The 72,089-nt window shown below is 40.0% G+C and overlaps 3 protein-coding genes across 3 annotated transcripts in view; all 3 read left to right on the top strand.

Annotated features, from left to right (window-relative positions):
• The first annotated feature begins 15,530 nt into the window (after window positions 1-15,530).
• pyya (peptide YYa) lies at window positions 15,531-22,799 on the top strand. Its single transcript, XM_049561272.1, has 4 exons — window positions 15,531-15,643; window positions 18,058-18,245; window positions 22,162-22,242; window positions 22,355-22,799. Exons 2-4 carry the CDS (start codon window positions 18,058-18,060, stop codon window positions 22,377-22,379), a joined length of 294 nt encoding a protein of 97 aa, XP_049417229.1. The 5' UTR covers window positions 15,531-15,643; the 3' UTR covers window positions 22,380-22,799.
• Window positions 22,800-27,269: 4,470 nt separating this feature from the next.
• LOC125879400 (MAGUK p55 subfamily member 2-like) lies at window positions 27,270-52,592 on the top strand. Its single transcript, XM_049561258.1, has 14 exons — window positions 27,270-27,352; window positions 35,929-35,977; window positions 36,739-36,839; window positions 38,917-39,072; window positions 39,338-39,508; window positions 39,808-39,915; window positions 41,032-41,151; window positions 41,325-41,456; window positions 41,669-41,771; window positions 46,262-46,330; window positions 47,509-47,670; window positions 47,884-48,086; window positions 52,102-52,230; window positions 52,404-52,592. Exons 2-14 carry the CDS (start codon window positions 35,947-35,949, stop codon window positions 52,578-52,580), a joined length of 1,662 nt encoding a protein of 553 aa, XP_049417215.1. The 5' UTR covers window positions 27,270-27,352; window positions 35,929-35,946; the 3' UTR covers window positions 52,581-52,592.
• A 6,342-nt stretch (window positions 52,593-58,934) lies between these two features.
• The window catches only part of LOC125879399 (all-trans-retinol 13,14-reductase-like), a 15,669-nt gene continuing 2,514 nt past the window's right edge, over window positions 58,935-72,089 (top strand). Inside the window, exons 1-9 of the mRNA XM_049561257.1 lie at window positions 58,935-59,100; window positions 64,327-64,509; window positions 64,738-64,876; window positions 65,165-65,267; window positions 65,884-66,079; window positions 66,172-66,369; window positions 66,750-66,869; window positions 68,952-69,090; window positions 69,239-69,348. Coding sequence (XP_049417214.1) covers window positions 58,935-59,100; window positions 64,327-64,509; window positions 64,738-64,876; window positions 65,165-65,267; window positions 65,884-66,079; window positions 66,172-66,369; window positions 66,750-66,869; window positions 68,952-69,090; window positions 69,239-69,348 — 1,354 coding nt within the window. The remainder of the gene's footprint in view (window positions 59,101-64,326; window positions 64,510-64,737; window positions 64,877-65,164; window positions 65,268-65,883; window positions 66,080-66,171; window positions 66,370-66,749; window positions 66,870-68,951; window positions 69,091-69,238; window positions 69,349-72,089) is intronic.

Here is a 72,089-nt window from a genome sequence, read left to right as displayed (position 1 = left end):
TTAATGGATGCCTTGGACCTTCAGCTGGATCTTAGTTTAAATCCAGGGGACCACCAGGTTTCTTGCCACCAGTGGGTAACAGAAAATTAAAAGAAAATAAATGAGAAAGTTAAGGGAATGTTGTTGCGTCAAGGCCCACTGTTTTTTTTTTTTTTTGTTTGTTTTTTTTTAGGGATTAATTGACAAAAAGAAAAATATAGTCAACACCAGTCATATCCTTGAAGATCAAAAAAGCCTTTTGCCTCATCTTAAGATTAGAAGGCATTTGGGTTCAAGAGAGGTCCACTAACAGGTTTTTCAAATAGTTAAAGTAAGATAAAGACCGAAACATCCAGTTCCTGTTCAATCTGTAATCAAAACTTCTTAAGCGTACATTTAATATTAAAACAGTACAGGACAACTTTTTTCTTTGGATTTCCTTCATTTAGTATGTATCATACTTTTCAATAAAAGCATGCATGCTAATTGTTGAGATGCTGATATTAAAAGAGGCTATGATAGCATCACGTCGTTAATCAACAGGAACAGATAATGCAGTTAGCAGACAGATGAAATTTAATTTACTGCAAGGTATTGAAAAGGAAAACAAATAATATAACTATGAAATGTGAGCTTATTTATCGTAGCTGTTATATTATACTTAGTTGTATTTAATAAGGGGCTTGAGGCAATTTTTTGTTTTTTCTTATACACATTATTGTAATTTGAACTTAGAATCTGCTCCCATCACTGCAGTGGGAACAGAGACGTGTAGAGAAGGAACTGAGCTTAAGACAAATACACACATCAGACAAACATATGCACACAAAAATATTCAGTAACTAGCCAAGTGAGAGGACACACACACACACACACACACACCACACACACACGCACACACAACAGGTTCCATTAGAGTAATGTGTTGTTCTTGGCACTGATACGGCTGGTTATCAGTGAAGTCTGGCTGTCATATTGTCCTGACAGCACGGAGATACAGATAGAAGAATCACAGACTAAATAAACAATGAAAGGCTCCTGAACATCCAGTCAGGAAATGGACTTCTAAAGCATCTGTGTGTGTGTATGTCTGTGCTTGTTTGTGTGCATGCATGTACATGCTCACTAATGTGACAACATATGTGTATTTATGGAGCCTGTTAACGTTATGTATACGTGTGTGTGTGTGTGTGTGTGTGTGTGTGTGTGTGTGTGTGTGTGTGTGTGTGTGTGTGTGTGTGTGTGTGTGTGTGTGTGTGTGTGTGAGGCAGTGCTGAGTGACATGCAGTGACAGCGACAGCACTGTGTGTTTTATCAGTGCTGGTTAAATGTTTCCTGCCACTCTTCCTCCTCGCTTTCAGCGACTCTAACCTTTACAAGGCTGCTGTTGATACAATCAGACCCAAACACACAGTTGGATACACACACTGACGCAGACGCACTGACATGCTCTTTTTCAGCTATGTTTTATATTTATTGACATATGTGTTTACGTTCAGAGCTGGGAGCTTCCTGGTACAACCACAGTTGTGCAGGAGACCCACTATGAGACAGCTTACTCACAAGCGGCCAATGGAGTTCTTCATGCAAGAGTAAAGTGATTTATTCGCCCTGGTTTGTGTGTGTGTGTGTGTGTGTGTGTGTGTGTGTGCATGTGTGTGTGTATTTTTTTGTCCTTGTTTCTAGCTGTATGTGTATTTCTGTTTGAGTGCACTGAGAGCAACGACAAACCGTCATCGAATACACGAGTCGAATTCCTTGTACATGTTCTCATACTTAGTTGACTCTGATTCTAAGGTTATTCATTTTTTACCTGATGTGCCAGATGCTTTGTTACCCAGAATTATCTGCTGAGCCATCATTGGAAAAGGGCAGGCACTTTGAAAGATGAATCAGTTGCAAGGTTAGTTCATGTTCCCCACAACACAACAACTTTGATACCCACATTTTTTGCAGATTATGATTAAATACCTGCAGAACTAAAGACATTCCTACCAGCCACTTTTGTACTTTGTGTTTAGTGCTAATTAGCAGACCAATTTGTTGTTTTGAAAGTCACCAGTAAGTCTCAAGCCTTCAAGTCAAGTCCAGAGTCAAGACTTACAAGTCCTAAGTCAAGTTCCAAGTCCTAAACTTTGAGTTTTGACTCCTAAACATAATATATAATAATGCACTCATCAAATGTAATGACATTTTAACAACATAATAATAATATATTAAATTTACAAAGAAATAAATGCTTTTCAAATGTTGTCTTATTTGTTGAAACAAGTTTGTTTGAAGGTGTTTCATCTCCGTCTGTAATTTTTGACCCACACATCTTGCATACCGCAATTTGTTTTTTTGTTGACCACTATGTGGTTCTGTATGCTGACGATATCTTTGGTATTATTTTCTCTAATTGGTGCTCAGTAACATGATGTTAGTTCTTCATGGTTCTTTCCTGCAACTTGATTGGATGCTGTCTGATTGGCTCAAACAAAGTGGATATGGGGATTTAAGAATCAACTTGCTGGGAATGAAGAGCATTGTAAGTTGATTCAGGAACAGAAAAAAACAGAAAAAAGAAGTTGTCTGGAGCTGCAAAACATATTTGAATAAATGTAGCAGCCTATTAAGTCTAAATTAGCCCATTAACATTACGAATAAGTCTTGATTACCATTCATTAATGTGATTTACTACAAGGTGGCTGCTCTGCAGTGGGCTATTTATACCTTTTAAGTACTTCAGCTTTGCAGTATTGGTGGTGAAAGCAAATCGATCTGTTCACACACTACTGAATCCTTTATTTTCCTCCAAGACTTTTCCTTTTTTGGATTTGGAATCCATAGCTAGCCTTGCTAAAGGGGCTCCAGGCTAGCCACCGCTACTGAAGTTCAGCAAAATTTAGAGAAAAAACACCAGGTCATAGACATATGAGGCACATTTTAGTTGATGAAACTTTAAAACATTTTTTAATTCGATGTATAGTTTACACATTTTTACAGTAGTAGAATGCAATAATCACTCTAGGCCTACAACAATGACAAATGGAAATCTGAATGTTAAAAATTAACTATTATTCATTACCATTTAATGTATGGCAGAGTCACAGGAAGCCAATGGAGAGGGTCTAAAGAGGCACATGCAGCTTTGGAGCTGCAGGTTGCCTGCCCCTGGGGTATGGTGTCAAGTATTTTCAAGTTAAAAGGCTCAAATTCAAGTGAGGTCATTGGTGTTCCACCCCACTTAACCCTGCAAAAAAAGGTTCTATGTTCCCCGCTTACACAAAAAAGGTTCTGTTTCCCGGGTTCTATGTTCCCCTGCTCAACCAAAAAGGGTTCTATGTTTCCCGCTTACTAAAAAGGGTACATTTCTGATTGTAATTTCTCTCCATTATGTTCCGTTGTATGTGTTTAGAGATGTTAAAACAACATATTAATGCAACTGCTATCTTTTCCTGCCCTTTTTTGATAAGCGGGGAACGTAAAACATTTTTTTTAGTAAGCGGGAAACATAGAACAATTTTTGGTTGAGCGGGGAACATAGAACCCGGGAAACATAAGGATGACCCCCACCTCTGCTAATAGCATGCTAACAAGCCAAACTAAGACAGTGAACATGGCAAAATATATAGGCTACCTGCAAAACATCAGCATGTTAGCTTTGTTAATGTTAGCATGTTAGCACACTGACTGTAGCTTCCAGCTGAAAGCACAGATGTGCTAGTACAGCCTCACTAGCTAACATGGGTGCAGATTCTTATTGTTCAAATGTATTTTTTCATATCAGTGCTGTGAGCTCAACTAACTCCACTCCATTCACCTCCATTACATTGGGATGGAGACAGATGTTTCTGACACAAATATACAAACCTGAACAAATAAAGCTAAAACTATCCACATGGCTAGAAAATATGTTTTAGAAAATGGGGCATTTTTGGTTTTTGGTGATACAAAGAACCAAATCATTCCTGTATTCATTCAGAATGGAGATGTTTTCACCTTTCTTGGTAATGTAGAATTTTTCATGTTTTTTCTCACACTAAGCTACAGAAAACAGTCGTTTCTGATGAGATAATGTTTCTTTGTCAGGAAATAATTGAATGTCCATGATGTTTGTGAAATCAGTGTGTGTGTGTGTGTGTGTGTGTATGTGCACATGTGTCAGGGCCTTGGAGCTGACCTGCAGCAGGTGCTGCCACAATAGACAGACAGACAGACAGCCCCGGGCAGTGAGAGAAGAAAGAGCTGTCACCTTTGATCTGCATCCAGACCCACTAAGCACCGCACTCTGACTCATCCTCAACTGTAAGAAAACACACCCACGCTTAAGGTCACAGTCATAGGTGGGTAGTAACACATCGCATTTACTCCGTTGCATGTACTTAGGTAGTTTTTTAATAAATTGTACTTCTAAGAGTAATTGTTTTGCAGACTACTTTTTACTTATACTAAAATATGTACTTATGCTGTGTTACTCGTTACGTTTACTGATAGATTTAGCCATAAATAGTTTTTATATTCAGCTCTGCTCACACACGACACTGTCTGAAAATGAGGATACTACTACTAGCCAATAATAGCACTGCAGATGGAACCGAATGGGTGTTTAGTTTAGTTAGTGTAGTTTATTTACTTCACTAATCCCCCTGAGGGGAAATTCAAATTCACACACATGCACAAACAGGACCTATACATGCACAAAGTGGAGAGATGTCAGAGTGAGGGAGCTGCCCTTAATGAGGCGCCCCGGGCGGTTGGGGGGTTCGGTGCCTTGCTCAAGGGCACCTCGGCAGTGCCCAGGAGGTGAACTGGCACCTCTCCAGCCACCAGTCCACGCTCCATATTTTTTTTTGGTCCGGACGGGGACTCGAACAGGCGACCCTTCATAGTCTCAGAGGTTGTGAGTTCAAGCCTCAGCTGATGCAAAAGGCAGATTGTGTTGCTAAATTCCTAAATGTCTTCCAATAGAGTGTGCCAGTAAACCCGGAACTCCGTTAGCGCTTTTAGCACTTATGGTTCTCTTGTCGAAAAGTCAGTACGTTTTTTGAATGTGATTTTGGTAAAATGCCTCAAATAAGGTCTGTGGTCAACAAAAACTTAAGCGAGTTTCAGGTTTTGTTCTACAACATAAAACACGTCAGTAAATACCCTACTTGTGAATTTTGAAGCTTTTACGTGTCGTAAAAAAGGCGGTTGCTAACAAGTTGCTCAATACAACTACAAACCCTGTCGGGGACATTAAACGTCATCAGCCCCAAATAGGCGAGACTGTTGGCAGTCCGCCATTACAACTTCTTATTTAGCTTAAACAGTCCGATTTCCCCATTATACAATGTTTTTAAAATAAAGCGGCCGAAATCAGTTGAAAGCTTAGTGGCGGAGACGTCAAGAGTCATGCGACCGTGGAGTAGTCACGTAGTTTGTTAACGCCTAACGTTAGCTTTTTACTTCTGGCAATCACATTTAAGCTTCAAATGCGGTATGAAAGGTGTTCCTATGTGAAGATTATCTCGCTGAACAAAACCTGTAAGTATCATAAACTTGTGTTAGCCACAGAGCTTATTTTCTGACATAATCCAAAACGCAATGCAAAAATCACATTCACTTTCTCTTCCGGGAACCAGCGCGATGCTAAACTTCCAGGTTTTGACGTCAGCCCTGGCACACTCTATTCTTCTGCTTGTTGCTCAGAATTGCCTAAAAATGCCCGGACCCGACCCATCGCTGCGCAGCAGCTATAATTTTCATTTTAAAATTGTACAAAACAAAAATAATATAATGCTTAAAAACTCGAAAGGCCTGTTTCATCTTTAACTTTATGCCTGTTGGAGATCAGTTCATCTTCTACTCACTTCACTATTCACAGTAAACAAAATTTTGACCATGCCTTTTTGCATGTCACTGTAAGTAGTCATGATGTCCACAAACTTCCAGCACCACATATTTTGCGATAGCAGCCAAAGAAGGCACCTCCTGGTTTAACTGTGTTTAGACAGAGTGCAAAATTAGGTTTAGAGGTGCTACTGTTGCACATAAAGTCAATGGAAAAATCGGAGTGGGCACAAAATGACTGAAATATTTTACAGGCGACTCAAAACACTGAGGCAAAGACACATCTGAAAATGTAACCTTTTAGCAATGGGCAGACTTGAGCAAAAATAGATGCTTAAAGACATTACAGGTGTGCTTGTGCATGTACATGTGCAGCCTCATGCACATGCATGATACACACAAAACTCAAAAAACATTGTGCCATAGTGCAACTAGTAATCAAAAAACACAGGGTAGTAATGGTAAATGGTAGGTGACACTCTATAACCTATACATTAAATACTTACGAGTTCCAAGATATGCATCATATTGACTATGTTGTTTTCCTTGGACACAGTGAAAACACAAATTTCAATGCAACTTAGCCACATTTAGCATTCATCACATCCAGCAGACACAGAGTAAGTAATGTCTTTTTTGTGCCTTTGATGACTGTAAATCTGATTCTCATTTTTTTTAAATCTGCTACACAGCTGCTAAATGCTGCACCAGCTAGTTGCTAACTCTGTCTGTAATTTAGGCTGCATACAGTCAGTTTTTTAAGCATTTCTGATGAAAATAGCTGCCTGCTGTGACTGAAAACAATGCAATGGGAGTCAGTGGCGCACTATTTTGATTGGTCCTAGTGCCAGATTTTGTGTCAAAACAGCCACTGTATATTTTATAGTATCATCACATGATTAAATACAGACTTGACTTTGGACAGCATCGACATATACATATTACCAATCATCACTGCAAAATTTGCAAATGACAAAACTAAAGAAATTATTAATTTCATGGATTTGTTAAATAGTTTATTCATACTTTATATTGTTTATGTAAAATGAACACATCATTTTGTTACAGTTGTATAGTTTGCTACTGACTATTTCACGAAAGAAAAAAACTGACGGAGAAGTGTTTGCCTTCTCAAGGGCATATATAGCAGATGACAGCATTTGTATTTTAACATGTGCTCTCCTTTGAACACAGATGCATTTTGCAGGTGGCAAGTTGAGTCACTTGCAAGGGCCTGTTCTCTGTTCTAGAGAGGGCGAACCCCCCCCAGCCACTCCCTCTACGGGCCTCCAGACCCCATGGGCCCTTGTGCAACTGCACTGCCTACACTGTCTTTATGCTCCTCATTATGAGTTACCCTTTTCACATACAAACAGTCATGTCATCCATGTTATTTAAAAATATTGATTAAAGCCACTCTAATTTGAGCTTAATAGCACCCACCCTGCTATAACTCTTAAGTATCTTTATACAACAGCAGCAGCAGCAGCAGCAGCAGCAGAGGCAGCAGCAGCAATCATTTGACATTAGCTTTGTCAGTCAATATCAGCTTATGGGAAAGGTCAATTCAGTTTGATCAGCAGGTTCATTGAGCTCAATATTACACTCACTATGCAACTGGCTCCTCTTGTTTTATGTCAATATCTTCCAGCACGTTTGTATGAGCCTCTGTATGTTTTCATCTCAATATAATTTTCTGGGTCATTTCAGTTTTATTCTGTTCAGTGTCATTCAATCGTTCCACTGATATGTTTCCATCTTTTGCATTTGTCTCATTTAAAGATTAAGTTGGAGTTTAGGAAAAAGGATCATTGGCAGCATTAACGTGACCTCCTGTGTACACACACACACACACACACACACACACACACAAACGTCATAGTCCCTAATTGCCCTTTTAGTAAAGCATTATCACAGGTAAAAGTATTTGTGGAAGGAACTATGGTGTGCTGGCTTCTCCAAACACACCTACATTCCCTTCCAAGTACACACACACACACACACACACACACACACACACACACACACACAGCAGGGCAGTTGGCTCCTGTGTTTGCTCAGGCAATAGGCTATGGTTGAGAGCTAATCTCTGACATGTTTGTACAGTTTTTACTGACTTTATGATTGTGTCATAGAGACAGAGCAATTACACTGCATGAATTGATGGTTGTCTGGAAAAAACAGAAAAGCCAAATTATTCATATGTTTCTCCTTTAACATACCTGCCTATCCAACTGTTTGTCTGTCCCACTCTCATGAACATTAATTGTCAAGAACACCTCAAAGGAGTTTCTTCAAATTTGGTACAAATGTCCACTTGGACCTAACAATGAACTGATTAGATTTTTGTGGTCAAACATCAAGGGTCAAGGTCACTGTGACCTTGCGTGGTGTCTCATCTTGTGACTGCAGTATCTCAAGGACACCTTGAGGTAATTTCCTTAAATTTGGCAAGACAAAGATCACTCTTAATAATGAGAAATTTCCAGAGCTGATGGTTTACTAGCTGAAGAAGACCTCAGGACACTTTGAGGGATTACACACAGTAATTAATGAAGGCTTGATCAAGGAGAATCACAGTTGAATATACAGAGTGTAAAGGCCAAAACACACTGGCGGCAAATGCCATTCATCAAAAAATACACCCCTGGTGTTTTCAATGCACAACCCCACACCGGCGGCGGCTAGATGCACAGTGGTGCTCCTGGACACGTCGGCCTGCAGAACTTCACGCCACTGTCCTATTTCCAGCCTCGTTGCCCCCCTAATTAAATGCACTTTCCCTGACTTCCTCTCTCCTTGTACATACCAGCTCCTGTAGCAACTCTTTCTCTTCTCCCATGGCAGCATGACTTCTCTTCTTACCACTGATGCATAAAGTGAACTCTCTCTTGTTGTTTCTCGTGTGTCACGAAGAATGAATGACAAGAGACTCATTGTTGAGGTCAAGAAATATTCAGAGCTAAACGACCCACAATGCCGTCATCATAAAGACAATGGCCAAAAAGATATTGCCTGGTGAGTCATAGCTCTGGAGATTGGCTTCTCAGGTGAGAGATCAAATTTAATAAGAGGCTCTCCACACATGATTTTAAGCTAATGCATAGGAGGAAGTACAGATCTTTCAGTTGAAGTAGTAAAAAAACTTTGTGATGTGTGGTCATCTGTTGACGAGCTGCAGTGCGACGCGTCCACTTTGTGCTATGGTCGGTAATTGACACATGTCACATGACACACCGCGCTACAGCGGAGCCAGTGTGTTTTCAGCTTAACAGTGTATGCCATCCAGAGATTCTGAGGGTGTTGTTGTTTAAACCTTGTTCTTAACCCTAACAGTTTTCCCTAGAGAATTACTACACGTTCCCAAATAAGGTTATTCTGTACCAGTCTGTGTGTATAAAGATTCTATTGGTCTAAACAGCCAAGTATGATCACCTAAGTCTGCTGGGTCTGGGGCACAGTGCAACTTTTTTTCCTCTGTGGTGCAATAATAACTGAGCCATCCAGCGCCCCCCTTCTCTGGGCAGCTATGCTCCCTCTGACACAATTTCAAACAAATGTCCAAGAATGAAATGAAGCGATGGCGTTTTATACCCAAAAGGTCAAAGGTCAACTTCACTGTGACATCATAATGTTCTGTAAAACACTTTTATGGCCATTACTCCAAGCCATAAGAAACAGAAGGGGAGACATTTGGTCAGATGCTGAAATGGTGACACTAATCTTGGATGCCCACCCTAAAGCTCTGCTGATTGTATAGATCTTCTGTGTTGCTGGGGAGAATGTGTGTGAAGATTCCACATTTTAGAATTTGTAGCTTCTTTGCAGCAACATTCATATATGAATCATTGTCAGCTGTCACGGCTACAAATGAGTCTGTACAGATATGAATGTAAACTGCAACTTGACTGTTTGCACAGGCACTGATTCTATTCATTCAAAGAAGAGGAAAAATGAAGTGATAAAAAGCATTAGAACCTAATTCTACATTTCTCAGATTAAGGTATAGTAAACACTGGCTGATGTCAAGCCTTTGTGTGTGTTTTGCTGAGATGTTTTGTGACATTAGAATTTTAGATTTCCATGTTACATCACTCTGACCTGGCTCACTAACTTGTGAATAAAATGACACTTCTATAAAAGAGCATGCTTCCCACCAATCACTGTTTGCACGATTCTGTTTAGTAGATCTAGAATAAGAACCATATTAGATAGAGCATTCGTTCTTTTCGCAGCAGAAAGCTTCCCTGTCTTCCCTTCCCTGTCTTCCCTTCCTATGTGGATATATTTATATTGATTGAAAATGAAAATCATAACCTCTAGAGGATTCACTCTTTTTGCAGCAGAGAACTAAGGCTTCTGTTTTTCCTGTCATCATGCCACGGCTTTATGTCATCCCACCTTATGCGTGGTGCAAACAGAGTATTTTGCTGGTATTACATTGTCATTTCCCTTTATTGGCTGTGGGAGAACATTGTTTGCATAATCCTGTATATATCTGTCTCATATAAAAACCATAAACTAGAACATTAACTCTTTTTTGCAGCAGAAAGCTGAGGTTTCTGTCTTCTGTGTCATCACACTGTACACTTGTGATGATGTCATTGTGTGGCATATGTGTGGCGCAAAACCCTGCAAAAACATGCAGTGGCACCTGAGCAACGAATGATGAATCCATCACAAAGCCTCATAGGAATGAACATATCTCAAAAACTAAACAATATACACAGTTCAAATAACCTATAAAGTGTTAACAAATATTCTGTTAATGTTCTTTATTTAAAAATCTTTTGGATCAGTATGTTTTGTGTTTTTATTTTGTAAAATGTGATGGAAAAAAAAGTCAGATTTTTGTAGAATTTTTTTTAATGACAAATTTCCAATATTTTTATCAATTATTATGGTATATTGACTTACATAAGCTTTTAGCTTTGGTTTTACAGATCTTAAGGAAATAAACCATTTGAGGTACTCCAAGAAATGACATCACAATAAGGATAAATACCAATGTAGGCACTGACAGTAGGCATCGGAGCTTGCAGACAAACACTAGAACATTTAGCATTTCTCTCCCTCCAGGCAGCTGCTACTTTCACATACAGACAGCATGAAAATTAAATTGCAGATCATTTAAGTCTGCTAATAGGTTATCCATCACACTGAGTAAATCATCTCCTTTCTTTCTTCATTATTTTTTGGTAATTTTCTTTCATGGCTGATCATAATCCTGCAGAATAATTACATTTATGTGATTGGATTTCACACTTTACACAGGAGACAGGTACCCGGTGTTTTTCTCTACTAGTATTGGAATGGTTTTGGGTTACATATGTCACGTTTTACACATCTGCCTTCTGTGTGTGCTTTGACATAATAACTGAGTGGTGGGTTGGGATTATTAAAATCCTATATATTAGTTATATTGCACAGATATGCGATACCTCACAGCTATTAAAAATTGTATCCTGATATGCTAATTGCCCTGACAGCAGGTGTCTATTCATTTTCTGTCTGTGACCATTATCCACACACAGTTAAATGGAAGTGAAAGAATACGTGTGGACAGTAAAGTCAGCTTCAGCTGTTCTAAAAGAGGTGCTTTGAGCTAAATGCTAACATCAGCATGCTTAGAGGGACAGTGTTCATAATTAGGTTTTGAAGGTATATGGCCATACATCAGAAATACTGGACTAATTAAAATTTGACGTGGTGGTGCATGAAAAAAAATCAGATCACTTAAGTTACACAGAACCACAAATATCATCTTCATGGTGGCCAGAGTCCTGCCCTAGCAGCTGACTTTAAATACCCAGGCCCCCAGGAACGCTGCTCAGCCTTGCTTCCAGTTTTTCTCAGCAGCCACTCGTGGTATTGTAGTGAAAATATCCTCTGTGGCCCAAAAATCAATTATCAATTATCAATCAATTATGGTGACTATTTGATCCATGGAGGGTTTGTATTTGTAAATCTTTCCTTTAGTCGTGATATCACCACAATGTTGGGTCCATGAGCCAAGTGGGTACTTGCAGGCAGCATGAGAACACTGCTGTGCATATTCAGTGGGCCACATACTGCAGAAGTAACCTTCTTTGGCCAATGTGCCAGGCAAGCAACTCCAATGAAATGAATAAGCACCATCTTGGAATCCAGTATTTAGATATTATTATAGATCTTTTGGAATACTGCACCTGCTCCACTTCTTGCACATATTACCAGTTAGCTCTGCAACCCATCCCAATCCCTTAACACAAGATCTGTGGCCCAATTCAAATCACAAACTCTATTATAACCAGGGATGAGCGCGTACACCATTATCTGTATCTGCTCAATCAACTAAATTATCTGTATCCATATCAGCACTTGCAATGGGTGGGGTTTAAACCAGACATTAATGTAACCTAACCAGGAGCTGTAAGCCTGAAATTGATATGGGTTGATCAGAAGTTGCTGTACTTATTATTTATTAGAAAAGTATTTACAGAAAAGCCTCATAGTATGGCTTCAGACAAATAAGTAAGAGACTGAGCACAGCTACCCAGATTAAGTTTTTCCTACATCACAAGGACATATATTGACACATTTTACTTGGATGATTCTTGTACTCAGGAAAAAGGACATTATCTGTACCTGATATTTGTTTCATTCAGTATTTGGCTCAACCCTAATAATAAACATGTGCAGTTCAAGTAATTCAGTCAGGCAGTGTATTTAAAGTGATGATTTTGGGACATTTTATACATGTGAAACTAAGACAATACATTTTAAAACAAAGGTAATTCAGAAAATACTGTCTGTCTGTAGTTTTATTTTTTGGGGGGATTTTTAGCCTTTAATGTATAGGACAGGCAGGTGTGAGGGGGAGAGGGAGAGTGACATGCAGCAAAGGGCCACAGGCCAGAGTCGAACCCATTCCGCTACAGCAACAGCCTTGTACATGGGGCGCCTGCTCTACCACTAAGCCACCAGCCCCCCTTTAGTTTTATTTTTAACTAAACTAAGTTTAATCAACTGTCTGAAACCCTACCAACAGTCACTTATACATCGAAAGATTCACTTTACCATTGTAAATCTAATAATCTTTGGGTGCTTTTACACCTAACCTGTTTAGTTCAGTTAAAACGAACTTAGATCCCTTTGCACACTTCATTTGGGCTAGTGTGAAAGCTGTCAATCAAACCTTGGTGTGAACCAAACAACCAAAACGAGACCACCTGAAAAGGTAGGTTTCCACCCACTTCCAAATGGACTGTGGTGCGGGTTGTTTGTGGTGTGATAGAAAACAAAACCAACCACTGGATTTCATGATAGCAGATATGTGATTTTAGCACGATTTCAACAGCTAAACTAATAAATCCATCTGCAGATCGTGAAATCTCTTAGCGATTTCATAATTGATCCTGAGTTTGACCCAAGCAAGTTCAGAAAAGCTACTAGAAAATATCACGGGTTCAGACAGGTGGGTCAAAAAGTGACAAAGCAGCAGTCTGAGTAAGTTATTAGTAATTTGAACATTGCATGCAATCGTCCACTTTCCACTTTCGCTTCCTTCCCTTTATCTCACGAAAATACACACTCACCTTGGAGAGCATTACAGCACTCCAAAGCATGGAGAGGGCCCTTCAGTTGGGGGGGGGATGCCTTGTAACTCACATCAGATAAATTAAATTTTAGGCATCATTCCTTCCTGACCCCATGCTTTAGGACATCAGGCCCATTCCCTAGTGTTGTTTAGGGTGAGCCAGATGTGTTTATCCCGAAAGTGACAAAAGACAAATGATGTGTAAAGCCACAGTCCACGTCTGTTCATGCGTCAAAGCTTGAGAGAGCTGAGACTTTGCATCACCACAACTACTTTCCAATGAAATGCCTTTGTGTCTGTCTGTCTGTCTGTCTGTCTGTCTGTCATTCAGCCTCACTGTTGCTGTATGGAGACCGGAGCTCCACCCAGTGGCAGGATCCAGACCAGTTTGTTGCAACCTGTTTAATCATCTCTGCCAAATTGTGTGAAGCAGTGTGAGCATGGCAGAGGAAATAAATTGATCAGCTATGGTCATGTGTCACATTGTCAGATCAAATGTTTGAATTCAAGCACATATATGCAACAGCTAAAGTCTCCATATCCAATCCAATGAAATGAATCTTCTCACAAAAGACTGATAGTCCAGCTGTTTAAGAAAACCCATAGCAATGATTAGTGATGTATTCCTCCCTGTTCACCGCATCCCTGCTGCAGTGGTGCCCCAAATCACACCTCTCTACGGGACAGAGGCAGACTGCAGTTCTGCAATATTTACCATTACATCAGTCACTTATATTCAAGTTTACAAGCTGTCAACAACCCATGTCTTGAGCTCCAATTTACATCCCAGGATAGCCTATCCAATCACCAGAACTAATGTTGGCATTGTAGATTTCTGCAAACCATGGATACCTTACATTTGCACGTAATCATGTGGACATTTTTATTTCAACAATGCTGTGGTTCACATGGTTAAGGGACAAAAAACACTTGGTCAGAGAAGATCATGTTTTGGCTTAAAATGCGTAGTTTGGGGGGACAATCCAGGCAGGAAAAGCAGCATTGTCTTGGTAAAAACAGTGCATTTTGGGCCACTATTCCAGTATAAGCAGTGATATCGAAGAAGAAAAACAACTGCTTTTATGAGCCACTATTCCAGCAGGAAAAGCAGCAATGTCTTGGTAAATCAACTGCTTTTCAGGCCACTGTACTGGCAGGAAAAGCAGCAATATCGTAGTAAACAAACAACTGCTTGTGCACCACTATTCCAGCAGGAAAACAGATCACCAAAAAAATTAAAAGTTAAAGTTAAACACAGCAATGACTTGTTAAAACACAACTGGTTATGTTGTTTGTCTTTTTTGAGTCATACCAGTGTTTTATATTTTATTTTATTGTATATTACATAATTTATGCGTCCACTCATGAGCCAAAGTAACGAAATCTCGTTTAATGTGTGCACCGATGGCGTGTCTGTTGAATGACAATAAAGCAAGTCTAAGTCTATGTCTAAGCTGTTGGTCTCAACAGTGGTCTGCAGCCTGGCAGCCATTTCATTTTGGTGACACACCATCCACCACCCCCTCAACCATCTGATGACAAAGTCAGCTCATTTACTACGTCACTTGATGATACTTATGACGTGCAAATGTGATGTAATCTTGGTTTGCAGAAATATACATCAACATTCTCCTCTGGCGACTAGTCAGTTCATTAAATAATTCTTTTTTAGACATATTCTGGTTGAATGATAGATTTGGACATGTTAAGTGATATTTTATTGATTTTCCATGTTGTTTTTTCTTCCTTCTTTTATGGAGGTCATAGGTCAAGATGCTGCTAGTGATGGGAATTTGCAGTTTTGCTGTAGAGGACAGTTTGGAGAGCGGGGGATGAAGGCCAGGACCCAGTTTGTGTATTCTGGCAGAAGCAGACGAAAATCCACATGAACATTCTTTTGTTTTTTTCTCTCCACTGATGCAGCTTTTGAGTGTCATGGCCCAAAATGTCATCTGTGAACTATCTAAAACACATCATTGACTGCGTGATGCGTAATATCTCCAACATCATCACCATCTGACGCATTCGCCCCCCTCTCCCCACCCTTTTTGCTTCACACACGCACACGAAAACACGCACGTACAATGGTGTAAGCGTTCCCACCTCCCGTGCTGCTCAACTATATAAATCACCACAGTCGGGGTGCAGAGTTCAGACGAAGAGGAGAGAAGAAAACAGTCATCGACGGCACAAACAAACCTCTACTGCTGTTGCGAGAAACCACCTGTGGTCCCGAGCTCTTCCTGTAACCTCCAAAGTCTTTTCAAAGTAAGTAACTTCTTTCTCACTCTTCTTAATGGACGCTTATTTAACATGCTGGGTGAGGATGAGTCAGGTGCATTTGATCCCAGTGCGAATAAAGATGTTTGTGAGCTATAGTCTGTCGGATTCTGTGCAAGGTCCCAAATAGAGGTACATTTGAATTGCAATGAATGATCTAACTTTGTTATTACTCTGGCTATAAAACTTTGTGCCGTTTTTGAAGAAGAAAAAATAGATTAAAAAAAGACAAATTTAAACTTTCATGAGAAATACTTTCTAAATAGAAGCCCGAAATGTTGAAATGTTTTGTTCAGCCAGTGTTATTTTCTTTTCAACTTTTGCAGATAAATTAAATTGCACCCCGTCCTACTATTTTAGTACCGACTTCAAAACGCACCCTAATGATTTAAGATGATGCGCCTTTTTTAAAAAACTTTTTTTTTTTTATCCCAGCTGCCATTCTAATGTTTAATCACTGCTGGATAAACACCATATAGGGCTACCGTGGTTAAATTATGTTTTGATTTTGAAAAATCAATCGACGTTAATTTCGCAGTGTTGTTTCAATATTGTTTCATAAACTTCAATTGTTGTTTCAGAATTGTTTCAGTGTAGATTTAACCTTTTTCCAAGCATGAAAATTAAACGTTGTTTCAGTGTTTCAATTTCAACCACATGTTAACGTTTAGGTCGTCCTGTGCCAGCTGGGATTGGCATAGCAAAACGTAGCACTTCTTTTTAAACTACTAACTCCACTTTTATTCTCAGTCGCCTACGCGTGTATGTTATCCTAATTTAACTGTAAAAGTTCGGGGTTAAGTAGCCAGCTCCTACCTCTGGCATCGCTTTCGTGCGTTCAGTTTCCGCTGAGGGCAAATCCCCTCCATAAGGTGCGCTCAGCACCGCGGACAGCGCCGCGGGGATTTTAACCAAATCCAAACCAAATCCGCCGACACATCTAATCAACTCAATAGTTGCTTCTGTTTGTTTAATATTCACATACCATTAATGCAGACATAGACAGTAGTGGACTTGCTGTCTTTTTTTCCAGTTAAATAAGCGCTGTTTTATGCTTCAGATATCACAGGCAGCAGTAGAAAGAGGCGCATGGGTGATTCATAACTCTGCAATAGGCTATAGAAGAATGGCAGTTATTGTAAGAGTGCATTAGAGCGAACAGAGGAGTAGGAAATCTATGAAGTACATCTGCTGCTCATTATAACACCTGCAGAGGTATGTGTTATTGGCTGATGGTGTCAACAATAAAATCAGGAGCTTAATCTACTCATAGACTTTATTCATTGTCTCATGGCATTACTCAGCCTTGTTATTCAAGGGCAGATTGCTAAAGTAGAAGCCCAAGTAGATGTGAAAACGATTTAATAATTATCATACTTATCTGAGGCTGTTTACTGATGAACAGAGACAAGTTTGAAAGCTTTTATTCTCTTGCTGTTTTTCTGGAGCCTATTTTTCATTTGATGTTGTTTGCGACCACCTTGGTGATTATGAGACTCTTTTCAATTGGCTTTTCAATTGAGTTGTTATGTGTTTATATTGATTTAGAGAAAGGTCAGTTAGGGTTTTATTGCCTCCTGCCTTAATATTTTAACAGCCAACAGATATGTAATTCCTGAACATTATTATTATTATTAAAGCAGTAGTAGTAGTTGTAGTAGTCCTCTTAAAGCTCACATAAAAGGAAAAGATATTGCTTCCTTATAATACACAAGGATGGCGATTGAGCTGCTGCAACAGCATACAGAGTATTATCAACACATCTTACATGTGCAGCCTATGACTATATAGTATGTCCATTTCATGACAAGCATCAACTCCCTGATGGTGTGTGAAATTAGTTTCCTCCACTGGAGTCAATCCATTTCCTTCGTCGTCCTCAGGAGCTAAGCGACACTCAACCAGGGGAGTGTGATCATAAGTCAGTCTACAGCCTAAGGAGCTTTTTTATTTCCTTTACATGATACTCATTGACTTGTTTAGCTGCTTCACACACCTCTATTTACTCGTCAGCCGACTTAGCCTGAGCAGATGTTTCCTAGGAAAACAAATGACACCATTTTCCCACCCAGCGCCCCTCAGGAGACGTTTGTTCTTATTAGAAAAGAAAGAGAAAATGTCTTTGTCAGTCCATCACTCCTGAAGGGGATTAATTCAATCAAATATCTGTGATACGAGGAGATTTCTTTTAGTTATTGATTTTTCAAACAAAGCATCTCCACATCATCAGTGACACAGTGGAAAATGAGACTTTGGCACAATTACTACAATCAGCCACTGATAGAAAAAAAACATCAACTATGTCATTTATCTCCAGAAGAAATCCAAAAAGTTCATGCTATTTTTTGTATTGTAATTCATTTAAAACTTTGGATCCATAACATCTTGTCACCCTATTTCAGATGGCCGTGATGCTGAAGCCATGGACAGTGCTGGTGGCCGTAGTGCTGTGTGTGCTGGTGTGTCTGGGAACGCTGGCAGATGCCTACCCCCCCAAACCTGAGAACCCCGGTGAAGATGCCCCACCCGAAGAGCTGGCCAAGTACTACACTGCCCTGAGACATTACATCAATCTGATCACCAGGCAGAGGTATGTACATACACATACATGCTGTACATATACATGGCACAAGTGTATATACACAATTACTTCTGTATTTTCAACAGCTCGATGATATCACCAGGACAGGAGAAATTAATCCAAATAAGGAAAGTGCCTTTGAAAGGGTGTAGCTCTCAGGTTAGCTTTAGATTAGAAACTGTATAATTTTCATATTATTCATTTTATTATTTCAAATATTACAGTTATGTTATTTTATCATTATTATTATATACTATACAACTAAGTCACCAGAACAAATGTTGGAATTGTACATCTCTGCACCACTTGCCACAATATTGTTTTGATAAAGCAAGGCCCTCCAAAGACTTACTGAATTTTTTAAACTTTGTTTTGATCCTCCAAATCATGTAAAATACCAAAATTACAGCCCAGTCACCAGAAGAAAACATTGGCATTGGACGTTTCTGCAAACCCAAATACTTTACATTTCTGCATTTCATATGTATGGTATCATCGTTTCTAAAGTGACATAATAGGCCTACATGAGCTGACTTTGTCATCGGGAGGTGGAGGGGATGGTGGATGGCATGTCACTTAGACGAGATGACTGCCAAGCTGCAGACCACTGAAGAACAGCTTTTTAGGTTCCAAACATGGGTGTTTTGCATTGACCTGACGGGGTGGATAGTGGCATGAAAAGCCATTGTTTTGTTTTTTGTTTGTTTTATCAGAGAGATTGGAATTGTGCCTCAAACTTGGGTGCTTTAAGCCAAAACATAATCTTTTTCCAACCATAACCAGGACTTTGTACCTACTACATAAAAATGTACAAAAGTAACCTATCCATAGTTTGCAAAAATGTACAATACCAACATTTTTTTTTGGCAATTGGGTGGATATTTAAGAAAGTGGACCCCATTTTAGATCTCCATATCTAAATGGAATAATAATTTCCACTGCAGCCACCACTGCACACATTGCAAGTAAAGTTAGAAATTGCCAAATTCATGGCAAGTATAACAAAATGCTGAATACTCCACACAATTCATTTACTTTTGAATAAAAATTCATGAATATGAAAGAGTAAACTGGGCACTTTAATCACCAAGTGCTATCTGTTTGCCTCCCTGACAAATCTGACAAGGGAAGGCCAAAATAAGATAAATCTGCGGTCTCTTTCCTGCATTGACTAAAAAGTCAGACTACCGTCCCTTTAGCCAAAAGAAAGATGCCAATATACTCCTTCTTTTCTGTTTACCCCTCCCTCTTTAATATTTTTTATACAGCCCCTAAAGATAGATCTCGAGGCTATGGAGGGTCCTCATGAAGACAGACGTAACAGACAGACTGTGTAATGAACCATATGTGGAGCCCCAAAATTTAAAGGAACCCTTCCCCAAACTGATTTTCAGATGTTAAGCTAATAAAAGTGAAACAGCAGCTGAGCTGAGTGTGCCTTTTGTTTGCTCACTTATTTCATTTTGTCTGATTCAAGTCATTATAGCGGCTGAGTTCTATGAGTTTCCCGCTCATACTTAAGCCCCAAGCTCTGTCGATGTGTGATGCACTCCCCCACCTTGCCTCCATCCCCCCAACCCTTCGCTCGCACACGGCAGCTCAGTAGATTAGATTACTGGCCACTCTCCAAAACCTCCAGGCCTCCAAATCAACGGGACCAGAGCAATAAAATCGGTGCAGATGGACCCAAGAAAGAATCCCAAATCCAGTTAGCGAGGCCTGAGCCAAGGCCTGCTGCTCTCAGGTATAAAAGTTGCTGGTACGGAATTGTCAGATGGAATATTTTTTGATCTGACGCAGTCTGGCTCATGAGCTATCTGTTTGTATTCATGAAAGCCAAATAGGTCATTGATATTTAGATATGTGGTTTAAAGAAGACTCATAATGCCATAGAAAGTCAATTGGTTGAGAGTAGAAGGTGTTTACATTTTACTGGAGAGTTGGAGATGAAGACAAATCCAATGTGATAAAGGTAACTAATGGTTATTTGAAGACTTGACTGCATCAAAAAAAAAATGCTGCAGAATGTGATGGCGCTATGGATAAAATTGATGGATCTGGGCAGTCAGATGCCTGTGGTGCATTACTATATTCCTCAGTTCATAGTATCATATAACTGGACAATTATACCCCTGTCTTTACTCAACACATAAAAACCAGAGCCATAGCTTCCATTGAGTTCAGATCCTCTGAAGTTTTGCTGGAAATTTGGGGGTTTAGAAACCTTAATGTCTTTATATATATGCATTCATTGTTCTTCAAATTGGCTGGTTGTCCTCTTCCTTAAAACAACAAACAAAAAATTTTAATTTTAGAGTGAAGTACCTAGATTTTTAGGAACAAAACATTTACTTGGAACAAGCCTTCTCAAGTTTAGGGAAGACTCATGGGTACCCATAGAACCCATTTTCATTCAGATATCTTAAGGTGACAGCTCAAGGAACCCCTTTGAAAATGGCCATGCCAGTTGTTCCCTCGTCAAAATTTAGCCCAACTTTGGAGCGTTATATAGCCCTCTTCCCTCCAAGCTATGCCAACATGGTTGGTGCTAATGGATGCTTGTCATATTTCACAATATACCACTACCGCAAAGCTAGCTTAAAAAAAGAGTGCGCCATTTCTTCTTTCCTAAAAAAAGTTTTAAGAAGTTTCCTACAAAGACCTGTGTGGAATTAGGCACTAATTGTAAACAAAATAGCAACGATGTTATGACACCATTATTTATTTTTATTTTTTTGGTTATAGTTTAGTCGGTTGAGTTTATAAGCAGCTGACAATTTTTAAAGTCTCAGTCAGACAGGAGAAGAAATGAACAGTAACAGCAGATGCAGGGGAAGATAGTCAAATGGAAAGACAGACAGACAGACAGACAGATAGATAGATAGATAGATAGATAGATAGATAGATAGATAGGTAGGAAATAAGACCAGGACCAACCAGGGAGACTCAGGCAGATATATGGGTGCAGACGGGCCATTATCAGAGGGGAAAACATTTTACATCCTGATGTGTGGCACTGTGTGACAGCTGAGACAGAGTTGTATGATTGCTTTCCCACAGGGCAAAGACACTCATCCACCTCCCTGTGTGTAACGAAGCATAAGATTGGGTGCTGGGGGCATAGTGGGAGGTGGAACAGGTGGTTGATGGGAAAACAGAGAAACTGCAGGTCGCGCTGCAGGGGTTGTGTTGAAATGCAATGTTTCCACATACATACACACACATAAACACACATATTAGGAAGTAAACTTTCTGTTAAACGGCTCTGTGGTTTTACATTTGCGGCTCTCTTGGACCCCTGGTTTCCTTATCATGACAATGATAAGACTCATCCAGACTTGGAAATAGCACCCACTTACGCAAACCAGCATTAAAACACACACACTCTGACTTGCACAGTTTGAACATGACTGTGAAATGACAGTATAAGGAAGAAAGGGAGGGAAACTGAACCAACAGATTAAAAGGCAGACAGAGTAAGAGGACACAAAAAAAGACAAGAAGACAAAATAGTCTTGAATGTCTCATAATATAAAACATAATATATGTGCTTCATTTCATCCTGTAGGCTACAACAATTGCCCAAACCAAGGGTTTTGAACAGGCGAGTGGTGTCCTCTTTGAGACAGGAAGCAATGTGTAAATGTCAGAGGATCACCGAAGTCATGAGGATTCATTCTCTGGGAACATGAATGCACAAACTTCTGTGCTAATCTATCAAATAGATGTTGAGAATTTTCACTGACTGAGAAGTCTAACTGACTAGTGGCTCTAGATGAAAGGTCAGCTGATCACCAGAGTTAGTAGGATTCATCTTCTGTTCATGATGGGTGTCTGTACCAACTTGAACAACAATCGATCCAATAGTTGTCAAGAACTTTTCCACTAACATGGCTAAAAACAGCTCTCCTTATCTCTCTCCCAGGTATGGAAAGCGTTCAACTCAGGAGGATGTGGTTGCAGAGCTGCTGTTTGGTGGTGACAGCGACAGAGACCAGAGATCAAGGTGAAGACCCTTACACACATAAGCTGAAGGAGTCATGTGACCTGTAGTGAACCCATATGAACATTGATAACTTTTACAAGCGTTACACATTCTTCCTTGTGTTCTTCCACAGATACGATGATTCCTACATGTGGTGACTGCGCCACCCCTCTCCCTCCTCATCAGGCATTCCCTCTGGGTGCATCCCACAATGCACCTGGAGGGGCCGATATGTGCCTCTCACCTCTGACCCCTGAACCTGACCCCAATGGAAGACCATCACTGTCCAGAAAACAAGCTCTCTCTGTCTCTCTTGCCACTCTCTCACATCGCTCTCATTACAACAAGATTGTACATAATTTATTAATGAAATAAAATATATGTATGAGATCAGAGCTACTAATCAGAAGGTGGAACTGTGTCTGTGTGTGTGTGTGAGCATTAACGTCCCTCTACTGTCTGTTTAACACTGTTTAGGAAGGAGGAAATTCTTGTTTTAATGTTGCTACTGTACAAAGTAACATCAGAATAAATGAATAAAAACTGTTCTGTGTGATTAAAGTTTGTTGATTAATCAGAATAGTTTTCTTTCTATTTGTGTAATGATGCTGTGAGTGTGCAGTGCATACTCATTTTATATCTTAGTCTCTGGATAATGGATCAAAAAGACCAAACCCAACAATGTCCAACAATCCATCTCCCCCGAGCCAATCTGTGTCACTCAGCTTCAAGCCCATGAGCAAAAATATTTTAAAACCAGCTCACGAATCAAACTTGTCTCATACTTTGTTTGTATTTGTATGAATCCCATTTAACTATGGGGTAATTTGTGTATAGCCCACATATTTGAGAAGACAGTGATGACGTGACCAATGCACTGACAGAGGTCAAGAAGCAAATAGTCCCCTGTAAAACACAAAACACAGGACTTTCCCCTGGAGACCAGTGTTTAGAATCGTTTCAACTTTGAGTCATTTTAAAGCACGTCAAACCTAACCACAGTAACTTTTCTTGTCCAAGCCTAACCCACGTAACTTTTTGTTAACCATGTAACTCTATGTTACATAACATGCATGGAGCGCTTTTGTGAGTATATCATATGAACCATTGTATGTGGATACGTTGCACAAAAATATAGTGTAATTTCCGTTCTAAAAAGAGAATGATATTTTGAAACAGCTGTTTACTATAGATTTAGGACATTTTATTCAAACAGAAGGGAATGTGTGTACTCTTTTCAGCGGCAGGTCAATCCACATTTGGTCCCCTATTTAGGTTTGTTTGTTTTTTCAGTATTTTATTTTGGTATCTCAAAAATTACACAAACCACACAGGCAAAAATCAACTATACAAAAACACCCATTGTACATTACAGACATCTCAAAAATAAATTACCGGAAAATAAAAGAAATGAGCCTGTGACAATTAAACTAAAATGAAATCCAGGAAACAACAGTATTCAACAGATAGGTTAGCATTAACCATAATAGAATAGAGACCATGCAGGCAGTCATTCAGTTGTATGAGATAGAAGTTTGTCCATTATAGAAAAAATGTATCTTATCCCTTGGTAAGTAAGTTATCTTTTCCAGAGGTTTGCAACTGTTCACTTCTGACAGCCTCAATCTAGCCAGCAATGGGAGTTCTGACATTTGTCGCGATGCACAACACATCCTCAATACCAACTCAAATACCAACGCTCAATGGCCCTACGTCAAAATATAGCATGCTAGGTGCCCCTCGTGTCAGTTTTGGATTCTCCAGGAGGGCAAGTTTTGCTCATCACATACATTGTGTCTTTTCAAAATAAACTTCCGTTTGCACAAGAAATGTGCAGTTTCTGCTTGTTAACATAATTTGATTGACCTGTGGTGACACTCCAGTGTTTGTTTGAACCATCCACCACCCCTCCCGCCTGCCTAAAGTCCTGTGTCCACATGGCATTTTTCTTCAGCAGAAAAGTGGGGAGCACTTAATCCCGGCGCTTCATAAAAAAAGCGCTCTGAGCACTTACTCCTTAAAGACGTGCTGTGTGTGGGTTTTGTTTCTATAACAACAATAGCTTGACACTTACATTAGCTAGGTAGCTATGGTGATGCTACATTACCAGAGGGTTGATTACACAGTCAGAAACAAGCTTACGAAGGAAACAGTGATAAAAGCACACCACTTACCAGCACAATCCAGTGTCTGCCAAAAAATGAGCTTTTCTGTGGTGTGACAGCAGACAGCAGCCTAGCTAAAGACGTGTTAGTGATGTCACCAGCCCTAAGATTTCTGTAAGCTTAATGGAAAGACTGTATGTGAGATTAGAATTAGAACTCCTTGTTCTAAACCTTGTAGGTTACTACGCTGCTAGGTGGAATGGAGGAAAATGTTCTCAACTAAACCACATCTAAAATAAAGGGATACATTTAGAGTTAAACTCATAAAGCTAGGAAGGACTGAGATAAGTCTGATAAAGAAAACTGAATTAATCTATATCTTGCATTTAGTGTGTGTACCACCATTGCTACATAGGTCTCTCCACAGTACTGGATCAGTTTCTACATCTAAGTCCCTCTCCCATGTAAATTTTTTCAGTTCAGAAATTAACAGAAAAGGTAACAGGGTTTCATAAACCTTAGAGATGGTTCTAACCATTGATTGACCATGAAAAAGAAGTTAATGAAAAAGAAGTTCAGTGGACGAGATCTTGGGTAGTTTCCACTGTCTTTGGAGGTTAACCCTTGTAAAAATGTATTAATTTTAGGTGTTTTAATACATCTCTATGTATCGGAGTAAATGTGAAACTTGACAGATATTTAAAAACTCAAGTAAAGCACAGATAGTTGCAAGAAATACTACTGTAAGTAATACTGGAAAACATTTAATGGTTCTGTCCCATTATTTCACTAATACAGATATTACACCCACATTATTACCAAGTACCCTTGTAATACGTACACATTTTGGTGTACAACATAGTTTTTTTTAACTATGATATAAAGACATACCCAACACTGGTCATCCAATCGAATTACCACAGCTGACACAGTTGACTTGACCCAGCTGTAATACTCAAATCTCTCCACTGTATGCTGCTGTTGCACTGTTTTCAGATAGGCCAATGGTAGAGTCACTGTATATTTACTGCTATGGTATCCTCCCACCTACAGAGCTTCATGGCCCTTTTTCCTGGCTTTTTATTCCCTGATTATAATTTTCAGTTGATAAAAATAGAGAAGCATACATGAGAGGAAAACAACAGACACAAAAAGTCACAGAACATTTGGACTATCAAAGCAGGCCTGTCACAAGGACTTTTGGGGCTTACACAGAGTCTAATTAAACCTGCTGGAAGACACAGAGAGGAAATGTTAATGCCTTGGATCTCGGTTTGTCAGCTTATTGTTTTAAAACTCAGCTTTCAGGGTTGTGATTAGCCCATCACCACCATTCCCTCCAGTCCAACCTGTGATACCAAAGCTGCCACAGATTCAGCTCTAATTGCTTTAAAGGTACAATGTTGTCTTTTATACTGTGATAGTAACAAAGTGCTCAATCAGAGAAATGCACACAGTCCCTATTTAGAAACTGTTTCTTTGAATGAGTCATCAGTACTTCTTTGAAGTTGTGATGTCACAGTTCTACTATATAGACATTTCAAACTTCAGGCAAGGTCCCTTTGTATTTTCTCTCTGAATGTTTTGCAGTGTATGTGAGTGACATCAGCTGACAGGAAGTAAACATGGGCCCAAGCTGTTGCCTAACAATATGACAGTCATGGGGAGCTTAAAGAGAAAGGTGTTACAACGGACCATTTTAGAGGATGAATGAGAGTCCTGCACTGAGTTGGGTAGCTGTGGCTTAATGTGTGCAGTGGGTAATAACAAAAAATATGTGTATATATATATATATGTATATATATATATATATATATAAATTCATGGGTATGGGCATGGGTAAAAGTGAACTACACATGGGTGGGCAGCAGGTGAGAGGTGAGAACAGAAAAAGGCCTATATTTTTTATTAGCCTATTTAATTTTTTTCTGGATAAAACAAACGCAAAAGATGTGCAGTATTTGTGTAATATTTTCACATCTAAATCACTGTTATCAAGCTACAATTCCTGTTATTTTGAAAGTCAGTGGCACAAGTTGAATCTTTGACCCCTTGAACTCCAGCGCTGAAACTCTGCAGTCCAAGGATGAGGTGGCAGCCTTCAGTTGAAGACACCCAATGAGGATCCTTTTGAGGTTTTGTGGTGGTGGAAGCAGCATGCTAAAATGTTTCCTGACCTGGAAGATGGCGTGTAATGTTTTTGCCACCCCAGCATCGAGTGCAGCCAATGACTTTCCCTCCTGCTGGATTTGTAATTTGAGAATGGAGAACCCAGACTATTGCAATATGTGTGACTGTAGCCTACTTGTGTTAAATCACAGGTGCGGGTTGGGTCATGGGACTTTTATTGGGCAGGTGCAGCTTTGACTTGAGCATGATGGCGGGTAATGGGTTGGTTCTGGTACTAAGCCTTACAGATATGGGCGGGTGCAGGTTTTCAAAATTGGACCCATGCATGACTCTGGGATGAATACAGGTATATTCAGGTAATGCTTACAGTAAAGCATTCAAACATGTTCTGGCAGAAACTCAGAATAAAAGTGTGAACCTAAAAATATGCACAATATGGGATCTTTAAGATTTTTTAATGTATTTTTTTAAAGGCAGAAAAAATACAACAAACAAAAACAATGCACTGGCCCTTTAATACTCCTATATTAGTACCGCATCGATAGGTGTCAAAATCCCATGGATGTAGAGAATTAAACCGGAAGTATGTCGAATCTACCTGCAAATTAAGTTTGAATGTTACCATGTAAAACTCTCGCCTACTTCATAGAGCATAGCATACCAAATAATTCTTAAAGGTCCATTCTACTTAAACAATAATAATTCAACATTGTTTTTGGAACTGAAACTTAACATATACTTTCTGCAAGCGTTTTATTCTGAAATTTACTCGGAAGTCATGCATTTTCCTGCTGCGTTTGACACCATCTGCCTTGACGGGTAAAAGAAGCCAGACGACAACAAGAAGCACACGCGACATCACAGACAGCGGGAAGCTTGTCTCATTGTGATAAAAGGTAGGTGGACGGCGTGATATTCAACATGGAGGCTTTATTCACATCTATTACAGCTGCTGTTTAGCATATTGTGCTGCTTTTACTCTTTCTCTTCCCACTGAGGCGCGTGAAGAGAGAAGCTATTATTACACTGGACTGTTTTGAGAAAGATGTGTGCGTGTTTGCGCGTTTGTAATGGCACGCGCATAGGAGCCTATTAGGATAACGTTAGCTTAAATGTGTTGAATTAGCATTTTGTTTTTCGGGCAGCCTTTGTGTGTGTGTGTGTGTGTGTGTGTGTGTGTGTGTGTGTGTGTATTATGCTTTGTTTTATGTGGCCCTTGAGACTAATTAGAAGACCCCTTTGCGTGCGCGTGCGTACCGTATTGTGTGTGTGGACCGGTATATGTGAATGAGCAGGGGGCTAGTCTAATGCTAATGATACAGAGGGTTACATTTAAAAAATGTCTAACAAAGAGAGGAGCCTATCAAACACAGTCACAAACAGCGCCGATGGGTTTCAGGTGACGTCAAAAAAACCGTGACCACGCACTTCACACCCCTACCCACTCAGACACAAACACACACCCAATCTATTACACCCTTAACGTTACTCAGTCTAGATTATACCCATATCGGCATAAAGATAAAAAAGCTAAACTCACTGAAAATTGGGGAGGTCCAAATAAAGGCAACTTAAATCATGTAGCTGAAACAAATAGTTTAAATATATTTAGGACAACACAGTTAAAACCAATATATGTTTATGAGACACTGCAAGAGCATCATTCATTTATAATAGTGTGTGTGTGTGTGTGTGTGTGTGTGTGTGTGTGTGCACCTGGCAGGATTTGTTTCTTTACATATTGGAGCAGTTAAGCAGATGGATGATGGTGGGGGACCGAGGGAGGAGGGGGAAATGAATAAGGGAATAATGGACAGGAGGATGGAGTGAGAAGGAGAGGAGAGGAAGGAGGGAACATTAGGGGGTGCATAAGCAAGGGAAAGCTTAAAGAGAAAGAGAGGCGAGGGAGAGGATGGGGCAGCAGGGGAGTTGTTGATGTTGGGAATGACAAAAGGAGACAAGTGGAAAACACAGTGAGGAGATAGGAGGAGGAGGGAGTAAGGTATGAGTGAAGGAGGAGCAAGAGGAGGAGGAGGGGGTAGCAGATGGAGTTCACAGCAGTGTAAGATCAGTGTATGTTTGACTGTTTTTGCTGTTGTTTAAGAAACAGTGGCTGAGCAAGCTAATTTCTCTCGTCTATTGCTCTCCTACTAATATGTATATTAATTATTAGTCAGTGCAACACTTCCTGAGATCCACAGAAAAAAAACAACAACTTTATTTCATCGTGTAAATCAAACTGGAGTTAAAACAAGCCGATGTAAGTCAGTTAGATTTTATTAATAAAGCCCAGTATCACAAACCACAATTTGCCTCAGAGGGCTTTAAACTATACAGCATCCTTCTGTACTTTAACTCTCACAGCAAGGAGAATCTCCCAAAAAAACCTTTTAACAGAACAAAAAAAATGCTACATACTGTATATACATGTATATACGCATACATAAATCCATATCGATAATTAAATTAATAAACAATATGCAGACCTACTAGTCCGTTATATATTCAGTTTTACTGTATCAGTCGTAACATTTGCAATAAAGAACCGCATAGCTCCCCTTTATAAAACAGATTCCTTTCAAGTTTTACATCTGGGTTGTGAGAGAGCTTATCAGTTGTCACAGTGCTTATTCATAGTAAGGTATTCTAGAGAAAAAACTGTGTGGCTCAAAACGCATTTTACGTAGCAGATTATGAATGACCAATACAGGAACAGAGATGGCTACTCGATTCTTCATTCATCTAACCGCTTCATCCTCTTGAGGGTCGCGGGGGGGCTGGAGCCTATCCCAGCTGACATCGGGCGAGAGGCAGGGTACACCCTGGACAGGTCGCCAGACTATCGCAGGGCTGACACATAGAGACAAACAACCATTCACGCTCACATTCACACCTACGGACAATTTAGAGTTATCAATTAACCTAGTCCCCAATCTGTATGTCTTTGGACTGTGGGAGGAAGCCGGAGTGCCCGGAGAGAACCCACGCTGACACGGGGAGAACATGCAAACTCCGCACAGAAGGGCTCCCACGCCCGGGATCGAACCGGCAACCCTCTTGCTGTGAGGCGAGAGTGCTAACCACCACACCACCATGCTGCCCGGCTACTCTGTACTATTTAAAGCTACTGTAGATTGTAGAGTCAGAATCTAAACAAAGGACTTTCCAAACATGAGTGACATCTTTTAATAACAGATATTGTTCCAACCATTAGACAGGACTAAGATATTTTCTCATAAAGAGTAATCTAGCTCACAGGATGTATACTGCTACTATAAGCCTGCCATTGGCAACCTATTTCAGACAAAATTCTCCTCCCCTTCCACTTCCTGCCTGTTGCCATTTTCAAAGCCCCTGCAGCTACAAGAAGGTAGTCTGCTAGACATTTCTCCACATTTCATTTTAGCACTGTGCGTGAAACAACAACTTCAGAGCTAGCAACCTCCACGCTCCTTTTAATGTTTGACGAGACGTTTTCTGTTGCAGGGATTTAGCTATTTAATGCCATGTTGATCATTACCACTCTCTGCACATATCCTGCGTTTGGCACCTGAGTCATGAACTGATAGTGTGCTGGTTTTCAATTTTACTCCTCTGAAACCATCGTCATTGCAAATACGCCTTAATGGGCAAACGTTGCCTCCATAGGTTTTCACTTCTTTTTCCCACAGGCCTGCTGTCCACCTCTACCTCATGGGTACCTCATGGTGTCTCATAGGTTACACCACATTTTCTTCACTTTTTTTTGGTCAAACCACTTTTTAAATGCTTTAAACAGGTGCAGAACCAAAAAACTGACTGAAGCAATTAGACGTGAGGCATCAGCAGGAAGATATGGGGATCTTGACACTCGGTGTGCCTACGTGCAGCTAGTTTGAGCAGACAAGCTGGAGAGGCTAAAGCTAACTAAGCTATGTTATGCCTAGTTTTGATCTATGATAGCTTAAATGATCATTTTACCTGGTGATTTCATAAAATGAGACAGACCGACAAAATTGAGTTTATCAGTATAACTTTTATTTTAGTTCATGAGGCACTAAAAACATTTGTTGTCATGCTGATATCTAATATTTTTAGTGTTTCAGCATTTGGTTGTATATTGCAGTGCTGATAGTTTTCCACTCCGGTGGTTGTGGTTTTCAGAGTATGACGCATTGTGCTTTATCTCTATTACTGATGAAAGTTTCAGAGTCTGTATGTGAACGTGATTTAAGGTGGTATTTATTTTTAAACCTGCAACAAGTTTGAATGAAAGATAAAGTCCTTAATACATTATATGTATTAACCAATTTTAGCATATCACAGATGTAAAAGTGTCAGCCAGTAAATAATAAGAAATTGCAGTTCAGAAATCCTAAAGATTTGTGTGAGGTCATAAAAACAAACTAGTTTCCCTAATCTGTAAATTAAAAGAACAGCTAATCTAATTTAATAATTTGTACCTAGAGTTTGCCTAGTCATATAGCGTTTCCTACCTCACATATTGTCATCAACTTGCATATGATAAGAGAAAAAGATACACAGTAGTGGGTGATAATATCCCATTTTTCAGATATTTTGTTTTACATCCAGTTATCCCTCCATCCTCTTTTTCTTTTACATCATCTTCTCCACCACTCTCCTGCCTTTGCCTGAGGTGTTGTGTAATGCCTACTCAAGCATAAACAGCAATGGGAGTGTGTGAAGGCAAAACTGAAGGAGGACAGGTTTCCATGGCAGCCATGAGCTGTAGCAGCAGCTTTATAGATAGATAGATAGATAGATAGATAGATAGATAGATAGATAGATAGATAGTGTTAAGGCTGGAAGAGATTTCTTCCATAGTTAAATTATGTGTGTCTCTTTGTTTTCCTCTCTTTCCCCAAATTGCCATTGTATTGTGTCTGTTGTCATAGCAATATATAGATTAGTTACGCCCACATTCCCCTCCCCTTTTTCTCTCTGTCTCATTCACGCTTCGCTTTTCTTTCTCTCTCTCTCTCTCTCTCTCTCTCTCTGGCGCTCCCCGCTGGCGCTCGACCCTCCCTTGCTGACGTCACTGCCTGCAGTATGCGTGTATGTGTGTGTTTGTTGTGCCATGTCGTGGTGGTGTAGAGCAATAAATCAAACATGCATACTTGCACACTGCTGCTGGCTGTAGTTTCATATTTACGGTACGAAAATGAGAGTGGCGTTGATCTCCTTACCTGACAACCAGCAAAGAGCATATTTCTAAAGAGGTTGAACTAGTTCTTTAAATTCTATGAACAAACCTCTTGCTTTGTTTTAAAGGACTGCACGAGACTTGACTTAATCGATATTGAGCATAAATGGGGAAGCAGTCACCCGTTTCCACTGGAAAGCATTTATTCTCTTTTCTCTTCATAGTAAGGTGTAGTTAGGAGTTGAGAGGTTTCCTTTCGACAATCGAAACAAAGTATACATACATGTAAATTTTATCAAATTCTCATGAGTTCAGAAATCAATTACAACTTTACTTGACATAAGTACACCAGTACATCCCTAGTTTGACAGATCATAATGTCAGAATTAGCTGGACAGATTAGATACACTTTACAATGACAAAGTAAAAATGAATTGAAATATCATGAAATAGAATAAACTTACTCAAAGGACAAAGGGAACCTCTTCAATCGAAGTGCAAACAGTCAATCAACTCAGGACACTCAGTAAGCAAACCTGTGCCTGCTTTTAGGGAATGAGCTCCTATGTGGCCTAATCCAGCTTTTATGTGACCTCAACTTCCAGCCGCGTGCTTAAAAGGGTATACTTCCCCAATTTTCAATGGCTCTTCATCAAAACAATGTGGGTAGTATGTGTAAATGAACTGTAGTAAACCTCCCTCTATCTAACCAGTACCTAGATATCCCTCCTCACCCCCCAGTTAAACCGGAGTTTGGCGAGTTTGGCTGGCTCTCAGGCTGTTGCTTGAACTAAAGGCTGTACTTTCATAATTTCTTATTGCCCGTCACCACGGACACAAAGAGTATAGAGAAGCAGATCAAGATACAGACCCACCTCTCTTTCTGACTCAAACTCAGACCAAAATCCAAACGGTAAAACTAGGCAGAGCTGATAGAGTATATAAAATTTATATTACTACACTGCCTATATCTCACCTATCTCACAGTATTTTAAGGAACATTTTAATGCTGTGCTGAGTTTGTGAACAGGTGTAGGGTGCCTTACTGTTTCCTGCAAAGTGAAAACAGAGGCTGACTTAGATCAAACAGTGACTGTGTTCACAAGGTCTTTAGTATCCCGGTTTTGAGCATATCCAGGATATGATGTTTACATGGAACACAGAGAAACCCGGTTATTCATATCCCTGTATACATGATAAATACCAGTAACCCGTTTTCTGATCACTGCATCCTATCTGCGCAGGCGTGTGTTACATCTTTTACGTCTTTTGTTTACAACAGATTGAGCGGGAAATGTGATATATTTATTATATTTAGAAGTAAGACAAAAATGACACCTCTGTGGCTTCTAGCGGGCTTAGCATTAGTAAACACTCACGTTGCATTACAGCTATGGCTCATCCACTTCATCTTCAGCAATGGGAGGAGAGAGCGACAACAAATATTGAATACGTCACCAACTTTGATAGGTATTTGGTAGAGCTTAGATCGGGCCCAAAAAATCCAGCCCGTTATGCACGTTGTGCACGTTATGTCCGGGACCGGCCCGGCCCGTCCAATTAACTGTAATTATGGACCCGAGCCCGATTTAAACCCGACATTTTTCAATAAGTTGGCTGTTATAATTAAGAGTATTAAACCACAAGTCTTGTTATTTGAATGACAGAAACATAGGATCTTAATGAATGGCGCAACACGGAAGCATGATTATGTAATAAAACAGGTGTTTATTTTAGGATCCAGGTGGTGAAGGGCTGTGAATAAATATTGTAAAAAAAAATTGGACATTTCTATGCAAATGATTCTCACTGATAAACAAGGTCTAATTCACTAACACCAGCGCTAATAGCCACACGCAGTTTGAGTGAAGTAAATAATGTGTTTAAAGCTGGTGCAAACTGGGCGCTCCTCTGTGGAAGCCTCTCGCCCAGACTTTCCAGTGATCGTCTGTTAAATCAGTCTGTAAGTAATATTTTGACATTATTAGGCCGGGCGCGCAGAGAATCTCGAGCTCTAGTATTCGGCTGTCACTGCCACCATGCAGTACAAGGCAACAGTGGATGAAAATACGTAGCTGTGACTGGTGGGATAGGATCATTCTCATGGAGTTTACAGATTCAGAGTAGAGAGAAAACTTCAGAATGAGTAGGGCATCCTTCAGCCAGCTGTGTGACGTAGTTGAACCATTCATGAAACCGGGATAAGGCGTATATATGCTCCAGTATCCCGGCTTCTATCGGAGTACTCCAGGGGGCAAAACCGGGTTTCTTGAAACCGGGAAAAGGGCATAACCCGGTTTCTGAATTCGGGATATGGTGTTTACATGCACAAACACAAAAACGGGATACTTAAAAAACCCAATCAAAACCGGGATACTAAAGACCTTGTAAACACAGTCAGTAAAACTAGGCAGCGCTGATCACATATTAACCAAGACTCTGTTACTGAGTTGTCTATTTTCTCACCCCAACTGTTTTTAGAAATTAGTTTTTGCTCACAGTTCAACTGAAATATGAGATTGTTTGTTATCAGCCACCAGTGGTGTAGTGGAGGGTATACACAGGTATACGGGGTATCCCCACTTCTTTTTCTATCCAGTTACAGTATACCCACCTATCAGCTAAAAAGCCATTGTAATACATAGGAGAGTATGCCCACTTCCTCATCGTTAACCTAGCTATCTACCTTGTTGTACACCCACCTCATCAATTACCACTACACCACTGCCAGCCACCCACCATTGTGTCAAACAGACGAGTTTGCATTATGTCACCCACCAGTGGGAGTGTTAATTTGACTGGTGCAGCGATGTGCATTCTGGTCGTTAGAGGTTTTGTCCTTCTATTTTCTCTGTTTTCTCTGATTCTGTAGCAACGCTTTCAAATATGTTTGTGTCTTTCTACTGCATGGACATCCTAGTTTTATCAAAAGGCTATCTTTCCAGCGGTGAAATACTCCTTTAAGGCCTGCCTTACACCAAACAACGTTTGAAGCAATTTCACTGTTGCAAAAAAATGTGCGCTCCCTTGATCTTGATTGTTTGGTCCAAGGTGATCATAAAACTTCTGAGCTGAGCTGTCTCAAATCAGACATGCAAACAGTGAAGCTCAATGACGTAAACATTATCAACAATTAAAAGTCACTCCCTCCAGCAACAAAGAGGAAGCACTAAATCATTCAGCACTGGTAGACAGTAGACATGGAGGGAACCCCAGAGGGGGCACAAGAAGGTGACCAAATCTCGGTTCCCTTGTACTGTGAAAAAGAAGGGGAAACTGGTGGCATTGTGGAATGAACAAGAGTCTGTGTTTAAACTGATCCACCAACCAGCACTAATTTTAGTGAGAAATCTTTTAGTCTTTTTAAGTGGTTCGCCTCTCATTCCCACAGCCCCCTCCCACTAAAATAGCACAGCTTGCTATATCGATGCCGAGGTGACAAAAACAGTGTCTGAAGCCCTTTATCTTGTGTCTCTAGAGTTATGCAAGGAATATGCAAGGAATTGTTAATATTTTCCACCTGGAGCAGGATGGAAAATAATTTTAAAAGGAATCTAGTTGTCATCTTGCAGATAGTGACCCTGCAAGATCCCCATGCGAAGATCCTGTGAAATCTTATAGAGTGTGACTAAAAGTTCACATTGTCTTTAGATGTGAGAGGGTGTCACACTTTAGTCTTAAAAAAAAAAAGTAAAAGTATTTTTAATGTCTTTTAGTTCATGGGAGGTTTTTTTTTTTTTACTGGAGTTTTTACTGTTGAGTGTCACTATAGCTGCACTAAAGCAATATAAGGGTGAAGTGTTGCTTAAGGCCAACTTTACAATTCATCGAAAGGTTCCTCTCTCTCAGCAGGAAAGCAAAAAAGTGTTTCCCAAAATGATTAACTATTCCTTTAATTTCAACTTAAGACATAAAGTAAAACTCAGGAAACTCCAAGGCACTCTCTTTGGAAAAATTAAAAAGCCTTTATTGTTATGGCTTGGTCATCTTAAACTTTAAACCTTAAACCTGACCAAGCCATAACAATAAAGGCTTTTTAATTTTTCCAAAGAGAGTGCCTTGGAGTTTCCTGAGTTTTGCTATATATGATTGTCCCATCCAAAGAGCACCTCAAGCAAACAATTTGAGTCCTGGAAGCGCTCCTTGACAGACATTTTGTGAATAAGACATAAAGTGTTGGGTTATGTTCACAGCTATGCTGGCTAAAATGTTTTGACTTAATGTGGTCACTGTGGTGTGAAAAACTATCACCTGCTAAAACTAAAAATGTCACTCAGAACTTCACTGTAAAAGATGGACTATTTCATCCACTCTCTCCCTCTCTCTCAGATTGACTGAAGCTCTACCATGCCTGTGGCCTCCACCAGGACAGAGCCTGGTGAGACCATACACCTTCCTCCTCACTGACTCATATCACCATTTGACTGTTTTCTTGATTCACACCCCGGACTTCACACCAAGTTACAAAAGGGAATGGGAAAAACATGTATAAGAATAATATAGTTTATGTTTCACCTAAATGACACTGAAATAGAATAAGATTTCTGTTGAAAACTACCCATGTAATAGCAGCTGCAGATGTAGCTCTTTGAAGATGACTGAGGGGAATGTTAATACTTAAAACTGAATATAATTTGACCACAGTAAAAGCAGGATAATCTCTCTTTTTGCTGTTTCAAAAGTATCCAGGGACAGAATACACTCCAGCTTGTACAAGGACATAAATAAACTATTATTTAGTATTATTAGATTTAATTAATTAGTTTTAACCCATGGCCTAAAATATTGCAAATATTTATTTATTTATTTATTTTTTACCAAAAGAAAGTAAATTTAGTTTCAACCCCTTGTGATGATAATTCAGCCTATTTTGACCAGAGGTCAAACACCTCCATCAGAGAGTATAAATAAAGCCAACCAGATTAATACTGCTATATACTACACTAAGCATTTATTTAAAGCAGTCCTACAGGTCAGCCAGAAAAACTCTAAAGCTCAGAGTCCCATTTGTGACAGTCTCATTTTCCTTGTCTCTCTGCCTTATTGACCCTTGGTCCCTCTTCTGTGTGTGTGTGTGTGTGTGTGTGTGTGTGTGTGTGTGTGTGTGTGCGCGCGCATGCGTGTGCGTGTGTATTATAGTGCCCCAGGTGTTGGACGCAATGAGCGACAGCACCAACAGCTCCACCACGGCCAATGACCTGGACCTCATCTACCTCAAAGGCATCATGGAGAGCCCTCTGGTGTGATACACACACACACACACACACACACACACACACACACACACATTTAAACATACGTTTAAATCACAAGTTTTATCCCTGCATTATTATTATAAGTAGCAGTATTATTAGTGATATTGTTATTAATAATTATATTAATGAAATTGTCATCTTAACACCTACAAAAGTATAAAATTAATTGTAACTGTCATAGACAACTACTGTTTTTAGATAATCACCATTATTAGCTTATAAGGATAGTGCATCCAGAAATGAAAATTCAGCCATTATCTACTCACCCATATGCCGAGGGAGGCTCAGGTGAAGTTTTAGAGTCCTCACATCCCTTGCAGAGATCCCAGGGGAAAGGGGGTAGCAGCACAACTCCACCTAATGGAGGCTGGGCGCCCCGCATTAAAACGTCCAAAAAACACCTAACTGAAACCACAGAATATCTCCATACTGCTTGTCCATAGTGATCCAAGTGTCCTGAAGCCCCGACATAAAAAGTTGTTTGGAAAAACCTCATTTGAACTCTGTTTTTAGCCTCATTGTAGCCTATAGCTCTGACTGCTTCTGTGTAGCTCGTGTGTGCACTTGGGCGCAAGACCAGCGAAAGCACGTGAACACACATGAAGGCGGTGCCCGTGTCTCGCAGTCTTGTGCAAGCGCACACACGTGAGCGTGGTCCACAGAGAGGCAGTTAGAGCTACAGGCTACATTAAGGCTAAAAACAGTTTAAATGAAGTTTTTCCAAACAACTTTTCCCTTTAAGCCAGTGGAACCTGCTTTTGTTGCACATAACATAACAAGTTGTCATCAGCTGAAAATAACGTTCACTTTACCGGTCTCTCCTGTGCTCTGCCATAGCTTGGCTCTGTGTGTGAAAAAGTATGGAAAAATATTTCCAGACTATTGCCCCTATTCTGTTTTCTAAAATATAAAATTCAGAATCTCTAAAAATAAATTGATCATACAAGCAGAGGTTTTTTCTCAATGTTTGGAGCAGGCAGTCTGAATGTTTACCACTGTGTGAGAGAGTGTTGGCCAGAGCAAGCTTGATGTCATTGAAAACAAGACAACAAGTATGCGACTGAACACACACTCCTACACAGAACTGCTCTATGCCTGTACATCACAGCCTGCAGAATGGTTCTGCCCTAAGCGCCTTACAACTGTAAGATAATCCAGACATCTGCAACCAAATTGGTTTGAAGAAACATGCTGCAATATCTTTGGTAAATGGATGGACCTGTACCTGTATAGCGCCTTTTTAGTCTTCAGACCACTTTACTTTACATGTCACATTCACCCATTCACACACACATTCTCACACTGGTGGCCGAGGCTACCATTCAGGGTGCTTCCTGCTACTCAGTAACCATTCACACACAATCACACACCAGTGGAACAGCCATCGGGAGCAATTTGGGGTTCAGTATCTTGCCCAAGGATACTTCGATATGTGGATTGGAGGAGCCAGGGATCGGACCGCCGATCCTCTGATTAGTGTACAACCCACTCGTCCTCTGATCTACAGCCGCTCCCATACATTGTTTACATACATTGGCATCACAATAATAAACATGTAGCTATTTCTACTCAGATGTAAAATACATAAAAATCATTTGAGAGGTCTGGAAATCTGTGTCTCTAAAGTTTAGAATTAAAGTTTTGAATTTTGAAATGGAAAATGTGTGGGAACCCTGGTGGGTTTCCTGTTGGCCTGGTGGCCAGCTAGGCCTGCACAGTAGACCTTTTTCACAGCAGCCATTTTGACATGCTATAGTAGGGAAAGCACAGGTGTATTTTAAAACATCAATGACAGCTGCATTCCGCATAGAGGAGGCCCTGGTATTGTGCTTGTGGGCTTACTGCAATAGCTCACTGTGAAACTAATGGACCTGAGCCATTGTTAATGGTTTGAGTTTCACCTGTGCTTTTCCTACTGTGACAAGTCAGAATGTATACTGTGACAAAGGTCTATATATAGGGGAAACACTGATGTGTTTATGTGCGCGTACTTGTGAGGACCTGTCTATCATGTTTTTGTGTCTAAGTGTATCCAATTTTATGTGTATGTGTTGTGTGTTAGGAGCAAGAGGAGAGCCTGAAGGAGCCACGTCCGTCACCAGTGAGGGAGAACAATGTGGAGCTCCTGCAGGAGATCCTCAGAGACCTGGACCCCTTCACACATCACTCTGACACTGCAGCTGAGCTCACCCGCATTCTCACACAGCCACACTTCCAGGTGTAGAACACACACATAAACATGTAAAACAGTGAAAAATGTAGTCCAGTGTCAAAATGATTCTGACGTGGATTGTATTAGGAAACTACAACTTAATCTTGGTTGTTCTGCTGAATCTGATAACAAGATGGATTTTGTAAATCCTGTGCATGCAGGAAAGATCTGAGTCTTTTTTCTTCACACAGTTAGTTAAAAAAGCAAGTAGTGTTACATAATGTGATGTTTTAATGTCTAACACTAAATTTTGTCCTTTTTTGTTTGTCAGTCTCTACTGGAGACTCATGATTCAGTGGCATCCCAGGCATGTGATAGCCCACCCCCCAGCCCATGTGATTTTGTGGATCATGAGCAGGAGGACAGCCACACGAACAACCTGCACCTGCCACCTGATGCAATTCGCATGGTGGGCATACGCAAAGTGGCGGGGGAGCACCTGGTACGTAACATTAAAGCTGAGTTCATTCCATGTTGGTTTGCACTTTTCTGCTCCAAGCACTCCCCATGTTTGTTATAAAAGCATTTAATCAGTAATTCAAAGATGCAGTGAAAATATTGATTTTGTTAAAAAATAAATGAATAAATAAACGTGAGCCCCAATTGGTCATTCCTGAATGTTGTGCTTTTAGTAAAACACACACAACAGTTGGTCATGTGTAGTTTGGGTTTACTTACTACTGTAGATGCTGATCTCATATTTATTGATGATAGAAACAATAGCGTTTATTACTGTTTCAGGGTGTGACGTTCAAGGTGGAGGGTGGTGAGCTGATAATAGCCCGCATCCTCCATGGAGGGATGATCGATCAGCAAGGACTGCTGCATGTTGGAGATATCATCAAAGAGGTAAGGTAGACCATTAAATAGGCATGACCTTTGCTGACCCCTTCCATTGTCTGGATTAATGGTGAGAATGCCTCGAAATTCCAGTTTTTATTCCTTAACTTTGAAAAAGTTTTGGCCCCTCAAGAAACACTACCTGTTCCCAAATAAGTGCCTCTTAGAGAAATAGTTAGAATAAGCTTAATTACTTTATTCATATATTAGATGCTCCTACATCTGTATGCTAAATATGAAGCTACTGCCAGCAGCCAGTTAGCTTAGCTTAACTTGGCACAAAAGCCCTGGAAAAGGGGAACAAATGGCTTGGAAAAACAGGGAGAAATTGCCTGGCTCTATCAAAAGGTAAAAATTTGTAAATGTTTGTCCTTTTCTGATCTTAGCTGTGGAGTAATTCAAGGTTCTGCTCTGGGTCCTCCTTTTTAATGTTTTTGTCTCACCAAACTCTTCCATTACAGGTGCTTTTAATGTATTTATTAAAGGTATACTATGCAGGATTGTCGGTTACTGTTTGTAAACACATTTGCCAGCGAAAGTAAAAGTAAAAGCCAACCCCAAATTTACTCTCGTTTGGCGTTTTGCCTCACTATATTTGTGTTTTATGGCACTGTGTCTGTCGGAGGCCCTCTGCTTACAGTCCAACAGTCACTACCTTTTAATAAAGCCCCAACCTCACCTTAGCGCTGTGGGGATCCACATCAAAAAATGTCCCAAACACATAAAATAAGGGGAAAATAAAAGAATGCTGACCAAGGACAGAGTCTCTGCAGAAAATTACACTGCCACACACTAAGAGTGGGTGGTGATTGAGATTGATTACTTTTGTAAGAGTCTATACATTGTTTCATAGTAAAACTTCTGCATATTATATCTTTAATAAATATGACCAAATGAAGCTTCATGAACCATTATATTCATTTTCTGAGCCCACGATATGGCAGTCTCTGTTCAACAAAGGGTTGAAAGCACAGGATTTGCCTTTACATGAGCCTTTCTCTCTTAGCCAAATGCGCCATGTAGTGGGGTCAACAAATACAAATTAGTGGTTCATAAAGCTTTATTTGGACATCCCTAGTTATTTGTGTCAGTTCACAAACTGTTTTTTATCCAATGTGTTCGCAGGTGAATGGACGAGAGGTGGGCCAGGATGCCAGGGTGCTACAGGAGGAGCTGCAAGCAGCCAGTGGAAGTGTAGTTTTGAAGATATTGCCCAGCTACCATGAAGCCATACCACCAAGACAGGTGACAGATATAAACAGCACCACACACAGAGGAGACACAGACGTTTGTACTACCAGTCACAAGTGTTGCTGGTGACTGTGGATCATGATACTGACCAGAAATGATATAAAATAAATAGCATGTGTTATCAAATGTACCACTAATGACATATATTTCTGTATCTGTTTCTCTAGGTGTTCTTTAAGTGTCACTATAGCTACGACCCAGCCAACGACAACCTGATTCCCTGTAAGGAGGCAGGCTTAAGGTTTGAGACAGGAGACATCCTGCAGATAGTCAACCAGGATGACATTAACTGGTGGCAGGTGGAGTACAAAAGTTTCACTTTTTTGTGCACTGCTGATTCCACAGCAGGCAAAAGCTGTTCAAATTCAGATCTTCAGATTACAATGTCATAAAACCACAGGACCATTAATATTAATTTTTGTCATGAATGCATATCGTGTGTGTGTGTGTGTGTGTGTGTGTGTGTCTGTGTGTCTGTGTGTCTGTGTGTGCGGTTGTGTGTGTTATACAGGCTCGTCATGTGGAAGGTGGTAGTGCAGGGCTGATCCCCAGTCAGTTGCTGGAGGAGAAGAGAAAAGCATTCGTCAAGAGAGATGTGGAACTGGCACCAGCAGGTAACTGGAAAGAAAGATTTAATAGAACAAAAAAAGATTATGATCAATAAAAAAATTATCATGAATGATGAAAAATAAAGTAAGAAAAATAAACAGCATGATGTTAGGAATCAGATGGCAGAATAAAGAAACTTTTTAATAGTTCATTTCATGCATGAGTGATAGGCTATATGAAAAGCTCCTTACAGCTTTAAGTAGAAAGCAGGGTAAATACAGTTTACTTGAGAGTTGAAGGTGTAGCCTGTGTATTTAGCAAGTGTCTTCTATCACTGTAATACCACAGCTACTCTACATTGTGTGTCATTGTTCCCACCTTCAGTCTTTTACTGTTTCACACTGCTATCTGTAGGGTTGTCACGATACTAAAATTTCAAACTCGATATCGATACCCAGGAAAATATTCAATACTCAATACCATTTTCGATACAGCAGCAAAAAATTAAGAGGCATGTCATCTTTTAAATAAAGATCAGAACAGTAACATCAATGATAACAACAAAAAATCCCCCCAAAATAAATAACAACCAGAAACAAGATCTGTCCATACAAATGTATTTATCTACAGCCCTGTTTATTTTCTGTGCTTCTGGTGAATTGGCACCATATTTTCGTTGCTGATCAAATAGAGTTGGTAGTTTAGGCTCAGGATGCTCCTGTTTCTACCTCACTATGTGATCAGAGTACCAGGGGTTATGGGAGAAACCAAACGTTTTTTCAGCTTCAATCTGTGACTTGACAGTTAACATAACTTTTCAGACACACATAATTGTGTTGTCCTGTTAAACTAACATTGTCTATTAATGTTACAGACGGGCATGACTGATAAAGTTTTCTGCTTAGCTCCCACATTAACGTTAGAAGTTATATTTTAGTTTGATTGTGGCGACACCAGCTGCTCAGCTGCTAGTGAGGGAAGGGGCTGTACCCGCCATCTGCAGCGTGCTGTGTTCACTTCACTAAATATTTCCAAAGAGCGCTTTTTCCTTTAACATTTTTGACCAAAACTGGCTGCTCTGATCCTCCTGCAGCCGTGCTGGCCATATTACAGCAACAGAAATGTGTGCATGCATGCACAGCGACGACAACAAGCTGGGTTGTAGTGAGGGCTCTGTGCCTGCCAGACGCTGCCTGCACAGCGTGTGTCCGTCGGACCCGTCGCACGCACCCGACAGGCGCTGAGGTGGCGTGCACTGTTAGTATCGATACTTTTGTAAATTAGTATTGTATCCGGATACAGCGTTTGAGTATCAATACTTTTCAGAGTATCAATACTTTTGACAGCCCTAGCTATCTGGTGGTGAAATGCCATATCTGCACACAAATGTCTTGTAATTGTCAAGTACCAGTGAAAGGGGAAACCAAAAAGTCTTAATTATAAAAAATAACTGACCTTTTTTAAAGTCATTCAGTCTTTTATTACACTATCTTTGAATGATAACAAATTCATATATTTAACATAACCGTCTTACACATGAAAAATATCTTTAAAAATAATCCAGAGAATAAGGACAACCAACCCTTTTTATGCCGCCGTGCTGGCGATAGCCGTGGCTGGAGGCAATGGCCCCCATTTATCAATCGATCTTACAGAGAAGCACAGTTCTAAGCATAGAAATCACCTAATGATAGGGTAAGCATGGGATTCATTAAACTTTATCTTGCCCTTCATTGCCCTTCCCAACATTTAAATATCCTCATCATGAGAGTTTATGAAATGGAGAGACATAATACGGCCAAGAAGAGAAACTTCTCAAAGCTATAAATGGAATCACTGACGTTGCAACTGAGTCATTTTTGACCTGTAGCCCACATATTAATAATAAATAAACATATTAATAATACAGCCTATACATTTCATAATATTGATATTGTTAGAATATGCATGTAAAAGCTTAACTGACCCAGACCGAGGAGCATGTGGCTGCACGTATTGGGGCTGCTTCTACTTCAAGCATAACAGGTGGCAGAGGAGACAATTTCATCACCTAGGTTACTAGTACTTAAAAAATTACATTGTTGCAGGGTTTATTTATTTATTTTTAATGATGTTTTGATTGCAAATGATATAAAATGCTTAGGTTTGTTAGTGCTTTTAAAAAAAGAGAGGTTTCTGATACAGCTGTGCACAAGCGGTGTTTATTCTTTGGTCAGCCTGGAGCCAGTCCCACAGAGCTAGGCAACAGCCAGGGCGCACGTCCATATGGCAACTACACATTTTAAGTGATTATTATGTGGCTGCAAATACTTAGATGTCATTTAGAATACAGTCTAATTGCAATTTTCCAATTCAGCCAGATTTACTGCTGCACCGCAAGTCCACACTGACTCAATTTTGCATACACAAGCTGAGACGTGAGATTTGATTGTAGCCTCCGCTCATGTCCACATTGATAAATGCCAAGCTTTGTGTGGAAATGTACAGACACCCAGTCTTATGCTGTACATTCATGAGGGCCATGATGCTTTTGGGTTGTCCGTATATTTGTTTGTCCCATTCTTGTAAACGTGATACCTCAGGAACAACTTGAGGGAATTTCTTCAAATTTGGCACGAACGTTCACTTGAACTAATGAATAACTCATGAGAATTTTGTTGGTCAAAGGTCACTGTGACCTTACAAAACATGTTTTGGGCCATAACTCAAGAATTTATATGTTAATTATGACAACATTTTAGTACAAATGCGAAATAGAATAAAATTATGAAGTAGTGACATTTTATGTCCAAAAGGTCAAAGGTCAGTCTGACATCATAATGTTCTGCAAAAACACTTCTTCTGTCCATTACTCAATGCTATAACTCAGGAACAAAAGGGGAGACATTTGGTCAGATACTGAATTGGTGTCCACCTTGAAATTGTGCTGGTTGTATAGATCTTCTGTGCTGTTGGGGGGGAAATGTGTGCAGGGTTCCCATGGTAATGGAAAACCTGGAAAAATCCTGAAATTTCACAATCCCATTTTCCAGGCCTGGAAAAGTCATGGAATTACTAAAAAACACTGAAAGTTTCAGAAAAGTCATTTTTTGTGAATAATGAAATTGTTGAAGTAGTCTCTGGTGAATAACCTCAGTTCAACCTGTAGTGTTAGAGTTGATGTTTGATATTTGCTTACTATCATGTATGTCTCAACATTTTTTCCGTGTGTTCCATCTCTCCCTCCATGTATGCCAGCTAGCTGAAATTACAATTATGGGCTAGTTGGGCAAGAAAAAACAATATGGGTCCTTGAAAAGTCTCTGACCTTAGTTCATGAAAATGTGTGGGAACCTTGTGTGTTTGAAGCATCCATGTTTTAAAATGTATAGCTTCTTTGCAGAAACATCCAAATTTGAAGCATTGTCTACTGCCATTGCTACAAATAAGCCTGAACAGACATGGATTTAAACTGTAACTGCAACTTCACTGATGTGCAGAGCCATACAACAGCAAGGCGGTTATTTTAGTTAATATACATTTAATATTTAATTCCCTCTTTAATATCTATTTTATATTGCTGTTAAAGCATCGAGAATTTTCTCCTCCAAACCACAGCTTTTACTTGCCAAAACACTGCATTTTACAAGAATACATTTGAATACATAATGGGAACAGTATAATGTACCTTCATTCTCTACTCATTTTTACCAAATAGAGTTTGAACGTGTCATTATGTAACTCAATGCAACCTCCGTTAGCTGTTAGTTCCAGCCACTGGCTGCTAACAGCTAACATTATCTAGCTCTTCTCTTGCTGATTTCAACATGGAGCTCTTATTCACAATGTAGCATTATGAGGGAACAAATAGGGTGTCCCCCCCGATGCCTTGATAGTGAGTTTACTACGTTCTTTTGTTCCAAAGGTGTCCTGGAAGAAATCTCTGTTCATCCCAAACACATTTTCTGTTGTGACCAGGAGGATGGGATGCTATTAGTCTGGAGCCCTGCTTTTTAGCCTGAACTAAATTGATGGTACAGAACAGAAAAATCAACAGCCACTGCCATCAGTGAATGCCATCTTACTCACTGATAGGTTGATGGCAGTCAGCAAGGACACTATTTGATTAAGCCAATAAATCAGTGCATCCCGATCAGAAAAAATTTAAGAAACTCAGTGCTTATCGAAATGTCTTAATGTTAAAATTCCCCAAACTCTCAGTGTCTTGCTCTGATGTCTAAAGAAGCTGTAGACTTATAAGAATATCAAGATGATAATGGGCTGTAGAGGATGACATCAAAGGCAGAAGATGTGAGAGTCATGTTTTTCCAATTCTTCATGCTATTTTTTACCACTAACCTTTAAGCGAAATAATTGATGGGAAGATTGATACTCAGTTGGTTGGGTTCCAGTGAATTCCACACAACTCATGTTTTCAAATTTTCCTGACCGAGAAATGTTTGGCACAGAACTCAGATGAATGAGCCAGTGATTAGAAGGCATGAATGATGACAATCTGCTAATGCAAGTCTGACCTCAGTGGCTTAACTAACACTATGCTCCATTCATGTGACAGGGAATCTTTGTACTGGTGTTGGAGGGAAGAAGAAGAAGAAAATGATGTATGTGACCACAAAAAATGCAGGTAACAAAGCCAGTGCGGTGAAACTTGGTATTATTTGTCAGGCCCTGTAGTTACATGATATCCTTACAAATAGTTACGAGTGCATTTAAAAAGAATACAAGATTGTAAGTTTTGCAAACTTTATTGATTTTCATCATGTAAAGTTTTTGTTTAATTTTTAAATGGACTGAATCCTTTGCTTACGATAGCCTTCCACCCATTAAGTAATCGGTTAAAAATGTGAAATGAAGTACAAGAGGCCTTTCCTTGTAGTCCTGTGCTCCACTGACCCAGAGAGCTTCAGTACTACATTTCATAGCACTAACATTATCCATTTAGAGGTGGTGAAATTTTGATGTGTTGCCTTATATTTTATTTTCTGCTGGTTTTGCGTTAATCTGCAGAAACATAGCGCTCACTGCCCACCTGCCAGTCTCCACTGGTTAGTTAACGTTAGCCCTGCCCGCTTTGCACTGGGCAATGCCAAGGTCTGGTGGGAGTTAGCCAGCAGGGCCACTGACTTAGCATTACTGTGAGCAATACTGTCCCCTCAGATGAGTTAATGACTTCATTTTCAGACACAGAATCCCTTTAGTACTGTTTTCTATGTTAGTATCACTAGCCATGCTGATAATGTTAATGGCACTAACAGAGCTAACAGTAGTTATCTATACTAAAGGGGTTTTGTGGGGTTTTGGTGGCATTACAAACAGAAGTTGCCAAATCAGTGACGTAACTTGTTAACAGCAGCTCCCACCACACCCAGGTGGTGGACAGTGCAGTAAACTGAAGAGTACAAAAATGATCCTGTAGACTGATGTGCATGACCGATTAACAGTAATCTCGGCACCTAACCAATTAACAGTTAACCACTGACATCCCTACTTGTAAGAGAACTACCAACCCCTGGTTAATTCATCAACAAACCTATACTCATGTCAAGTTTTTAAATGTAATGTCCTATTGTATCTCACTGTATTCAGGCTATCTTCTTTATACCTCATTGTAGCTGTTTTTAATTTGTTTGTGTTTACTCTATTTATCCCTCTCAAAAAAAAAAAACCCACAAATGATTTTTTTCCCCCTGTGAAACAGTGACACTTCTCTTTTTCCAACTCTTCTACTTATCTTTGTTGTTGGTCTTTGCGTCTCCTCTATTTTCCATCCTTAAATCCTTCCTCTCTATCTTCCTCTCTCAGAGTTTGACAGACATGAGATATTGCTCTATGAAGAGGTAGCCAAGGTTCCGCCTTTCAAGAGGAAAACTCTGATTTTAATTGGTGCACAAGGTGTGGGGCGGCGGAGACTGAAGAACAAACTTCTACTGAGGGATCCTTTACTCTTTGGCACCACCATTCCATGTATGTGATTTGATATATTAAAATCATCTATTGTTAGGCACAATAAAGGTTTAATCCCCAGATCTCTGTGTAAACAGGAACATGTTGATACAGATATTACGTGTTCCTGACAGAAAATTATTCTGACAAACCAAAAGCTTCCTAAGGGGAATCAAAAAAAGGGGGTGAAATGTATGTGTGTATAGATACGACTTTGTTGGTGTGTCTGTCTAGACACCTCCAGAAAGCCCAAAAAAGAAGATCGCGAGAATCGAATGTACGCCTTCACCAGCCGCAGCAAGATGGAGACTGATATCAAGAACGGGCGCTACCTTGAACATGGAGAGTACGATGGCAACCTGTATGGAATCAAGATCGACTCCATACATGAGGTGGTGGAGGCAGGACGCGTCTGCATACTGGATGCTAACCCTCAGGTATGTAGACATGCCACCACAAACACATTAGAAAGCAACTTAACACTGTGTTTTAGCATTAAAACTCCCCATACATAATTTAAAATGCATACAAAGCCAGACTCATACATCCCCGCCCCTGTAGCTGCCACACACCTACTGACACTCCCACTGCCTTCACAGCTCTATCAGATCAGTGGTCCCACCCCTTGCAAGTATTGTGAAACAGTTCAGTCCATCTGACAGAGGGGGTCAGGTGCATGAAGCGCAGAACTCACAAGTGCTGCTAATGTAAACGTGAGATGGCCTGCAGCCTCAACACCACCTATCACCCACTTACAATGCAGTCCTGAGATCCCTCCCCCTCACATGGGTCAGTGATTCACATGTGACTTCAACGACTCTGTAATGGTTCACAGCCACACAGGATTCAAAGCCTGAAACTCCCTCCGGTCAGTTAGGACTGAAGAAGCCTCTTGGATGAGAGGTGAAACATCTTCAAGAAACTCAAGCAGTTTCAGTTGCCTACGATATAGTACTTAGAATTCATTATTTACTCTGTTTTAACTCCTTCTTGGGTCTCTACCAACTCTTGAGGGACATATCAGTCTCTTAAGCTGCTAAATGCTCCACGATGTTCACCAGATAGTCTCTAACTGTACCTGTTGGCAGCTTGGTGCTAGGCAGGTAGTGTGTAGTGGTGTCTTAAAGTTTTTTTCCACTGAAAACAGTTGCCTGCTGTGGACCAAAACGAGGCTATGAAAATGGTGAGAGTGAACCAAAACAGTAAAGCGGTGGGCCATAACACTAAAACACTGGGCTCAGAATAGTCCGCCACCAGACAATCAGAGATCTCCGCCTTCTGATAGTCTGGGGACACTCCTTTCTAAAGTGTATTTAACACACCAGAGAAAACGGCCAGCAACAAAGCAACGCCTCTTGCATTTTTGAAAAGGACACGCCCTCCCGGAAATGTGCGCTCCCCCTTTTCTAGTCCGCAAGGAAACAAACACACAGAGAGCTTGAAAATGGATGCCGAGAGATTTAACTCCATTTTATCAAATGTGTGCTCAGTCCATAAGATTGTGGAAATGAAGGACTTACAGCGACTTGAGCCATTTTGTACCGCTACACGTGTTTCTAGTCACACTATGTTTACGAGCACAAGAGTTCACCAAGCCAAGGACCGCCCTGCGGATTTAGTATTGGTTCTGGAACGTAGGGAGTTTTTTTAAACTCTGAAATTGTATCCGCCCATCTAAACACAAAATCAGGGAGAAAGTCATCAGTCCTTAGTTAAGCAAAGCGTCTGAAGACTGACTTGTGAGTCTAATAGTCATGTGATCCCTTAATAATATATAAATACTGATCAACGCAGTTTGAAGGAACCTTATTTGAATACGTTTTTTCTTTTTTTAAAAAAAAATTCTCATGGTACTTCCCCTCATGTGGTTCCATAAAGTAAATTCACATACACTGACTGCCCCAAGAAAGGGTTTGTTGTAGATACAGGGTCAAAAGATGCACTGTAAATGGACTGAACATTAGAAACACCTGTCATTGTATTATAGTGACAGACAGATACATATAACTGTCCAGTGCAACCAGTTGCTCCTGGTAACTTATCAGCTACATTCAGTCAGTTAACCCTATGGGCCCTAGGCCTTTTTGGGGTATTTTTACTGCCTTTACTTTTAAGCTCATATCACAGTCATTATAAAGGCTACATACACATGCTATATCTTGTTTTTTTCAGGACAATCTGGGCTAACCAGATTTGCCATCATTCCATGTCCTTCTATGTGCCTGTATTTTATATTAATTTTTATATCAATGAAAAAACAAATCCATGTTACCAAATTCTTACATTTTTACATGTATCTCACCATAGCAAGTTGGAAGAACACATATTCTGCCATATATGAAGAGGGGAGACTCTCCGGAATCTGGCAATATAAGAACCATGATGGTGGGACATTCTGTCACCTCACAGCTGTCCATAACATGTGGTTTGTGCCAGGCGGGCATGATTGCCAGTATTTTTTCATTATTGCAAGAAATTCCATTGACTCATTCACAAGTCAAAAATGTGTTTTATCTGAAAGAAACATGCAATATTTACATCTAAGATCATAGAAAAATAGTCAACCAAGTGCAATGATGTCCTCCAAGATAATATTTGTTTTTCAGTTTCAGTTATACATTGGGGAGACATTTTGGGCATTGGTGTGGGGGCACGTGTCCCCCTCAATGTATATGGTGACTACGGCCCTGTCAGCATGCATAATTAGGCTACAGTTGTCTGGGTGTGCAAAGGTGAAGTGCGCTTGTCTTGTCATACAAAGTTTGATGGAGTGTCAACTGGACAATATGGAGATATTTGCATCTTGAAAGCCGGACTACAAATGTGGATCAACAGGGAGAAACACACACAAGCCTAAGACGTGGTAAGATACAGTATTCCTCACTATATGAAGTGACTGATAACAAGATCTGTATAATGGGTTGTAAAGAAATTCGTCAGATTTTTATTTTGTAGACACTTGATCTGGATTTATAGCGTGATGGGATGACAGCACAGCTGTGAAAACATTGGATTACTGACAAGTGGTTGGCCTTGTCGGAAAGCTACAGTTCTGCTGTTTCATGTGATATGCGTGGCTTCTCGCTATGACGCACGGTCGCGGAGAAAATCCACATAGAAGAACGGGTGTGAATTTGGACGCACTATGTGTCGTTCAGACCCATAGGGTTAAGTGTCATTTGACTGCTCAAGACCATCTGACATCATTTGATGTAGGAAAGTACAAAGCACTGCCTGGGAATTCCTTCTTTAAATGGTTCACACAGGGAGAATTTATAGCTTGGGGGACTGGGGGTAATTTTTTTCTCTTTCTTTCTGTTCTATATGCTCTATGTTTTCCCTGTCCCTGCTGTATGAGAAAAGCCATCTGAGCAGCAACTTAAAGCTGACATTTTGTAACACTGGCTGGTAAAAGTTGCAGCGCTGTACATCTTACAAATCGAGCCACTCATTTCACCGGTGTGAAGTTCAAGTCACAGATATATTGTGAGCCACTTAGCCTGAAACATGTCTTTGGACCACTGGTGTGCCTCAGCAATATTACTGTTACCTGTTTGAGGAGCCTGAGGTTAACAATGTTAACACTGACATCCCTGGCACTGCCACTTACGCTCGTCCATTAGGGTTCGGCCAGGAGTCCATCATGCTTGCATGCCCTCAAATCTGCATCATTGAAAATTGTTTGTATATGCTAGCAAGAGAAGCTGCAACAGCAGAGGGGACTCGTAGCCTTCTAGACAGGGAGAGAAAGCAGGCCAGGTGTGTTGTCCAGGGCAGTAGTTGGTCTGTCTGACGAAATGTTCGTGCCAGCCCTCCCGCATTCCACAGTTGTGCAAACATTAGCTGAAAACTTCCATGGGAGAAGAGAGGACTGGAACACAGAGTCAGAGCGAGCAAAGACAAATAGGCACACACATACATAGTCAACCCACAATCATAGACTGTAAAAATAATGGACATAGCTGCTGTGATGTCACCTATTGGTTTGTGGACTCCTGTTTTGAAAACTTGAGTTCAGCATTTCATCAGTTACCATCTCCGTTTTTTGGGCCAGCAATGACCATATAAAAATACACCCCTGCACAGTTGTCATGTTGGGGGAATTTTGCTTTAGGGAAAGAAATGTTGAAGAAATCACAAATTAAGTTCTTCATTTAAGCCAAAGGGCTCAACACTGTTAAGGGTAAGAATCCAGTATGCCTTTCTGCAGAGTAGTGAGTAGAGTTTTTGTCTGTTCCCCCATGAAGGAAATTGATTAGACATTGCTCTAAACGTGTGTGGGAGTTTCCTGAATTGAAAGTGCTAAATTTAACAGAATTGATGGGAATACCCACAGAATTCCGGCCCTGCAGTTAGTCATGCAGTGTCACCAGCCAGGAATCTCCAGCTGTTGGAACTCTCAAAGACCCTTCTCCAAATCTAATCTGTTTTTGTGTTCATGTTGTGCTCCAGTCTCTCAAGGTACTGAGGACCTCAGAGTTCTTGCCCTATGTGGTGTTCCTTCAGTCTCCAGAGTTCGAGGTGCTCAAGGCCATGAACCACTCAGCTGTAGAGGCAGGGGTGGTTCCTAAGACACTGACGGTAAGAAACACTTTTGGTGTGTTCATATACATGTGGAAAAAACTAACATCTGCAGCTAAAGAAGCAGCATAAAACTCAATATAAACTAGGAATATTTCAAAGAAGAAGTCCTGTGAGTACAATAACAATCAAATAAGAACATGCTTAACCAAGTCACGTTTTTTCCCTTTCAGGATGAAGAGCTGCAAAGGACATGCGATGAGAGTACCAAAATCCAGGCGGCCTACGATCATTACTTTGACCTCAGCATAATTAACGACAACCTGGACGAGACCTACCGCACTGTCAAGGCCGCCCTGGAAACGGTTTCTAAAAACCCCCAGTGGGTTCCTGTTACCTGGGTTTTCTAGAAAGAATCGGGGGGGGGGCTCAAAGGCACGAAAACTACGCCACTGTGTAAATAATGGAAGTTCTTCTTTCAGTTTCCTAAAATTGAATATTGATTGTGACCATAGCAGTAGCTTAGCATCAGAAACCTTTGTTCTTGCTAAAGCAGCTGTTTTGCAGAGAAGCTACAGGATGTTGTCTTAACAGTGTGTGAAGAGGACACCCATTATTTAAACAGGATCATATTTTACTGTGCAGGGAGGACAGGAAGGAGGGAATAGAAATTGTGTAAAAATTAAAGTTGTGAATGTCAGAAATTCACAAATTTTACCTGGACACATTAAGGACTATTTGTGTGCGTGTGGGTGCGAGTGTGTATGTGTGTCCCTGCATGGATTTTAGAGCAAAGACTTTTGTATGTTTTTTAAATGATTTGTGCCATTACTGATGATCATCAGCAGACTGTCATTGTTTACATTTCATCATGGGATAGACTGATACACTCAATCTCCGAGGGCTAGTCAAATTTATTAGCAAAACCTGATCTATCCATTAACTTACCAAACATTTGACCTAAAATGTTGAAAATAATGATAAACACCCATCATGACTTAAAAGAGACCACACAGATATAAAACTGCCTGGCCATCCAAAAAGGTCAATTTACAAAAGCATGAAATGGAGAAAGATCAGCGATTTCTACAATTGTCATTTATCGGTTTTATTGATGATTGATGTTTTCAGCCTGAAGCAGAACTAACTACAACACATAAATAATCATGAAACCATCACATGCAATGCCTCTGGTTAAAGCACAATAATGCAGAAGCAACAGATTCCTTCATGTCAAAGAAGATGATACACTTTATTAATCCTAAGGGGAAATTCAATATTTTTTCACTCTGTTGTCATGAACATGCATTTGAGGCCTGTGTGTATATGACAACAGAGTGAAAACATTGAATTTCCCCTCAGGGATTAATAAAGCATAATCTTCTTCTTCTTCTTCTTCTTCTTCTTCTTCTTCTTCTTCTTCTCCTCCTCCTTAAATTTAATTTTAATAGAGAATACTGTACTTGTCAAAGTAAGTGTGATTGAGTGCCACCAACAACAAGCAAACCTCACAGTCCATCTGTTCTCTTTCTGTGTTCTCAGCATAGGCTGCCTTTCTTATCTTATTCTTATCTTTTACTTTATTTTATGTAGTTACACACACACTCATTGGCACTCTAAGAAAACAAGCCGTTGTACAGGTAATGAAAAGACAGATAACCCTACAATATGCAATATATAGAACTCAGTTGCCATCTTGTAGTGAGAGAAAGAAAAAGCCACATCTAGAATTATCTTGGGGTCCAATGGAGAATTGGTTGTATGTAAGTTATGTGATCACGTCTAAAACCAGCCCACAGTGTAAGACCTAAAAGCATTAGCCATATTAGTGTGAAAGCCCACAGGGAATCATAAGCCTGCAATAGGGCTGCGACATAGACCCTTCATTATGATGCCTTTGCTTTTTCTCACAGAAACAAACATCAGCAGCATCATGCAACCCCAGTGTGTGATTTTAGATAGTATACCAGCATTCCAGAAGCAAAAGAGGCGTGGCATGTAACACAACAGTGTCTGTCTCTAGTGTGGCATATAACATATGCGTTGGGCAGGTCTTTCTAAAGCTCCTTTCTTACTGTTTTCCCAATTGGCAGGCGTTTTTGGTTGCTATTCTTCTTCCTTGAGTTAGCTGCAAGATGCTGCTAGCTGCCTTTTAAATCTCTCGGTGGTGGGTCGCACACTTAACATGTAGTCAAAATGGGACCCCCATCCTGTCCTGCCAGCTGTCCCTCTTACAATGATGTTGATTTGGCGCTGTTACTACCTCTGCTGATTGCTTAAAGGCAAGACAACTCTGTCCCCCCATTATGCAAACGAACCTTTTATATGGAATGGTGAGGCAAAATAATGTCCTGACATTTGCAGCTTGAACAGATACTGTAAAAGGGGCTTTAGAGAGCTGTGACTGATCAACACTAGCCCAGATGGCTAATGAGTTAGCAGTTAGCTCACCAGCAGTTCACCAGTTAGCCCTGGAGGTATAGTCAATATGTCACCAAGCTTCTGGAGCCAAATATTTTGCAGATTCATTTTGCTGTACCCATTTCTGGTGTGACCAGGCCATAATACGCAGATGCTGCACCTCATCAACCACATAATAGGTTAAAACTTCTTGAAGATATGTAAAAGTGTATATCATGAAATAGAAAGTTTGCTCCTTAGGTAATAGACTTCCCAGTTTATGTTACTGGTGCTGGAACGGTTAGTCAGTTGCATTCGGTAGGTTAGTGAGCAGCAATCAAACAATGTGTTGAATCAAAACTATCAGATGTGGAACAATTGATGCTGATGTAATGTAGCAACTTAGAAGCTTAGAATACCGAAACACACAATCCCCCAGTGACCACCCCCGTATGTTTGATAGAGGACACATTAAATAGTTTGAACCTCACTGACTTATAGACACACTTACAGAAAACGTACAGAAGCCCTCCAACATTGTATTTCATAAGTATGGTTCATTCTGTTAAACACTCATACTATCATTCCTAATTAGCACTTTTTATTTTCAATTCACTGTTTGAAATGAAACTTATTGGTTGTATTTATGAACTAAGTTGTAAACAGTTTGTAGATAGCATGTAGATATAATACATATAATAGATACTGATTTAGTAGGTATGAGATTCTTGCCTAGTATTTACAGTATGTGACACGTTAGTGATAACTTAAAGAATGTCATCAGTAAAAACATGTATACAGTTGCCTACGAGTGAACAACACAACAAAAAAGCAGCAGAAACCCCACAAACCTGAAGCACTCCAAAATAAAAGTGTGAAAATATGAGGAAAATTTAAATTTCAACAAATTCGTGGCAATTTTTATTTTCTTAAGCTTTTTAAATGTGTTGTGCACTCTTGGACCCCTGTACATGCAACACTGTACATGGTGCCAACTGCAGAGAGCAGCTTGTTTGTACTAAGATCTTATATTGTGGCAGCTACTGTACTGAATACTTTTGATGCACAATGAATTGTTTAGCAATGAATGAGAAAAATAGATGTTGAATACAAATACTGACAATTGAGCGATCTTCAAATGAGCAATTTTCAGACGTATCAAGGAGGCATTTTTAGTGGCTCATTGTTTGTAAAATGACATTTATATTAATGCTCTAGTTTTTCAAAAGTGGCTTAAAAACAGCAGATATTTGCCTGGCAGCTATATTTGGATCCCTTGAGTGTTTGCTATTAAGATACATGACATTTGTCACTCTCTCGAGGACATTCCAAAACCTCACTGTGTCCTTTTCTATGAAATCTCACGAATGCAATAAAATCATTTTTGTCACTGTATCTTTACTTAATGATGTACACTTAAGTACAACTGTAACTCTAAAGTAATGTGGGTTTACCAATTTTTATGCAGTTTCTAAAAAACATGGCTCAATGACAATTCTTTGTTTGAATCAATGACATATAAAGTGGCTCTAAGTATAAGTTTACTGTACATTTGTAAACTCTATACAGTATGTACTAAAAAAATACTTTTAAAGGGTTTCATTTTTAAAATCCTACATAACAAGAGCAAACAGTTTGAGATAAAAGTAAAAGTACCTTAAAGGGATACTCCAGTGATGTAGTATTTTACTTCCATAAAGTCAGGGAAATCACAAGAGACATAAACAAAACAGAACGGTTAAAACTGAAGCAGCAGAGGCGGAGATATCCTGTTTTTATTATGGGTCAAGCTCCCAAACTCCTGAATCCTACATTTCCATTAAGGCAACTCTGCAACATCTCTCCATTTAATTGTCTTGCCTGGTAAATGTTTGTGACTTTCAAACTCTACTCCCAGAATTTGTAACTAAATTGGCCATTATACCTTTTTTTAATCCTGAAGACATCACTATGACATCCTCTGCATTATTGGTTTCAGAAAAATCCCCTTACAGAAGAAAAATACAGGGCAAGTAATGCTGCCCATGGTCTTCATGTGTAAAATCAGTGGAGTGCGCCTTTAAACTCAATAATCTTTTTCAAATAAAATCCTTGAACAAAATCTCTACGCTCACACATGGCTCTAAAAATGGATAGTGAGTCGAGCTTGAACCTTGTAATTTTGTTGTAGGACTGATGAATGTTCATGCTTCTGTCTATACTGAATAAATTATTGATTCTAAGTGATTATTGAGTCTGTGCCGTTTTTCTGTAGACAGAGAATTATTTTTCTCATTGTGCTTACAATTTTCATAAGACACTCGATTAGGAATGTCCAAATACCAGAAATTTAGTAGTCGATACCAATACCAATATATTTACAATATATTTTAAAAAAGCAAAATCAAAAGTCTGTCAAAATAGAGTTTATCATAAGAAATTCCAGAGGGAGGATCCCTGAGAACCCCTGCAGACATCCAGGCTAATCCCTGAAATGTCCTCAGACCCTACAAAGCCCCCTTTAGTTGGGGATAAAAACATAAAAAAGTATGCGCACGTCCAAAATGGCAGCTCTCTGGCTCGGATGGATGTTACTTCATCCACTTGCCAGCCCTGCAGCCACCCTTTCCCTCAGGTCCCCATGCTGCAGTCGAATAGTCTTTTGCTGAGAAAGATTCCTAAGTGGGTGAAATGACCCCAAAGTATCTAAGAAGCAGCCACGAAAACAGCTTTTCAAATTCTCTAAATACTGGGAGGGTCTTCATGTTTACATCATTCTGTAATCGCTTATCCTCTTGAGGGTCGGAGGCTGGAGCCTATCCCAGCTGACATGGGCGAGGGGCAGGGTTTTTAATTATTAATCTAGGTTATAGGTGTTTTTGGTTTGTTTGTTTTCAAAAATTGAAAAAGGCCTGAAAATACACATTAACATGAATCCAACATGTTATTAGTGAAGATAAATCAGCATATTTACTTAAAAAAAAAACATACTGTAAAGCCTACGTATTTAGAGCTGGGGCTATTTATAGAACATTCGAGGCTGAAGCTTTGGATGCACCTAACAACGCCACTGGTACACAACATTCATGATAAGCTAACAAACCCATAAACTTTTATTTACTTACACTAAATCACTGTGCGTCACTTATCCAACAGCGAGGTGAACAAGTCAGCTAACATTTCAATAGTATTGAAACATAATGGCTGTATTATTATTCCAAGTGAACAGGACTTCTCGTGAGCCCCAATGGATTGTTTAATAACTTTTCAAGCAAGAGACTCTGACTCACCGTCAACTTCAGAAACCACTGGTGGAGGTGCAGAGGGTGAGGCTAATGCACCTACATGCCACACCTGCTGCTGAATCAACAGCTACAGACAAATGCAACGACAAAAAGTCATTCAGTTAGCTCAGTTCTATACAAACCGCTGCTCTAACTGCTAAGGAAAGGAAATGCTTCCTTTCCTTTAATTTAGCACAGGGTACATTGGACCATCCTTTACAAAAGGAAGGGAGATAATGGCATCCCACAATTCCTTGTGGCAGCAACATTTAAAGCAATGGACTATTTGCACCTTAACTTTGAACTTTTATCTGTCATTTCTTTTTCTAATTATTGCTCTAACTTGTATGGTATTCATTAGCCTGTTGGTTATTGCACAATAAATAATTATTTATTTCTCTGAAATGGTCTTGTAGCTTCTGGTAGGCTCAGTTGAAGCAGTCATAAACATTTACAAGCATGTACATAAATCTCTCATAATTCATCTTAGCCCATTTACCCAGAAAGCCAAGTTGCCCTTACATATTCCATCACCGCATCTCAGCTCTGAGAGCATCTTTGTTCACAATCATGCAGTAGAACTACGTCATTTGAGCTATACAGTGAGATTTTTGTAAAAAAAAAAAAAAAAAAAAAAAAAAAAAAATTAGTTAAGGAGAAACAAATTGGTGGTGGGTGTCAAAAGAGGTGAAGAAACAACCAGCTCTCTCTTCCCTGCCAGTCTCATGTCCTTGGCGTGGAGAATGTGTTATCCACTCTGCTCTTTGTGGAGTTAGAGTTTCCCAAATGTCATGTGTTAAATGTCATTTTTTTTATCCCATGAAATTTAATAAGCATCTATCCTCCTCTTCCTTCTCTCCACCCCTCACTTTAACCATCTCCTCCTCTACAGTCAGTGCTCTTTTTTAGAGAAAGTCTTGTACAGGATAGCCTTGTATCAAACTTTTTTCTTCATCGTTCACTCCTACCTCATCCTTCCTCTTTTTCGATTACTCTCTCAGTCTACCTCAGTGCTTTCTTCTGTGTTTGCTGCTTTTCTTGTTCCTCTCTTCTCCATCCTGTTGTCAGTGCCGTATAGTGGGCGCACAGCTTTCCTTTGCAATGTGGTGGTGGCTGCTTGGTATTTTGAGCTGCGTGCTGCTGCTGGTGGTCGTCATCTTCTTCCTGGTCATCGGGCAACGCTACAAGGTGTTCAGCGAGAAGTGCCTGAGGCCACCAGGACCTTTGGTCACCGACAGCAGGCAGAGGGATGACAGGCTGAAGAAAGGTAGGTTGTTTCTGATGCAAAATCTTGAATATTGATAATTGGAAGACACTACTATCCTTCAACATCCCACTAAATATTCAATAGAAGGTTGACAACCGCATTTTAATTACACATAACATACAGTCTTTTAGAGGTTGTTGGAATGGTTGGTGAGAAAGAAATCTTTTGGAAGTTTGTGAAACAGGGAACAGAGAGGTCAAATGTAGCTTGTCGGGAAGGGGGCTGATTCACATTCCAAAGGCTAAATTTTGGCTAGCGAACAACTTGCATGGCCATTTTCAAAGGAGTCCTTTGAATTCTCACCTCAAGATATCTAAATGACAATGGGTTCTATGTGTACCCACAAGTCTCCCCTAAACTTGAGAAGCCCTGTTCTAGGTAAATCTTTTGTTCCTTACAATCAAATAAATGCAGTATGTTTGTCTTTCAAGAAAAAGGACAACCATCCTATTTGAAGAACAATTGCCTTACATGCACAGATACATAACACATTAAAACAGGATTGCTGTGGAACTCAAAATGTCAGCTGTATGGTATTAGTCTTTGTACATCAGATAATTAGTAATATTAACTGTAAAATAAGAAACCAAAGTACATCAGTGTGTGATTCCTTAACTCACCATATTGACATTGTTTTCAATCAGCCTATACTTTAACAGAATTCCTGTATTTAGTTATGGCTTTGGGTTTTGTTGGGCCACCTCAAGATTTTCAGTGGCCCCATCTGGCCACCCCAATGAAAAATTTCTGGAGGCACTACTGTTTGTAAGTTACATATACTAGTTTTTATGGTTTTGCTTTGTCATCTTATTGAGGCCTGTGTCAGTGGTGAATGAATGTCTGGGGTCACATGGTAAAAAAAAACCTCAGTGTGTAAATCTCTGTGGTTTTGTAATCCATGCCATTAGATTCACAATTCATGCATGTAGTTTTCTAATGCCCCTGGTTTTCCTTTTTCCCCTCTGAATGAGTGTTAACGACCATCATTTATGCAGTATATATAGCAGTTCCCCAGGGATTTAAGCTTTTATTCTTTTTTTTTATTTTGACAATATAACTTGTGAGCACGCATTAGTTAAAGCCCCCCTTTATTCAAAAATGTGATTTTCATATGCTTTTGTCCTCAAAAATGTTTGACCTTGAGTATAATGACTTGTATCTGTGCAAGGTTTGTCACTGGACTGGAGTTGGATTTTAAAGGAACACTTCACCCCCTTAATGACCATTTGTATATCAGTTACTCACCCCATGTTATATTAAATTTGTGAAGAAAACATTGTTTTTCTTGCATGCCTTTGTTGAACGAAGAACTGCCAGGTAACATCTTATTACTGTAAAGCCAGGAAAGACCAGCCAACTGTCAGATCGTTTTCCATTTATCCTTTCAGAATAAATTTATAAACTACATCACATCTTGAGTCAGCTTGCACTCTATGGGTTTAATACAAGCCACAGACCGCAAGCTCCTGCCTTCCTAAGAAACCAGTTGAGACCCTGTCTTTTAAGATAGATGAAATCCAAGTAATGAAATGCCAATATGTTTCATTACAGATTGTGTTCTGATAATGTTATGGTATAGCCAAATGATGGTATGTGAACTTTACATAATAAAGTTAATACTGATATAATCTTTATCTACAGTCTGTAGAATCTTTTTTTCTCTCCTCATTTTTAGGTTAACAGCCTTTTCTATGTCCAGTTTTTCATTTTAATTTATCACAAAATTCTGTAAGCCCACAACATTGATTATGCTCTCTTCACATCCACAGTAATAAAGCCAGTAGCATGCTTGTGGCTAATTTTGCAGCACGCTGTCACCTGTGTGACTTACTGTATCCTCTCCACATTACACACACACACACACACACACACACACACACACACACACTCCATCACACTCCATCTCCCTTTGTGGTGCCACATCACAGCAAAGAGCATGGATACCAAGAGGCGAAGCTCAATAGAACGCCCCATAGCAACAAATTCCCCCATGGTTTCGTCCTACCGCCGCCATTTTGGACCGTCAGCAGACCCGCTTGCATATAAAAACACACAGACAAACTCAAGTATATCGCTATTAATTATGCTTACAATGCTACTCACCTCGTGATAGCTATGTCACAGCTGATTTTTCTACGTTTTTGTAAAGCAAAATATAGACTTTTAACAAAAATAAAACGAGGAAAAACGGCCGAGATGGCATTTCTACATATTACACCCACTTATGAGAAGATTAACTTAATTACTCCTTCGAAATCACCCCATAAGCCAATCTACCAAAAAAATAAATAAATAATAAAAAAAATCAAATCAATATTTTAACTAGAAACACATTAATGGCGACGTCACATAGTCAGGAATAAAGATTTATTTACAGTTTGTACAGTAAGGGGACAGTAATAATAATAATAATATATAAGCTATTTTAATATGATATCTTTTAATGCTAAAGCTGTAATCAGTTCTGATAGAAATGTCCAAGAGGCCATATATAGGCCTATATATACATATATCTTCCCACAAAAACTGGCATATTAAATTGATATTAAAACACTTTAAAATGTACACCTCTGTCTCTGCCTACACTGTTTTCTTGTACCTTTTTTCTCCTCTCTCCTTGACATCTTGCATGTTGTCTGGGCGCAACAGTCCAAGCTCAACAGTCCAAAATGGCGTTAGCGCCCCTAGTGGCTGTTGGCAGAAATTCAACGGAGCTTCGCCTCTTGGTATCCATGCTCTTTGATCACAGTGTTAAACCCACGAGAACTCCCCCTACTGGCCTCACCTGGCATCAACCCCCCCAGGTGCTGGTCTTTCCATTCAGACCATTGTGACAGTCAGGTTTTCCCATTCACAAGGCAGTTTCCAAGCTGTAAACAAAACAGCCTCTCTTATGCCCCTGCTTCGTCCATACCTGCCACCCTGTGTAATCTGGCTCTCCCAATTGTGAGGTCTCTCTCGAGTAACTCTGTAATTCTAAATGGTTTTATCTCTCTCTGAACTGGTGGTTCAAGTCTAGTCTGAGTTGTTGTGAACCATGACAAAAAATTAATCTCTGGTGATTTAAATTTTCATGTTGACCTCAAATGTCAAAGCCACTGAATTTTCCTGGTTTTATAGACTCTTTTAACTTTGTGAAGCTTGTTTCCAGCCCAACCCATAACTTTGGCCACACATTAGATTTGGTTTTTAAACTTGGTCTGACTATTTAGCCTATATATGGGGATCTCAGATCACATGTGCATCAGGTTTTCCACCATGTTTCATACTGTTCCCAAACCTCAATTACCTGCTTTCTACTCCCAATGCTAGACACTCAGCTTTACCTCACATTAGATTCTGCTGATAACCGTAATGGCAGTTAGGCCCCTCCTCCACTGCCTCCAGGATGTGAAATCTTGGATGGCATAAAATAGTCCTCTATTAAATAATAGTGAAAACAGAAGTGGTGATGTTCTGTTCCTGGGACTCTATCCGGGGTATAGCTAACCACTTAAGGCCCCTGGCACCTAACATTAATGCCCATGCCAGAAACCTTGATGTCATCTTTGATCCAGCTTTAAAATTTGACAGACAAATTAACACTGTTGTGAAACGTTGCTTTGTCCAGCTAAGAATTATTGCCGAACTTAAACCAGTCCTCTCACTTGATGACCTGCAGACTGTCACAAATGCCTTAATTTACTCTCATCTGGATTACTGTAGTGCTCTGCATGTGGGAACAAGCCAGTCATCCTCGCTTGCAGTTGGTGATAATTGCTGCTGCTAGGCTACTAACTGCTACCCAGAAAAGAGACTGCTTCATACCTGCACCGGTGGCCCTGACTTGGTTACTGGTCAAGTATAAGACTGAGTTTAACATCCTATTATTTATTTTTAAAGCTTGGCATGGCCTGGCACCCCTCTGCCCCCTTTCCAATGCCAGATTTCTCAGATCCTCAGACCAGCTGCTCATGGCTTCCCACGACCAGGCTAAGGGGTAAATGTGATAATGCATTCACTGCAGCCGCCTCAAAGCTTTGGAACAGTTTATTATTTTCAATTAAATGTTCCCCCTCTGTAGAAACATTTACAGCTAAGCTTAAGGCCCATGTTTTCTTAGGCAGTGGTTTCCAAATGATTGATCGCAGTACAAAGTTGGGTCACGGATCTATTTTGAATGGACCACAAGTGACTAGCAAACGTGTGAAGATTGTATAAAACACAGTTTATTTTGAACTACACTGAATTTTAGTGGTTTCACTGTTCTAACGCCTTTGAATATCCTTAAGATTTTAGGTTTTTATGTTTCACTCTTCTGTGCTTAATTTTCTTTTATCATTTATTTGTGCATGCTGATGATATGGTGTTGTTTGTTATCTCTTTTGCTTTTGGCTGTTACCATGTGGCGTTATTTCATTTATCTTATTTTATGATACAACGCTTTGGTCTGGTTGTTTTAAATGTGCTTTATAAAAAAAATTGAATTGAGTTTGATAAAGTAAACTAGAAAATTTCACAAGAAATTTTGGGTGCCTGCTACCGATGCCAAGTGTGAAGCAATGCCTCGATATGAGGCATTGATATGTACTGCCCACTACAAGTACTGCATATGCCATGTACTACATACTACATGACTATAGTCATGACTATAGACTATGAAAAGTCATAGCACATTCAGGATAACTCGCTCAATGCACGTTTTTATGTATTTTTTGCAAATGATGCAGGACGGATAGCATGTGGAAATATCAGGAGGAAGATTAAGAATAAGAACAATCGTATTATATATTATGTATAAGAATATACACAACAGATTATATATAGTGGTGTTGCTGTTGCACAGCAGGCACTCTCAATAAGCACTTTGGTACGAACCAGTGGGTATGAGCAATATGTTTAGTGGACAAAATGGACCTTCACTCATGCACACACCACATGGTCTCTTATCATACTATGTAATTGCTGTTACTACACAGACTTAAATATTTCCAGTTTATCAGTGTCTATCATTAGAGAAAGAGGCAGCAAAGCTGGTACCTGGGTTCAACTGCGGCCCAGGTTCTTTGCTGCATGTCATCCTCTCTCTCTCCCATCTCTCTCTCTCTCTCTCTCTCTCTCTCTCTCTCTCTCTCTCAGACGCACACAAAAAAAACCCTCTATGTGAAAGATGTCAAGGGTTCTTGAGACCAGACACAAAACCTTTCTCTAAACTGATTTTTAAATGCAGTGTATGCTCTCCTGCAGGGTTCCGTGTAGACCGTGTTCCTCCTGCTCTGGATGCGGTGGTGATTGGCAGTGGTGTGGGGGGGTTGACAGCAGCAGCTCTTCTGTCCAAAGCGGGGAAGAAGGTTTTAGTTCTGGAGCAACATGATCATGCTGGAGGCTGCACGCACACCTTTCAGAATAAGGGATTTGAGTTTGATGTGGGTAAGGATGCAAAGTATACGCACACACCTGCACACATAGATGTTCTTTCCCTGCAGTTACTGTGTAGTCTATCTATTCTAAAAAAAAAAAAAAAAAAGTAGTTGTAAGAATTATTCCTACATCTGCACAGTTTGGGACAAAGTTGCGTCATGTTTTTACATTGTAATTGTAAAGTATTACAGTATTACATGATTTAAGTTGATTTATCCGCACCTCTGCCACCACCAGGTATCCATTACCTGGGCCAGCTTCATGAAAACAGCATGCTGAGGATTGCTCTGGATCAGATCACAGAGGGACAGTTGCAGTTCACAAAACTGGAGCAGCACTTTGACACGCTGATCCTGGGTCAGAACGACCAGCGCAAGTAAGGCACATAATCACATTGTATTAATTATAGTACTGTTAAGTTATTAACTGTGTTTCTTTTAATGGGTTTCTTTAGTCTTCACTGCAGACAAACAAAACCTGACCACAACATGAAATGTCTCCTACAAGTGATTCTCAAGAATCCTAACTCATCCATATTTAAATGCTTTTGTATTTCTGCACTTTTGAAATTATCTACAGAGGATTATGAATCCTGCCTGGCTTTGAACTGATTTGAACATTTCAAACTATCTCTGATGCACCTTGCCTTACTCTTAATTCTCAGGGAGTACCATATCCATGCAGGGAAGACTGAGATGGCAGAAAGTTTGAAGAAGCAGTTCCCAGGAGAGGAGGAGGCCATCGATGAGTTCATGAGATTGATGAAGGTAGGGAGGGAGGGAGGTATGATCACAATGGAATGATAGATGAGACGGGCAAAATGGGCATGAAAGGAGGAAGTAAGAAGAGTTTCATTAACAAACAAGGTTGTGTACAAGTTAAATCGTTGACAAACTTTTCTTTGACCAGATGAACATCTGGTGTGTGACAAGGCTGAAACTTGACTTTGTGTTATTGCAGAACATAAGCTCTGTGGCAAACGGAAGTTAATGATACTACACATTTTGTTCAGCAAGATAATCTTCACAAATGAACACCACTTTCATGAATTTTGAAGCGAATATGGAATCGCCAGAAGTAAAAAGCTAACCATTGACCACCACAAGCAAACTATACCACAGTCGCATGTCACAGTCACAAAAATGCCAATTTATTTAGGAATCATTCCTGCAGCACTTTATTTATGGTAGTAATGTCTTAAATTTTGTCAAAATAAAAGTTTTACTGGGGGGAACAAATGCACATGTTCTAAATATTGAGGGGGGCATGTTCCCCCCCCCCCCCCCCCCAAATGTAGGGCTATCATATTAAAGGAGCTTTATATGTACAGTGTATTGTTTCTGATAATTCTCATAATTTTGCTTGTGTGTCTTCCTTATGCAGCTATCGTCACGACGGACGCCCCTTATTGCCACCTTGAAGATCATACCTTATTGGCTGGTCAATTTCCTGGTTCGAACTGGCCTTTTAGATCGTATATCTTCAGTGTTCCGCTTGGCATCCACCAACCATTCAGAAGTAATGTCCCGCCTCACAAAGAACAAGGACCTGCAGGCACTGTCTGCCTACCTGTTCTACGGTAGTAAATATACACATATACAGACTCACATGCATCACAGATAACACACATTCTTTACATCCTCTTCAGTGCTCTGTTTTGTGTCATTTTAGGTGTCCCTCCTAAAGAGTCTAGCTTTCTCATCAATGCTCTCCTTCTTCACCACTACAAGCGTGGTGCGTACTACCCACGAGGGGGCGCCAGCGAGTTTGCATTTCATATCATCCCTGTTATTCAGCAGGCAGGCGGTGCTGTGCTGGTGAGAGCTCCTGTGCAACAGATCCTGATCAACCAACAAGGGAAGGCCTATGGTGAGAAAGGGCTGGGGGGCGTGAGACAGATTCTGTGATGCAGTGGACATTTCCATGATAATGTGCACAGCTGGCTCTGTTTATGAAGGTCTGTAGTAAGACACTCTCCAGTTCTTATACTTGCTTATCAAGCAGAGCTGTTAAGTCTTTTTAGGGTCATGGTCAGAAGCTGTCATTAGCAAATTGCAAGTCAGTTTCATATCTTCCAGGTCTCTAGAAAATGACCCATGTCACTGAATGAGTTGAACTAGTAAAAAGATTGATTTGTTAATTTGCTGTTAAGTCAGTTACCACTAAGCCATATGGCTGTACCAGCCACTGAAGGCCACAACATGCAATATTGGATTTTCCTTGGGTTTAACACTGTGTGTGCAATTCAGGTGTGACGGTGCTTAAAGGACAAGAAGAGATTGAGGTCCATGCCCCTGTTGTGATTTCCAATGCTGGAATCTTCAACACCTTCCAGAAGTTTCTGCCTAAGCCCATACAGGACAAACCAGGTAACACAGTATGGTGTCAAACTCATTTTAGTTCATGGGCCATATACAGCACGTCCATATGTTTCCCTTTCTTCTGGTATAATGAAGAACATTCTGGAAACTGTGATCTATTTACACAACACATGATGAACGGTCTGAGATGTTGCAAGAAAAAAAAGTCCTATTTGAACAATATGTCTCAGGTTTTCCACATTCAGTCAGTCCTCTACTCACTAAGGCAGTGCCTTAGCAATATGGTTTAAAGATAGAAGTCTGATACAGATTAATTTGCACTGAAGCTGCTGATTGATCGTATTTTGCACAATGTTCAGTATCACAACAGTAAGTGCTTTGTAATAGTTTTTTCAGAGCTATGTTATGATCAGGGTAAAAAGCCTCTGAAGCAGCATTTTACATGAAGTAGGTTACTAACTGTTTAACTTGCTCCTGGAACCTCTTAATGCGGATTTATACTTGTGCATCAGCTTTATGCAGAGCCTACGTATGTGGCCTACATTATCATGAGCATTTATACTAGTGCGGTGGTGTGTCTGTGGCACTCTGCAGTTACACCTCCAAAACACTAGTTGGTGGTGGTATTTCTAGGGTGCTTTAGTTGATTCAAAACACACATTAAACACACATTTAACATGGCTTAATAGCAACAATTTCAGACACAAGTACATAAAATCAGCTTCACTACAACTCACAGCATTCACAGACAAAACACTTGTCTTTTGCTGGACACATTTTCCAGTCAAATACAACATGCTAATGTTATTAGCACAAGCCTATAGCATGTTACATTGTATAATTTAGCTTATCAGCTAGCAGGGATTTCCTCTACTCATATGAAGCCAGGAACAGCAGCAACATTTAACAAAGGTAATGTTACAAAATTTGGCTCCATTACAACTCAGCAGGTTCACCAACAAAACAACTGTCTTATACTAAACACACTAACAACACTCTACTCATATGAAGCCAGGATAAATCACATACAAGACTTGAAATACTATTTTTTGGAGGCTTTATTGTCTTCACAATTTATTATATCTTATATGTGAAATAAAAGTATTTATAAATAATAATAATATCATAAAAGTTTTGTTTCCACTGAGGGAAATGGTTGCAGCTTACAAAAATAGCCAGGAGGTTTGCATCACTGCAACGTGTAGTTACATTTCTGGGAATGTGCAATTCAGGCTACGGTGACGGCATCAACGCAGAGCCTATGCTGTAGGTATGGCATTGATATGACACAGAATAAATCCGGCTTTAGCATTCACAAGTGCATTAATATGTGCAAAGTCATCCAGTGGTCCAGACTGATGTCCAGATGGGTCGGTTCTGGCCCAGGAGCTGTATGTTTGACATCCCTGCACTAAACAGTACATTTAGCACTTTTTTCTCATTTGACGTCTTGTTCAGAGTGTCTGCAGGCTCTTAAATTCAATTGTATAAATATCAGGCCTTAATAGTTAAATAGTGTTCTATTTTAAATTCTGATGTCTTAATTAACCCTTTGCTAAGCCTGGCCCCCATGTGTCGGAGCTCACACTGTAATGAACTACACTGCACTGCTAAAGGATATATTCAGGATGTCAAACTGACAGCAGCAAAAACAATTTAAAAAGATAACGATAGTTACAAGCTAAAGCTTAACATATAGATCACAGTGCAAAAGTGAACCATCACATCAACACAGAAAAAAAAATAAAAACAATGACAGAAACTAAAGGGAAACTTTGACAATATTCAACCAGCTGTGTGTGAACAGTGTTTAATTTGATGACACACAGCTGGTTGAATATTGGCAACGTTTCCCTGTTTCCCTTCAATGGATTCTGCAGAGCAGGGTTGGTCTGTATTCACTGTTATGATCACTTAAAAGCAAAAGTAGCATGTGTTCACGTTAAAAAAAAGTTACCTGCAGTACTTGAAAAACAAAAAGATGATTTGTCCAAAAATCAGTCTGAAATTTGGTTAAAAATGATCTTGCAAAGGTCTCAAAAAGCATTACATTCAAGTGTCTGATATCTGTATATACCCTGTTTTTCTCAAAAAGTATTTTCTGTATTGTGTGTGTCTGTATGTGTGTAGAGATCAAGTCATTGTTGAGTTTGGTGCGTCATGGCATGGGTTCCTTCTTGGTCTTTGTTGGTCTGGATGGAACCAAAGAGGAGCTTGGCATTGTTTCCACCAACTTCTGGATGTATAAAGACAATGACTTGGACTCACTGTAGGTTTTCTGCATTTACTGTATGAAAAGATCGAATACTATTTTGTTGATATTTTTAGTTGAATGACACAGCTCATGTTTTTTAACACATTCCTGTCTGTATGTCCTGTGTGTGTATGTGTTTGTGTGCCCACAACTGTGTGTGAAGTATGGAGCGTTACTCTTCTCTGAGCAGAGACCAGGTATTGGGAAACATCCCCATGATGTTCATCACATTCCCATCCGCTAAAGATCCTACAGCCAACATGAGACAACCAGGTAACACACAGTCAATTCATATGTGCACAAATGTACAGGACACATAAATCCGAAACCGCCTTCCAGCTCAGTGAGTTCTGCGATGTCTATCCTTGCTTCTGTACTCTTTCTCTGCAGATATGCAATCATATGAATCAAACAATGGATCATGAATGTTTTCGGGTTGACATTACAATGGTCCATCCCTACATCAGTCCCATTCTTGTGGACATAATATCTCAAAAACACGTTTAGGGTATTTCTTCAATTTTGACGCAAACGTCCACTCGGACTGAAGAATAAACTGATTAGAATTCAATGGTTGGAGGTAAAAGGTAAAAAGGTCACTGTGACCTTGCAAAACATAGTTCAATGATGTCCATTATGTCTTTAGTTTCTGATAATGACTTTAGTTGTTCTTTTATCTCAGACATGTTAGGATATTACATACCTTGACATGTTTCAGCGGAAACTTCGGCCTTCCTCAGAAGTGACACTTGGTGGTGGTTGTAACACGTCTTTATCAGCTGATCTGTCAATCAGCTGATATTAAGGACCTGCTGTCCATCTGCTGCCTCTCCAGGATGCTGCTCCACATGTGGGAGAGCATTTATGCCCCCTCGTTGTCCTCGGTGTGTATGACTCTGGCCTTGTCCCAGTCCATAAGATGGTTTTCCCTTTTGCAGTGATCTGTTATGACTGATTTGCAGGTCTTATTTTCGTCTCCAGAAACGAAAATAAGAAAAACAAGATCAGTAAAAGGAAAGGCACAACAAGGAATCTACAGCAGCAGATTTACAATCTTTCTCTGTGTTCTGACTGAAGGTGGCATTGCACCAAAAACATGAAATGGGCTACATTGGTTGTTTTGGTACAGGTGCTGTTGGAAGATTAAATCTAACCAAACACCACCCAGCAGTTTATTCTTCTTTGAGGCAGAATTATACAGCTCAAAAAGTAGAGCAGTAAGTGTTCTTCTCCTCTGCCTGAGGCAGTGTGTTAATGTACGATGTAAGAAGTTTACCCACAATCAACTATTTGACTCGAGAACCTAGTAGTTCATTCAAGATAATCAAAAGTTAAAGTAATTCACTTCTGAAAAGATGATCTTTCCATAAAACTGGGCTTTTATTATATTAAAATGATACAAATACTTTTGATATTGGTGCTACGTGATCAGTAAAAACAGAGGAATGGGCTGTAGCATCATATATGCAAAATGATATTTAGGGTCTGTGTCCATGTGGTATTTTTCTTCAGCAGAAAAGTGGTGGCAGGGCGGTTGGAAGCGTTTCATAAAAAAATGCTCCCAGCACTTTTTTTCAGTGACATGCTCCACATGGGTATGTTTCTATTTCTATTTCTATTTCCAGCTAACGTTAGCTGGGTAGCAAATGCAACGCTACGGAGGGCTGACTACACAGTCAACATTAAGCTTACAAAGTGAACGGTGATAAAAGCACAACACTCAACAGCAACATCCAGTGTATGCCGTCCAATCTGCTACCAAAAATGAGCCTCTCTGTCTAGTAGACATTAGCCTAGCTCAAGAAGCAGCAGAGACGTCACCAACGCCTTTCCGAAAAGCTCTGAGATTTTCAACCTAAAGCGCTCGGAGCAGCTGCACAAAAAAGGTGGAGTGCTCTAAAAAAAGCTGTCGGGCACGGCATTTTTTTCTCTAGGCCGCTGCATGCAACCACATACACTCTCTCCTCATTGGGCACAATTGAAAGAAGATGCTACGCTGAGAAAAAAGCGGCAAGTAGACACAGGCCCTAACTAGATAACGAGCCACAAGATGCCACCTGTTCACTTTAAATTGAGTTGTTCACCTAGCACATACACCAAATACTTTGGCAGTACGTGGCCCGCTGAATATGCACAGTAGTTTTTCTCCCGCTGGCCCTGACCCAAGTTCCCACTTGGCTCATAGTCTTTACATTATGATGACCTCACAGATGTTTAAATTGGTCCCCTCAACTCAAGGAAAGTTTTACAAGTGGAACACCTCCACAGATCAAACATTTACAATAGAAAGAGTCATAATTATCCATGTTTGCAGTTTGAGGTCTTCTGTCAACTGTTTTAAAGATGTCTCTTTCACAAAAGTGGCCTATTGGGGAAATGCTTTTAGGACTGTAGTTTTTTTTTTCTACTGCAATACTGTGAGTAGCCACTGGGAAAACTGGAACCAAGGTTTACTCAGAGCCTGTGTGGCATTTGCTTTTTTCCGAGAGGTAGAAAACGGAATGTAATGCGAGCTCGTTTTAGGTGAGAAGTAGGTAAAGCAGTCACAGAATCTAGCTTTATATTTGATCAGTGCTGTTTAGTGTTGCAATTTGAACAGTATAGCACTCACTATCTGTTCACAAACTCTCATTTTACAACAAAAAGTTCACTAAAATATGTTTATGAAAACATTTTATGCGGGAAAATAAGTGATGCAGTAACATAATCTTGGTTTATATTTGATCAGTGGGGCCTAGTTTTACAGTTTGATTGAGTTTCAGAGAGACAGAGTGAGACGGACTCCTCTCTCTTTATCTGTGGTGGCGCTGGGCATACGAAAATGCAGAAATGCAATCTGTAGTTCAGTCAAGATCACTTTAGTCAAAGAAAACTTCCTTTTGCAGTATTATATTTGGTGGTATGGTTCTGTTCTGGGGGCCTCTCTGCCTTTCCTAGGCCTATGCAGAAAGCCTCCTCCACAGGCCCATGTGGAAAGCCCAAGGCGGAGAGAGCTATCAGCTGACTCCCTTCCA

The sequence above is a fragment of the Epinephelus fuscoguttatus genome, linkage group LG19 (assembly GCF_011397635.1).
Source record: "Epinephelus fuscoguttatus linkage group LG19, E.fuscoguttatus.final_Chr_v1".
In the NCBI taxonomy this organism is placed as follows: Eukaryota; Metazoa; Chordata; class Actinopteri; order Perciformes; family Serranidae; genus Epinephelus; species Epinephelus fuscoguttatus.
Note: the sequence above shows the minus strand (reverse complement) of the source record. Positions and strands in the feature narration are given on the sequence as shown.

What these genes read in the sequence shown, in the direction of transcription:
- pyya (XM_049561272.1), top strand. Translation starts at nt 18,058, where the DNA reads ATGGCCGTGATGCTGAAGCCATGGACAGTGCTGGTGGCCGTAGTGCTG. An exon ending in AATCTGATCACCAGGCAGAG is followed by an intron (nt 18,246 to 22,161) that starts GTATGTACATAC and finishes TCTCTCTCCCAG; the next exon opens with GTATGGAAAGCGTTCAACTC. An exon ending in GACAGAGACCAGAGATCAAG is followed by an intron (nt 22,243 to 22,354) that starts GTGAAGACCCTT and finishes GTTCTTCCACAG; the next exon opens with ATACGATGATTCCTACATGT.
- LOC125879400 (XM_049561258.1), top strand. Translation starts at nt 35,947, where the DNA reads ATGCCTGTGGCCTCCACCAGGACAGAGCCTG. An exon ending in TACTGGATGCTAACCCTCAG is followed by an intron (nt 48,087 to 52,101) that starts GTATGTAGACAT and finishes GTTGTGCTCCAG; the next exon opens with TCTCTCAAGGTACTGAGGAC. An exon ending in TGGTTCCTAAGACACTGACG is followed by an intron (nt 52,231 to 52,403) that starts GTAAGAAACACT and finishes TTTCCCTTTCAG; the next exon opens with GATGAAGAGCTGCAAAGGAC.